Raw genomic sequence first — 72,089 nt, forward strand, 5'->3', positions numbered from 1 at the left:
ACTCCATTATTCACAATTATTCACATTTTTTTTTCACTATTTTTCTGCTTTCTTTTTTTCATCCAGTCTCTTTTCTTTTCTCTCTTTTCAAAACAAAACTGTAAAAGACAATATACACATATATTTACCAAAACAAAACAAGAAGAGGAAACCAACTAGCCAACTCATCACAAACCCCCAAGAGACCACACTTGTTCCCAAAACACTTCCAAAGCTCCAAAATTCCCTAAGGTTAAGGTAATCATGGTTTTTCACTTAGGGCTAGTGTATGAGCTTCAAAACAAAGAATTGGGGGAAAGTATAGGCTCAAAAGGGGTTATTAAAGGATCAAAACAAGGTAAGCTTATTTGGCTAGAGAGGCTCAAAAACAAAACTGCCTTTATCACTTCCAAACATGCATATCAATCAAGAGTTGTCAACAAGAGTCAAGCCAAGGCATATGCGCAAGCAATCAAGAGACATATCACACACAAGAAAGAACATAAAGTGGCTCAAATCTCACACAGGGTAATTTTGTGTCACAATCAATTCAACTCTCAACATCATGATCATCTTCCAAGCAAAGAAAAGCAAAGGATTTCAAACCAATAAGTATCAATCAAGTGAAGTGAAAGACTAGTCTACAACTTAAACAAAGTCCAGAAATCAAGAGAAACATGTAAAACTGTACACAAGACACGACAAAAATAACCTAGAAAAGAAAAAAATTTAACCAAGAAAACAAAAACTAACAGAAAAATCAGAATCTCCCCCAATAGACCACACTTAAACTACACAGTGTCCTCAATGTGTCATAAGCATAAGATCGAAAATCAAAACAGTGAACAGATCATGGACAAGTGCAATAAAAGTAGGGAAAGGGGGAGAAGAGAGAAAGGAAACTCCCCTGATCATGGTGGCAGTTGCCAATTTTGGACTTTCAGGGAGATGTCTTCCACCATAGGATCCAGCAAGGAAGTTTTGAGGAAGAATTGCTTCATCCTCCAGATTTGATCTAGCAGGGAGATATCATCCACAGATGGATCTAAGAAGCAAAGATTGTTGATGAGCAGGTTCTGCTGGTGCCTATTGATCTTGAAGCTTTTGTCAGTGTTAGCACCTTTATTTTCCACTGTGGGTGTTTGTCTATCAAATTCATGTGTACCTCCTGCAACATGGTTAGTGCGATGTGTCTCCAAAGAAATGATATGCAGGGGTATAACACCCAATCCCAGTGTAACAGACTGAACCTCAGATACATCCTCAGAGCATGAATCAATTTCAAAATCACAAGCAATATCAACTACAGACTCAGATTCATGTTCAATGCATGGAGAATAAACATTCGGATGTGACAGCAAAAATTGGTTCTCATCATGCATAGAGGGAAAATTAAAATCAGACTCAACAACAATATAATCATCAGCATACCTCTCAACAACATAATCATCAATATAATCAAATTGAGGTATGCTTACCTCCTCTTCCTTGAAGATTGCTAAAGTGTGGGAAGATGAAGGTGGTCTACCTGGTTCAGGATTACTGCTTATTTCTGCCTGCTCCTCAAAATATTCATCAGTCTCCTCAGGTGCAAGGGTAGGGACATAGGATGATGGGAAAGTAGATGGCACAGTAGTAAGCTCATGACTCTTCTCCCCATCTTCTATGTTGATGCCACTATCATCATCATCTGGAATCTGAACAGTCTGAAATGGTAACTCTGAATCTTGAGACTGTTCCTCATTGAGTTGAGTGGCCATCTGCCCTATCTGGTCATTCAAGCTCTGAATGGACGCTCTGGTCTCTTGCTGAAACTGCAGGTTCTGCATGGTCAACTGCTCTAACAACTCCTGCAATGTAGGCTCAGAAATATAAGGTTGAGGAGCTGTTTCGGCAGAAGCATCATATTGCTGACTCTGATATTGCTGGACTGGTGGAGGCATGAAAGTACTCTGGAATGGTGGTTCTTGATATTGATGTTGTGGAGCATTGTACCATCCCAAGGTAGGGTCATTCCATCCAAGACCGTTGTCGTATCCATCTTGCACATGGGAGAATTTGCTCAGAAATTTATGCTCAAGATCTTCCCATCTGGTAATGGATCTTGGAGGAAGAGAGTCTTTCCAATCTTTTGCTGCTCTTTCTAATGAGTGCGGGAATGCCCTTAAGAAAACTAGATCGTCCGGGACATTTGGAAGTTTCATTAAAGAGCAAATTCGATAAAACCTATCCAAATGTTCATGTGGGCATTCATCTGCAAGACCATAAAACCTTGGCAACAAATTCATCAGTCCAGTGGTGAGAACTAAATGATCACCATCCTCATTAGGTGGGACCGGCTCCCAAAGGGAGCTCTTAGAAGTTGGAGGATGGGTCATATTGTTCTCAGCATAAAAGTCAGCAGAATTAAAATCAGAGTAACATGCAGAAGGAGAATCGTAATTAGAGGCACAAGCAAAAGAAGTAGTATTCACATAATCAAAATAGGTAGACATGGTGAAAGAAGAATACTAAAAATCACGAAACAAATAAAACACAACACATTTATACATGCAACACGCACACACAAAACAGAACATCACATCACATCACATCACAACACAAGACAAAACACAACACACACAAACACAACAAAAACCTAAGACCGAACCATTGGTCCCCGGCAACGGCGCCATTTTGATGAGAGGGTCGCACCTCCCAACAAAAGTTGTGCATAAAATTAATGCAGTATAAGCTAGGAAATGACTCCTAGGTCGTCTCTCAAGGACCAAATTTGGTTCAAGTCTCAGGTCAAACACGCAGGGGGGGTTTGTGAAAAGTTTGTGAATGCGGATGAACTAAATTAAAACACAAATATAAACGTGAAGGTAAACACATAATTAAAATGGTTGGTCATTAAAAATAACATTACAACTAAATTAAATGAAAACACTAAAATAAAACATTCAATGTGAAATTGCGTGAACTAAGTGCAATGCAATAAATAAATAAGAAAACTCATTCAATGCTCTTAAATACACATTAATAAAGCTTGGAAATTGTAAAACAAAATCACCACCGATTCAAGCATCAACATAATATAAAGAGAAAACCTTTTGGAACTTTCTTTCCCTCCCTGGACATAACCGAATGCCCATTCCAATTGAATAAAAGTTCACCCGTGTGCTGGAAATAAGTAAAAGAAGCCGAGAGCTTCTTCCCGTGTCACCGCTTCACACTTGCAGCTTGGAGCTCTCCAACAAGCAAAGCAACGCACGTCCTCTCCAAAAACAAGTGGCAAGTGGCCGCTCCAACACGTCCCAACTCTCGTCCCTTTTCCGTGTAGCGTCTCATCCAGGAGAAAGAAAATTTTTTGCGCGCACACCAACTCTTCTCAATATCCGTGTGCTTCTTTTCTTCACCGTACAGCTTCCATCTCATTCTCCTATTAAAATAAAATAAACTTAGCTAAAAGCGTTAAAGGTGCTGCACCATGGACTCATCATTCCAGCCCCCATCCAGACCACTTCTTCCTTCTTAATCTCCGTGCTCACCACACGCCTTCTCCAGCTCCTTCTTTAATCAACCTTCCAGCAGCTTGCACCGTGCACACCATTCTCCTACTACATTCAACAACATGCCCTGCTGCCAGCTGCTTCCGTGGCCTTCCTACTTAGACGGTGCTGTGCTCCCTTTCAACACCGCTTCATTCGTTTAAAACATCAATCAACAGTTCAATAAAAAATGAAAATGCAATGAGGATTCAGCCGAAAATGAATAAAACATCATTTCTTCCTTTTCTCCATTGAAAAACAGCATTCTCGGATAACAAAACAAGGTCCCGAAAAAATGAAAAAGTCCGTGCTTTTTTTCAAGTGGCGGCTGCCCTTTTGTCTTAAGGCCGTGCGTCCCTTTTTTAGGGTAGGGTCCACACACTAAAACCCTAGGGTCCAAGTCACTAACTTCTAATTTTTGGATCTAAACTAGTTTACCAAAAATTGACCCAAAATGTAAGAGTTGATACATAAATTCTAAACTACTGAATTACAATTTAATTAATTCAAAAATGTCTGTCTAGAGAGTCTTGAATTTATTTGGCATTCTTCCTGATGTCCCAAAATGTATTTCCGAAATTTTCCTGCATTTCAAAAATGCACTTAATCAGCTCAGAAAATCCAAATTAGCACAATTACAAATTTCCGACCAAATTAAGCGGAATTCGGAAAACGGGGAAATAACAAACAATTAAACACAATTCCCTGGTTTATTTAAGTGCAATAAACTAAATATAATTCAAGAAATAACGACTCATCAGTCTACAACGATTGTGTCCACATACCTAAAACAACAAAGTTAAGTTGTTAGAAACTAGGAATCTAAATAAAACTAATATGGAAGACAAAATTAACTATCTTACATGCACCACAGTTGAATGATGGAAATATTCAACATCCCCTCTCCCCCAATCACCTCCAATGCATTAGTCAATGTGATATATACAGGCACATGGGGGGAAGACCAAATACTCTCAAATCCCAATATAGGCAAATACCACATCACCTTAGCAGGTGCACCATCATTACCTTCATCAGTAGTGTTTCTGTCAAATTTCTTTTTAAAACGAGATAAACCACATGTTGGACAATACTTTAGCGAAGCAAACTCCTTTATGTACAAAACACAATCATTAGGACAAACATGTATTTTTTTATATTCAAGACCCATTGGACATAAAAAAAATTTTGTCTCGTAATTTCAAATAGGTAGAGTATTATTTTCTAGAAGTGTCGCAACCAGGATCGCGACGGGACGACGAACCAAAAACATACGAGTTTAAGAAAATATTTTGGGAGTCACCACCATAATTTATTGTGGAAACACTATGGAAAACCATCAAATAAGACATGGTCTATGAAAAACAGATTTTCAGGTTCGGGAATCGGTTACGCGTAAGGAAGGTATTAGCACCCTACCGCGCCTGCCCAAAGGCAGTACCTCTAATTAAATGTGTAAAGTTAACGTGGTTTTCCAAAATATTTAATTTTTCCTAAAAAAATAATGATATAAAGAAACTAACAAGAAACCAAAAAAATATTTTTTTGTTTTATGAACCCGACAAGGATTGACCTTGCTCCTACGTATATCCATTTATGATGGACAATCAGGGATCACATAGTTCTTTATCTAGAAAAAGGTTTGTGAGTTTGTTTTTAAAAATTATTATAGATTGATTTAGATTTTTTTGAAAAAAAGAACGAACTTGACAAAGATTTGGTTTAACAAGATTTGACATTTTTTTGGTTTTAAAGATCTTGTATTTTTGTATTTAAGAATGGTGGGAAAAACAAAGAAACTGGCAATACACCGACACATACTTATAAAAAATATTATTTGTGTGTAGGAAAAACAAAACCTTTTAGAAAAAAAACTTCAAAGTACAATAAAAAGGGAAAAAGAATGGTGTAGCGGTGACATACCTTTTTAACTTTCAATACTCTTCTATTTCTTCTTTGCTGATTGCCGTTGACAGAACCTTATGGGTGAGAACCTATTTGTCTCTATACTCTCTTTCTCTCTTTTTATTACTTCTGCCTATTTCTCCTTCTCTTTTTTTCCATCCCCTTTTTTCTATGACAGAGTGAGTAATTATATACACACATTGTAATATTATGACAATCTTGCCTTAATTGCGAATTAATTGACAATAAAACAAAATAGGGAAAGAAATGGTCTTGGTTACTAGAAAACAAATTAAATAATATTCAAAACATTGCTTATCATTATCGTTAGAAAATTTGTTCATTTTTAAAAATCATATTTCCTCTTTAAAAGCAACTGACGCAACAAATTATACTATTTTAATTATTGTTTATAATTATTAGCATAGTATTGATTCAAATTATTCCCATATTAAACTAACATTTCGAAAATATTGTGTCTGGTATTAAAGTTATTATTTTATCCTTTTTACCCACCATTAATTATTATTCTTTTATTCTTTATTTGTATTTGTTTACTTACCCGGACGAAATTGGGTGTTGACAGGAAGCATCTCCTTCAACAACTCCAACAACTCTGTGAAACTTTTATCGGTCCATCCATTCCTTGCTTTTAAACTAAACAACTTTAAAGTTGCAGACATACGTGTAAAGTTCGAGTATCTTGGAAACAACGGTTGCTCTAAATCATTTATAAGAGAATCATACAAATTAGCTCTTCCAAAATTATCTTCACCGACATCACATATCATGTCCTCTAAATGATCATTCATCCATTCTTCCACATAATCTGTTCCTCGTGACGTGATAGGCTGGCCCAGTACTTCTCCATGCCAAGTCCAAACGATATAAGTTCTCATTATGCCGAACATGAATAGATGGTCACGCACATTGCCTAGGTCTTGTCGTATTTGATTAAAACAACAAACACAAGGACAAAAATATGTCTGGTTCACAGACTTAGCATTTTGTTCAACATATTGCAAGAACTCCGAAACACCCTTATCATATTCTTCACTGATGTGACGTTCATTCATCCAGCTTCGATCGATACTATGTTCGTAAAATCATTCATCAGTTTCAATTTTTTAACTCTCACAAGGTTAGGCCCTACCCATTTAGAAAAATTATTTTTCATAATTTGCTAAGACACATGCAAAGAAGTCTACATCATAAATTTGATAAGATTTCGACAGCATTTCACATTGGTCTCCGAAATACACAAAATGAGAGTAGTCAAGGATGACCGCAATCAAATATGCATCCAGAGAACAACACAAATACTAAACCGAAATTTTATCAATGTTATCCATAAACTCTAACATACATGTTATAGCAAATTATGAATAATAATTTTTTCAAATTGTCCAATCGGACAATTCAAAGTTTAATACAAACGATTAAAAGATTAATCGTTTGTGTTAAATTTCAAACGGGAACTAAGTTTCACTCAATGATTTGATACTTATAATCTAACATGCCAATTATAATAACACAACTATCACATGCATATTCAAAAGCCAATAACACATGCAGACCTTAAAGTCAAAAACATGCATACGCAAAAGCCAATAACATGTATACACAAAAGCCAATAACATGCATACAAAAAAATTATCAACAAAGAAGTTAACCTTTTTAGCAGATTAAAAAAGCAATGCAGGGAAATGGAGTAATGCAGGCCCAAAAACGTAGGCCAAAAATAGTCAAAAGCGCCACCCAAGAACAAGCCAGAAACTGCACCAAAACGTAACGAAAACAAATTTTAATCGGTTCAAATGGAAGATATTTCATGAAAGAGTAATTTAATCGGAGTAAAAGTAAATTTAAACGGTCCAAAAGAGAGGAAACGCACCTGGAAATGCAATGTCTAAGAGAGAAAACATGGGGAAGACGATGAACAATGAGCGTAACTCCTCGCGGGTTCGCGTTTTCAGTATAAATGGCTGTAGACGTCGGGTACTGGGGGGCCCAACGTCTATAATATTATAGACATCGGGGCCCTACCTAATATGACGTCTTTCTGATTTAAATATTCATATTCGCGGGGATTATAGGCGTCGGTTTAGAGGTGCCCTAACGTCCCACTGAACGCTTCACATACCTTGTCAGCCATTTAGACGTCTGTTAGGGGATGCCCCGACGTCTATAATAGTATAGACGTCGGGCCCCCCCCTAACAGACGCCTTAATGGCTGAAAAAAATAACTCCTCACCTATCCTATCAACCATTTAGGCATCCGTTAAGAGGGGCCCCGAAATCTATAATATTATAAACATCGGGGCCCCCCTAACAGACGCGTTAATGGGTGAAAAAAATAACTCCTCACCTACCCTGTCAGCCATTTAGGCGTTCGTTAGGGGGGGCCCCGACGTCTATAATATTATAGACGTCGGGGCTCCTCCTAACGGACGTCTATATGCCCACTTATTTACGAAAATGCCACCGGTCAATAATTTACATTGGTATTTTGGTGGACGGACGTCTATTGGGTGACGTTAAAGGCCAATTCTGCACTAGTGGATGTGCTATTTTTTCATATGAAAATAATTAAAAATGTGATTTTGAAATGAAATATGACTACTATCCTCAACAACCATATGTTTCATATGGTTATCTGCAACAAGTTGTCACAGCTAATATTTCACCTGATATAAGTAAACTGACTATACATCAAATAAATGATTTATATCGTACATCATCTTTTTTGAAATATGTGAAACAACCATATGGACAATCCTATAGGGATGTTGGATTATTAATGGATGGAGTGAAAGAGAAACTAGAAGTTATAGATGAAAGGTGGCGAACTTATCAACGATGGAAAAATATTGTGTATGAGTGGTATGAAAATGACAAAATGTTATGCACATTGATAGAGGATGCAAGTAACAACAACTTTTAGAATTACTTTTAAGTGTTAATTCCATCATCCACTTCTATCCAAGATTTTCTAATAGTATAGAGTTTAGATCAATTCATCATGACATAAAAGATATACTTTTAAAGTTGGCTATTAGAGCATAATAGATGTTTGATGATTTAAGTCAACTAATGAATGCAAAGCTATCGAGACTAGGTTAGAATTTTTTTCAGAGATAATGATTGAACAAAATATTGAATTCAAGAAAACGAGAGAGGACATGGATCAAAAGTTCCAAAATCGGATAACTGATGCGAACAAAAGCAAGATTCAAAGATCAAATCAACAACCAACTATAGAATCACATCACGCTAATATGTTTACTAATGAACATACAAATTTTACTAAAGGTATTGTTGAACTTGTTAATTATGAAGCAACAAAGTCAACTACATTAAGTGTAGACTTTTTCTCACAAGATGAGATTATGAGGATTACTAATGATCCTATTAACCATCCTAATGCATCTGATGATGCTGAAAATGAGTTGACGCCATATGCTCCACAGATCAAGTTTGTTGATGTGAATAATGAAAATAAATTTTAGTAGTGAGATTTGTTGACTTGATTGCGGAACAAAAATATATTGAAATAAGAAAATAGGTTAGATTTAAATTCATTTGATATCATTGCTGATAAAAAATTTAAATTGCATGCTTGTTTATTTTGTGTATTTAGCATAAAGAGAGAAAAAATTATTAGAATTTTAAAAATATTTGTTTTTATTAAAAATAAAAATTTAATAAAATTGTACCAGGTGACTTGTATTTTATAAATTTGAAGAGAATATATTTTGACGTATGGCTAAATTTAGCCAAAAATCTAAAAACATTTCTATCTCCTCCCAAAATAAGTTCATCAAAAACAATTTTTGAAATAAGTGTGGGGGAGACAAATAGTAATTAGGATTTTTTTTATCCCTTTTTGTTTTCAATTTTTGTTTAACTTTCATAAAAAAAATTGTGATTTCTTTTTGAGAAAATTGTCAAAGTATTAACTTTGTACTAGGTGAAACTTTTACACAATGTCTCTTGTTTTCAATAAAACATATTCATATTGGATTTTAGGATTGGATTTAGTAATTGAAACTATCATAATCTTGAAATAGTAGTCATCTTTTATATTGATTGAATTGTTGAATGATTAGAAGCTAGCCTAATTGATTCATAACTATAAATTATTAATTGACTCAATTTGAGAATTACTTAGTTGAATATTTTGAAAGAGTTTTTTTAGCCTTGTGAGTTTTGAGCCTAATTGTGATGGATGGACCATCATGTGTCATTCCTATTTTTTTAGTGACTTGCTCATGTTTTGTTTATACTACAATATTTAGCTTTATTCTTGTGTTTTGCAACTTAGGTAGATATGCATGATTTGATATGATTGAGACATTTCCTTTTTTTAATTACTTGGTCAAATCAACCCACCTTGATATTAATCCATCGATATTCCCTTTAAGCCTTAAACCTTTTTTTTCTTTTTTTTAGCCCATTGAAAAACCTTGAAAAGAAAAAGACCATGTTTCTCCCTTATCTTATGAAGAAATAAGGAGCTAAGGGGTTATGTTATGAATGAGTGATAAATAAAGTATGTGGAACCCACAAAATAATAAAAATCACAACAGGAAGAAAAAAGTTTTATAACAAATAAATAAGGTGAAAGGAAAAATAAAGATAAAAAAGAAGTAAAAGTGGAAAACAAAATGTAGAAATAGAAGGATAATTGCTTTCTAAAAAAAAAGCACCAAGAAAATAATATATTTGTTTTTTCAAATTTTTTGCTCGTTAATTCTTTCTATCCAAACTTTTTTTTGAACCTTTATATCCTAAACTTTCCTACCTTTGCCTTGATCATATTACAACCTTTAAAAAGTCCTCGTGATGATTGAATACATGTTTTCCAAAAGTATGTGAATATTATAATCTTGCTAAGTTATGGTAATGTTTACCTACATGAATATTTTGAGTGCAAACACAAGCCTAAACACATAAGAGGTAAGATAATATGCATTTTAACTTGAGTGACCTCTTTCATATTAGATTACTTGTTAAATTCAAAAGATTAACTCATGTGCTTAAAATAGAATTTTCCCATTCACATGATTCATGGCAACTTGATTTAAAAAGCTGATTAATATTCAGTGAAGTTTTTTTTTCCTTTGGTTTAGTGTTGATATGAATATTATTGACCCAGAATAAAGTTTTGAAATTACTCAGTTTTGTCTAGGAGTGCAAAAAGATAAGTGTGAGGTGTGATGAGTGCATGTTTATGTCCTCATTTAGACTTTAATGTAACTATTGATTAGTTTTTGTACTTTAAAAGATTATTTTAATTAGGATTTGTTATAATTGAATTTATTGAGCATGAGATACAAAAACATGATAAAAATAACTTTTTAGTTGCATAAATGTTCTTCGAATATTTTGAGGTGTGCTAGTTAGCTGCACTAAAATTGAGCTCATAGATGTATAAAAGTAAATTGATTAAAGTGTCATGATACCATAAAAAAAAAATTCAAAAGTAACAAATAATCAAAACCAGAAAAATTCAACAAGCATTATAAAGTCCAAAAATCTCATAAAGTTTGGCTTTATCATCTTGCAAAACTCCTTAACAAATATGAAATTATGCTCATCAAGATATGAGATTTTTTTTTTTACTTTTTTATAACTCATTTTTTTCATACTTTTTTTTTTAGTTTTGTTATTCATGTAATTTTTTAGAATTATAGATATTTTTGTTTTTAGTCATAAAAATAGTTATGTGAAAAATGTGTTAAAATTCTGTTTTTAAATAATAATTTTTTCTAAACGTAGTGTTGCAGGTGGGATACATCTCAAGCCTAAAATAAATCAAAATTGAATGAGGCAAGCTGGCCTGACCAAGGGATGACCTAAATGTTGAACCCAACTGCTGGACAGAAGTTAGACAGAACTGAGCAAGGGCACGATGATAGCTGAAGTTGTTGCATGGGAATGTGACCAAGTTTAGCGAGTCTTACCCAGAAGCCTCAAATGCAAAGTTGAATCCAAATGAGAGGCTTAACTATTTTCAACTCTCGAAGCTGTGAAGCAGAAGGACCAGGGGTTAGGTCGAGGGCTCTCTTGTTTTCTCTCTTTTAAAATAGGTTTCTAGATGTTGAGATTGTTGATAGGGGAGCACTAATTTAGCTTAATCCACAATTTCAGTTATATTTGTGTTTTGGATGATGACAACACATAATTAATAACACATAAGAATTTTGTGTTATATGTTCTGTGTTTACATGTTATATGCTTTTGTTTACTGTGATAAATCTGTATAAGCATATTTGCGAACATGATTGTGTTGTTCATTGCATATCAGAGTGTTTAATATGTCATTTTATTTGTGTAGGCATGACATAAGTTTTTGGAAATGGAAAACCACAAGCACTTTGGTTGAACTTTGATGTGTAACAAAACAAAAATTTTAAGTCAATTACATTATGGGATGAATCGATTAAAACTTGTGTGTTTGCACAAACTTTTATCAAATGTGTTGTGAGTTATTTTGAGGAGAAAAGTTTTCAAAAATGTGCTAAGTGATTTTTCTGAATCGACTACATGCAATTTGTATTCGACTAAGTTGATTGTTATTTTGAAAACTGGTTGAATGCTTGACATAACTATTTTAACGGTCATATTTTTAATATATTGACCAAGCGTTTATTGTGAGTCGACTGTATTAAATATGCATTTAATTAATAAGCTTGACTGATGTTAGTCTGTTATAATTGCAAGATGGATTCGACTACATTAATAGCTAAATCGATTAAAATGTGTCCGATGTGTGTATTACTATAAATTGACATTGATTTGAATTCTGTAAAAAACTTTTGTGCATTTAACACTTTCATATATTTTACAGAATGTTATGTGATCTTACAAAGAAAGGAAAAGCTCCAAGAACCTAGATTGACTGTGGTGATCAAAGACTTGAGGTTTCTTTACCAGCAAGGCTTGCTGATTTGAACGTCTAATCAATCTGCACAACTGAGAAGCAAGGCTTTCAATCTTTGAAGATTGGCTTGGATTCCCTGCGGTGTTTGCAGGAAGAAGAACGATGTTCTTGACTTTGAGGGTGGCTCAAAGGGATAGACAACAAAAGAGAGTGTTCTTGCTGCTGGTCTTGTTTGTTTGTTGCTTATATTTATATTAGAGGGTTAGAGAAGTGTTTTACACTTTTGACGTGAGGTCTCTGTAAAAATCTTGTTGTAAAAACCTTGATCTTTATAGTGCATTTGCTTCATGTGGTTGGAAGGACACTTGATGTAGGCAGGTTGGCCGAACCAGTATAAAAATCAGCATTTGAATTCTCTGATCCCTACACTCTTTTATTAAGTCGACTAAGCTGTCAATATATTCGATTAAGTTTACTGCTGCATTGCATATCTTTTAACTTGAGATTCAAGAAAAGTGTAAAAGCATCTTATTTTGTGAAATAGATTTTGAAAGCTTATATTTTTACACTTCATCAATTCACCCCCCCTGGTGTGAGAAACTAAGCCATTTTATTTTAACAATTGACACTAGAGCTGGTTTTCATAAAATATTTGAAAAACAAATTGATTACTATTTCTAGTTAATCGATTCGATCCTGAGAAATGACTTTTACTTCTCAAACCTTTGATGAAGGTGCATCAACAAATAAATCACCTCTATTTACTGGTGAGAACTATGCTTTCTGGAAAATCAGGATGCTGATTTTTCTTGAATTCGTGGATAAAGGAGTATGTGATGCTACTCTTAACGATCCATATGAGCCCACTCAAATTATCAATGGAAAAACTGTTTTGAAAAACTTTTCAGAGTGGACTTAGGATGAACTGTAGAGCACAATATGATGTTAAAGCTAGAAATGTTATTGCCTTTGCACTGACCATGGATGAATTTTTCAGGATTTACCAATGCAACATTGCCAAAGAAATGTGCGAAGCTCTTGAGGTGACACATGAAGGCACAGACGAGGTAAAGAGTGCCAGGAAAAATTCCCTTGTGCAAGAATATGAACTATTCAGGATGAAGGCTGGTGAGACCATCTACGAAGTGCAGAAAAGATTCACTCATCTTGAAGAGTCTTAATAGGAGTTGGCAGCCAAAGGAAACAACCATATCAGAATCTAGAGATTTAACTAACATGAATATGGCAACTCTTTTTGGTAGCTCAAAGAGCATGAACTAGAACTTAGAAGGCTAAGAGAGGAAGAAGAAATTGAGGACAAGAAATCAATTGCCCTCAAAGCCACAAGCAAGAAGTCCTCCAAGAAGGATGATTTTAAAGCTGAGTCAGATGCAAAAGTATCAGAAAAGGGTATCATGAATATAATGGTGAGAAAATTTAATTGATTCATGAAAAATAGAAATTTTGCTATTGACAATGTAGGTCCTTCAAGAGGAAGAAAAAGTTCAAGAAGCAACATTGTACAGTGCTATGAATGTGGAAAAGAAGGTCACATCAAGCATAACTGTCCAAACTTGAAGAACAAGCAGAAAGCAATCACAAAGTACCCTCAGGACAAAAATAGAGAGCGAAGGAAAGCATATATAGCTTGGGAAAATAGTGATAATGATTCTTCAAGTGATAAAGAAGTGCAGTGTTGAAGAGGAGTCAAACTTATGTTTCATGGCAGGCTCTGTACATGTTGATTATGACAGTGATGCTAATTTTGAAAATGAGCCGATAGAAGTGAAGTATGATCTGCTACTGGATGCATTTTAGGAAATTCATGCAGAAGCCATGTGACTCCAATATAAGGTAAACCGATTATCCTCTGAAAGAAAAAGACTATGAGTATAGAATTGATAATCTTGTAGAGGAAAACGATAAACTAAAAAATGAGTTAGAAATTGCTTTGAAATTTGCAAAGTTAAAAATGAAATACAAATGGTTGAAAAGAATGTGACAATTGTCCTGTGAACATTGAGAAAATTGATTAATTAACTAGTATTTTAGCTAAGTTTACTCAAGGCAAAGAAAATTTAGATGTTGTATTAAGATCATCTGGAAGAGCAATCAATAGGCAAGGTATTGGATATAAGGCTAAAAGTAATAGGATAAATTCAAAAAAATTATTGATTTGAGTAAACCTGTTACTAATGCCTGTTTTTATTGCAATACAATTGGTCACAATGTAAGAAACTGCTATTATAGAAAGGTTGGAGTTCCCAAAGGAAATTACAAATGGATTCCTAAGGAAAATCCTCCTGCAACTGACAAGAAAGGACCCAAGTTTATGTGGGTACCAGCGTCAAAACCATTTAATTTTTTTGTAGGGAAGTATCTACAACTGAAGAAGTATAGAACTCAAGGATGATTTATAGTGAAGAAATCTTATGTTCTTGAGTATCTAAAATGTGGTAACTGTAGAAATTATTTTCATACATCATAAATGTTGATATGAATGATTGTTGTATGCATGTTTGTTGAATGCCTATATGATTGACTGGATTGTATGAAAACCTGATTACACGATTGTTAATCGATTGTGTTATGAATAGAGTCGAATATGTTCTGTGTGTGTGTTTCTCTATTTTAAGTAACACTCTGTTAAACACTAAGTCAATTATGTTTTTAATGAAATCGATTAATTCTCTCTATTATGAGCTTTTTCTGTTTTTGAAATTTTGGAATTATCAAAGTCGATTAAGTTTTATTTTGGAGCGAAAGCGAAATTTTTTAAGTTCCCTCCAAATCTAATTATTGGTCTATTAACCATAAAACGAAGAAGTTTGTCACTCACTTTCTCCACAAGCATTGGAATCCTTCCTCTTTGGTATTTTGAAAGTTACATTCTTCACTATATATCAATAGCATCCACTTCATCGTAGCAAAAAAGAATAAAAACTCTAGGCACCAAAAACATGAGGCGGCCATCAAATTTAGAAGGATGGATAAGTGATGACAGCGCACAATCCAACTTTCTGGATGGTTGGAAAATGAGGAAGTTAATCACTCACAAGTATCTGAAACTCAATTTCTTCCGGAATGAAGGTTTTATGTTTCAAAGCTGGCTAAGCTGTCAAGGCCTGAAGAAGTTCGTGGAGATGGCTGATCCATGGTACCCTGAATTGGTAAGGGTCTTCTACTGTAATATGAAAATAAATGATGGAACACTGTGTTCCAGAGTTAAGGGTGTTGACATCAAACTAACTGATGAAGTTCGGACGGAAGTTGCTGGTTTAAAACTAGATGGAGAAAAATGTCATTTGGGCATTGAAGGCTTTCGTAAATTCATCGTTTATCAAGATAGTCTACGGAACCCTGATGAAATCAGAGAATATTCCTACTACAAAACCGGGGGAATGAAGAAGGATGATAAGCTGGTTGTCTTTGTCATATCCTGGATATTGATGTCACGAGGTAGCAACCATGCACAGGCAACTATAGAAGACTTGTATCTCCTTAAGGCCATCAAGGAAAATATTCAAGTCGACTGGTCTGTTGCATTTTCTGATAACATGCTTAAGGTGACGAGACTAGAGTCAACCATGTTACCTTACTGTGTATTCATCTCCAAAATCCTAATTCACTTTAGAGTATATTATGTAAGTGAATCAAGCGAGTCATATGGCAGAAACAACATGATTGACAAAGTTTCCTTACACAGGATGAGTTTACAACATACTCTAGATGGCTGACAATTCAAGGGTGAACATGTTGAGGAAGATGAAGATGCTGAAGGATCCTCTTCTATTCCATACAGACCTCGATATGAATTTGAAAAATCAATACTAAAGGAAATAAGGTCTCTAAAGATTATTTGCCAAAGAACAAGGGAAGATGTTTTAGAAATAAAGGAGCATCTAAATCTGGAAAATCAGAATGAGGAGGAAGCACTTGAAGATGAATCTGATGGGGAAGGAGTACACCAGAAGAAAGTGTTGCAGAGGAAATGCAAGAAGATGAGAGTGAGGATGAAGATGTTGCTAAAGAAAGCAATAGTGACATGCTTCTCCGTACTTACTTGAAGAAGAAAAACAAGAAAAAAAATTTAAGAAATCAAACAATTAGTTGTCTACGTGGTTTTGTGTCTTGTTTTATTTTATATTTTGTAGTGCTTGGCATTATATGTCATTGTCTTTTGTTTCTATCTGATTGTACTAAATGATTGATTATCAATAGAATCAGATTTTATATTAATTCAATCTGTGAATGGTTGATTATATTTGTGATTGAGTGAAACTGATTAACAAAGTCAATTACACTTTGTATGTGTCAATACCCAATTTCGTTCGGATAGATAAAAAACGTCTAGAATTAAGAAGAAATAATAAAATAAAATATTAAAAGAAAAAGACAAATTTCATATAAATTTATTTATCTTTTAGGAAGAAATAAAAGAAAAGGGTTTTTGTTGTTATTTTTCTTTCTTTTTTCGATTATTTTTATTTGTTACTTTTATTATTATGATTATTATTATTATTATTTTTCTTGTATTTTTTTTACTTTTTTGTGTTTTTATTTATTATTATTTTTTATTTTTTATCCTTTGTTTTTACCTTTTGTTTTATTTTATTTTGTTTATTTTTATTTGTTTTTTCTTTTGTTTGATATTTTTATCATTTTTTTTCTATGTATATATTTATTTACTTAAGAAAGGAATATCATATCCTAACTCCTAGGAAGCGGTACAGCGTTTGTTTTAAATTTGTTTCATCACAAAGTGAAGGAGGATCAGAGGAGACCTCAGGAAGGAGAACGGGGAAGAGAAAGAAAATTCAATCTAAGAGAATAAAAGAGACTAGAGCGAAAAGAAAAGTTTTTCTCCTTGAAGCCGCAAAGGTAAGTCTTCGTATCTAAGCTCTTTGGTCTTCCTCATATATACGAATGCATGCTCCCTTTATACCTGTATGGCTGTGAATAAATGATGTTTGATCGATGTTTATAGCTGTGGTTGTTTTCTTTGTGCCATCGTCTTTTAATCAAAACTTCATTCAAAATGTGATTTCAATGCCCACAAGATTCACCAAGCGTAACTAACAATAGTTGACACATGAGCGTGAACCGGAAGTTTGAGAAAATAGCCATATTCTCATTCAACAAAGAGACCTTTGGAGAAACCAATTTCCTCTATCAAGCACATAACGGGAATCCACCATTCCCCCAACCTCCATCCTCATTCACTCATTTCCCTAGCTTCTGCCCGCGGTAACAATAGAGACTCCAACCTTTCTCTCCCTCCCTCGCAAGCCACCATCAACCACTTGGATTCTCTACTCCTTTGATCATCGTGCACACACCCGTAACCACCCCAACAAACATAACCCATCATCCACTACACCTATCATCGCTCAAAAACACCATTGATGCCTCCATTCACTCGTCAGATACCCCCTTCACCATCCAGATTCACCCATGGCCACATCTTGACACTCACGGCTACTACAACCACCCTTTCAGCCACCTTTTCCTTCCACTCCCAATTCTCACATCCTAGGGGTTACTTCGCCTTCCCAACGAATCCATTTCTCAACTTTACTCATCATTTTCTCATAATCCAATCAACACACAGAGTAGAACGGATCCAACATTCACCCCTCACACTCATATGCACACAACACACAATCATCGTTTCCAATCCCAGTAGACAAAACATCGAACGAATCAATCAATACTAAACTAATCAATATATGATAAAAAAGAGGGGAAGAAGAGAAGGAAAAGTGGTGTTGCTGGAAACGTTTAGCATTTGAGAAAAAGACTCTCGAATGGGGAGGGAGGAGAGTGGTGTTGGCGGCGTCGATGAGGAAACAAAGTCGACGAGGACAACGGTGGCCAGCTTTGTCGACGGTGGTTGGTTTTTGCTCGTGGCCCGAAAGGCAGTGTTTGAGATGCGGCGACCGGTGACAACTTTGGCCGTGATTTGTGGCGCCGGTGAGGTCCTGATTTGCGAGGTCTAGGCTTGCTCAGGCGGTGTTCGACGGAGAAGGGAGAGAGCTCGAGCCGAATCGGAGTGTGAGGAGGGCCTTGATGCTGCAACCGGTGGTGTCCTGGTTCGTGGTTCACGGTGGTCGGGCTTGCCCGAGCGGAGGCCGTTGTCGTTCTCGGACCGAAGGAGTTTCTCTTCTATCGCACGAAAAGGGGGCAATAGAGAAGATCTGACGCCGCGGCCAACGGCAGCCCTGGTGGCGCTTGGGGTCGCCGACGAAATCATGGACCAGGCGGAGGGCTTCTTCGCGGTAGCCGGTTTGGCAGAAGTGGTTGTATGTGCGCAGGGAAAGTGAGAGGGTAGCGTCGTGGCGGCCTCCAAGGCTGACAACGGCGAAGTAGAGACGGTCACCAACATCAACGACGCGGTATCGGCGGTGGATCTGACCAGTGGAAGAGAAAGTGGGGGTTTCTGTTTTGTGTTGAAGAAGAGGAGATGAATTTGGGGATAAGGGCAGTTGTCCTGGCTTCTTTTGTCTGAAGTAGAGACCCTGTCGTGAATCTAGAAGAAGGAAGAAACCTGGTTTCTGATCTAAAAAAAATGGGCCTTGGGCTTGGACCGTACCCCCTACAAATTCATTGCTGCATCTCTATTCTTGTGGCCTCGGATTGTGGGTTGTTGCTCCCTCCACCGCACCCTTTTGCTCCTCCACCTCCCCAATCTTCTGCAAATATTTTTTAATTACAAAAGAACCCTTTTTTTACCTTTTAATCCTATTTAATTACTATGAATCCTGAATTTCTACCTTTTCCAACTCTCCTTCTCTCTTTCCGCAGCGCACCCCTAACTCTCCCAGTCTCAGTTCCTTTCATTCCACATTCTCAACCCACTCTCACCTACCCTACTTCACCTTTAGCTACTCTAAATATTTTACACAGAAAATAAATTGAGACAAGTTACTGTTTTTAGTTACTTAAGGAACGCCAAATTGTGATTAGTAGTTTATGTGGTTAATGCTGATCAAAGGTTTATTCTGCCATAACAATATTGCACGGCCATGCAGTGGAAAATGGTTGCAATTGTCGGAAGAGGAAAATTTGATTTATGTCGGTCATATTTTGGCGGAGCATGGTTTGTTTGGATCAAAGCCACTCGTTTTCGGTTCGTAGACGGTTATAGTGGTGAAGGAGAAACTGAAACCCGTTTTTCAGTTCCCGATTTTCAACCCGAAACAGGTTCATCTGGTTCTGTAAGTTCTCTAGGTGTCTCTGTTTACGCATACATGACCTTCATGTTGAATCCATGTTCGATATCATTCTCGTGCGTTTTTGCTCCTCCATGAGGGACACAACCCAGTTGGACTGGTCCGAGGGCGGTTTTTGGTCGACAGGCGTTGTTTTGGGGTCGTCCGAAGCGGAACTGGAGGTGACGAGGTTGGAGCTAGTAGGGTTGAAAGGCAAAAAATTTGGCCCATCCCAGGGCGCGAAATCATAGTCGAACGCGGGGAATGCATTTCTCAACAGAGAATCGGAAGAGGTAAGATCAGAAAGCTTAGTCTAAAACTTGGGAGGGGGAAAGGAAGGAGGGAGAAAGGGAAGAAATGCAGCTTAGGGTGGTCGTATTTCAGGAGATGCGGTTGGGCGAAACCTGCGTAATTGGGTTGGATTAATATAAAAAATAATAAACTAATAAAAAAAAACTTAAAATAATCATGAAAACGTTAAATGGATGCTGACATCCGTTAGCAGATCCGCAGCAGATGTCAACATCCGTTTAAGGCAAAACGGATGTCGATATCCGTTTTAGCTTAAACGAATGTTGATATCTGCTGACAGATGCTCACATTCGTTTAAGATTTTCATGTTTATTTTAAGGTTTATTTTAGGGTTTATTATGTATGGACGATGAAGTTGCTCTGCACTGCACCTTCACCACCCCATCGACCTTTGACATTGATGGATCAATTCCTAAAGAAATGAAACGTTCAAGAGAAAGAAGATTACAATGAAACAATGAGAGGATAAATTGAAAGAGAGGAAGAAGAGTGTGTTTGTCGTCATGCATTCATGTAAAGGATTACAGTGAGTAAAAGTTATAAAATATGAATTCTAAAAATAAAATTTTACTAAGGATAAAACAGGAATAGAGAGATGAAAGAAGGGGTAAAATAGGAATGGGGTAGTGGAGGAAGCAATGAGTGGTGGTGGAGGGAGCAACACCCCGGATTGTGCACACATTCCAGGCTTTTAATCTTTGCGTCCTACTCTTACTGAGTTTTTCTTGTTTTGTTGTTGTTTGAATTTTATTTTATGCATTTGTGTTTTTCATCTTTTTTGTTGGTTATTAGTTTTTATTGCGTCTTTTAAGATAACCCCACCCCTATGCCTTGTGTTTTATTTTATTAGGTTTATTTGTCCGCTGTTTTCCACTTCACATACTCATTTTTCTAATGAAAATATCTAATAAAAATCATAAAAATAATAATAAATAAAAAGATAAAAAAAAGGATAAAATTATAAAATTAAAAAAATGGTTGTAGGACATTTGATACATCGTTTGCAAATAAATAAATAAAATTTTGATTTGTTAGTTTTTTATTATATAGATTACGAAATGACAAAAAAATAGCCTTACTGTTTTTTAACTATTTAGTACCCTTTTAATAACTACATCATAATTTTAATTTGTTTCAGTTTTAGGTCTCTTTAAACATACTTACGTAAATAATACTTTTACTTTATATTTTATAATTTCATTTTAAATACTTATGTAAATAATATTGTCATTTTTATAAATAGTTATGTACATAATATCATTGTTTCATTTCAAATACTTTGTAAATTTTATTTTTATTTTATATTAAATCCTTCGTAACTATTATTACTATTTTTATAATCTATTTTAAATATTTTTGTAAATACTATTTTCATATTATAAAAAATATCAAAAAATGTTTCAAAGGTTAAGCACATGTGATCGCTCGCATCGTCCTTATGCTAAAAACCTTTTATCTTTCTTTTAGGAAAAACTACCAAAAAAATATTTTAAAGGTTAAGCGCACGTGTGATCGCTCGCATCGTCCTTATGCTAAAAACCCTTTCTCTTTCTTTTAAAAAAAATATACCAAAAAATATTTTTAAGGTTAAGCACTTGTGTGATCGCTCGCATCGTCCTTGTGCTAAAATCCTTTTCTCTTTCTTTTATAAAGAATAGTAAAAAAAATTTTAAGGTTAAGCACATGTGTGATCACTCACATCGTCCTTGTGCTAAAAAATCTTTTCCCTTTCTTATATAAAAAGACCAAAAATATAAAATCTTCAAAAACTAAAAGCATCCACATTTTCAAACAACAAACAATTTCTCGGCCAGAACTACGTGATCTTTGATTCTCCATCTAGAATGGAGATACGTAGGAGCAAGTCTATTTTAACACTAGATTATTAAAAAGTAGAAACATTGTAGAATGTTTCAGAGTTTTAGTCAAAGTCTTCAAAGATTTTTGAAACACACTGTGTTCCTATAGGGATATGTATAGGGCTGAGGGACATACCTTTTTGACCTGAATTTCCTACTTTCCAGTGCTTGAGTCGCTTGCTCCGCTCACTTGCACTCGTGACCAGGGGGAGTGATAACGGTTGAAAATACTGTTATCTATGATGTAATTTTCACACTAAATGCACCCTTTTCTACTTAGAAACTTACTTCGAATCATGTTTTTCTATTAAGTTGTGTTTTTCTGTTAACTTAGAAACTTGCTTGAAATCATGTTTTTCTTGTTTTGGCAGTAAATGAGATAATATGGAAAGCAGAGCTGAAGTTCCAAGAAGAGGAAGCTCAGAAAGGCTTGAAAAAGCACTATAAGGGAGGAATGCACGAACCTCGGGCGCCCTTTTTGGAGGCTTAAGCGCTAGAAGAGTGTCGCGCACCGCCTGGGCGCCCCTTTTAGAAGCACGAAGCTTGGGCGCCCAAGCGCCAAGAACCACCGTTCACCGCTTGGGCGCCCTAAGTGGGGCGCTTGAGCGCCAACGACACGGGCCTGAGCCTTGTTTCTATTCTGTTTTTGCTATATTTAAAGGATCCAGACGTCCTAGGTTTTGTATCTTTGGCAGAGCGAGCTTAGCAACACACTCTTTCAGTCTCTGGAGGCGGATTTGGATGCGGGAGCTTTCATCTTCCACTTTTAGGGTTTTTCTATCTCATTCTTCTCCATTATTCATCTAGTTTCACCATGTCTATGATGAGCTAAACTCTATTTGTTGTTGAGGGATGATGTAACCTTGTGAACTCTCATGTATTTGAATTGATTCTTAATAATATATGCTTTTTCATTAATTGTTAGAGTAATTCATCTGTTACAACACTTGCTTTGTTTAACTCATTCAATAGCATGATTTATGAATTGCATGAGTACCAAGAGGTTCCTTACAATTCACGTTCTTGTTGAATTAATCCCAAGAGTAATATTTCTCAAGGATGAGGGTATGAGTCTTGGTCGTCTTAAAGCTCTTGATCTTCACGTTTAATTACTAGGAATGCTAGGAATTGCATGAACTAGTGAATAAGGACATGCTTGTTTCACCGAGGGATCGGGTTTAAGTGATTTAGTGAGTGACGTTAACATTAATGCATAAAGAAGAATTCTTACATACATGAGAGGGAACTTGGCGAAATCTAACCCCAACAACATACACATCTCATATTAAACAACATTCGTTCATCATTGTGCTACTCTGCTATCGATCAACTTGCATTCATATTTCATTTTCAATTTTTGCATTTGAAACCAATGATCTCGTTTTCTTTAAGTCTTAATTAATCAAGTTATCACACAACTGTCTAGTGCCGAGAGTCTCTTGGGATACGATACTTGGTCTTACCATTTTATATTACTTGTGCGATTCGGTACACTTACCGATCCATCAACAGGGAGTTACTTGCAAAATGCACTCTAACGCTCAAGTTAGGCGCGATTAAGTGAATTGTTTAAAAAAATTGAGTATTTTGGATCTAGAAGAACATACCTAACTTTTGGCCTTGACCTTATATTTATAAGTTATCCCATGGATCCTAAACTAGCACAGATCCAATAAAATAAAAACAAACTTACATTTAGATTCGGTTAGTTAGTCATAAACAACTTATCAATATCTTTAATTAACATGTTTTAATCATTCTACTATTATTTTATCATCTGCTGGACTATTGACCTAATAATAACTTAAACGCTGGCCCACTTATGGCCCAACATCAATAAAATCATTTAATCTAGTTGACCATTGTTGCTGTAGCGGAGGGAGCGAACGGTCCTGAGTGTTAACCGTTCGGTCTATACTATATACCATACATATGCCCCCCAAGTCCGAGTTAACCGTTCCAATTTAGCCAATGTTAACTATAGGACTTATATGAGCTTGAGAAGGGTCATTCTCATTGTATTGGGGAGCTTACTTTCGATGTGCTTTAAGTCGTTGCTCTTCTCTGGTCTGAATGGCATATTCTAGGCTGACTGGCGACTAGTGGGAGTTCTTTTTAGAATTTTTTCCCATGTTGAGTAGAGGCACTATAAAGTCGCATGACCAATCAAGGGAAACTTCTTGTTATATGATTGGACGTTTGAAGCCCAAAATGAGACATTTATGTTAAGAGGTGTCCTTGGTGAGCTATAGGTGCTTTATTGTCTTGTGAACTGCAATATAGATAAAAAAAAGGTGACCGTAATAACATTAATAAGCATAATCACTGAGAAGGTTCCTCACGGTTGGTTTTAGACTAGGAATTCATTGAAACTGATCCTTAGGTTTCTTGGACGAGAACGAGAGTTCACTAAGAACGTTCCTCACCGCTCGGTTTAGGACCAGGAGTTTGTCGCACAACATTCCCTGGGTTTTGTTGATGAGACTTTGCAGCTCGGAAAATGTTCCTTGGGTTTTCTAGACGAAGAGTGATAATTCGTTGAGAACTTTTATCACTTCGGTTTGGACCAGGTATGCTCAGAGAGCGTTCCCTGGGTTTTGTGGACAGGAGTGAGAGTTCACGGAGAACATTCCTCACCGTTGGGTATAGGACCAGGGGTTCTCGGAGAGCGCTCCCTGGGTTTTGTGGACGAGAGTGAGAGCTCACGGAGAACGTTCCTCACCTCTCGGTTTGGGACCAGGTGTTCTCGGAGAGCATTTCCTGGATTTCTTTGTAACGCCACATAACCTGTGATTGAATGGAAGTTGTTTGGCTTTATTCATACCAAAAATGTAAGCACGTAAGTCTTGCAAACAAATTTATTCGAAACAAAACATGACATCAAAATTCAACTAAAGGAAACGTGAGATGAGTCGCATTCCAATTGTTAGGAAGAAATTTTTATTATATTTTCTAGATGATATGCACCCGAACCGAGCGGTCAAGGCTACGACTACGGCTGCAACTTCGCTTATGTCTCCGTTCCACTTTTCTATACGGTTGTTTGGTACTTCTCCATGGAGACCTTCTTGATGGGCTTCTTATCTGTAGTCGTTCCTCCTTCACGTACTTAAGGAGATGACCTGCATGAATAAGTGCTTCGATCTTATCTTTGAGTGTTACACATTCTTCGGTAGTATGTCCCAGGTTTTGATGGTATTGGTCATGCTTTCCTCCATCAACATTTTTAGGTGAATGAAGCTTTCTGACCGAAAGAAGTTCAGCACTAAGGGCTTCCTCAAGGATATTTGCCCTAGGTGCATTAACAATTGTGTAATGATCAAATTTAGGCGTTCGGGGGAAGTCCTTTGGTCAAGGATCTCCTCCCTTGTCGTTGTCGTCAAATGATCGTCTACCGTCCTTTCTATTTTCGCTTGCAAAAGCTTTCTACTGTTGTTTTTTCCTTGAGCTCCTCATGTGCTCAATACGAATAAACTTAGCAACCCTTTTCTGGAGTTCATCCATAGTTTTTGGTGGTCTGTATATAACTTTTCAGCAAAATATCATAGTCTTAGGCATGAAGGAAAATTGTTGATGATAAAGGTATGATTAACATCTTTAACTCTCCGTGTGGTTTCATTATACCTTTTCATAAAGGCCCTCAAAGTTTCCTCCTTCTCCTATTTAGTATTTACCATTTTCACCTGTGTTATCTCTTGTTTCTGAATGGAGTCATATTGTCTTCTAAAGAGAGTTTCCATAATATCGAAACAATCCACTGTGTTTGGGGGAAGAGTGTTGTACCATTCCAATGCCTCCTCTTTAAGTGATAATGAGAAGACTCTGCATATGACCAGGTCGTTGTTCATGTAGAATGTCATTGCGTTAACAAACGTTCTAAGGTGATCATCTGGATCAATTGTTCCATCATACTTATCCATTGCGGGAGGAGTTTTTTCTGGCATTGGAGCTTACATGATGGTCACCGTAAAAGGGAGTAAATTGGTAGGCCGAACGATTTACAAGGGCATTGGTTCCCTTCTTTCCCGACCGCTCGGGTTGGTGTGATGGGATGACTGTTGATTACGACTTGCATCATTTTCATTCTCACGGTTGTGATTCTGGTGGGCTGTCGACACCGAGTGCTGAGTAGAGTACTCAAGATGACCCCGTTCTGCCCTTGGTGCCGCAATCTCCTCCACTTGTTTTCACTACATCTCCAACTGTGCACGTGCCTAAGGTTGCATCTGTGCTTACATATCCCTGATCATCTCTCTGGTGCTCCGTTGCTCCTTCATGTTTCTCGTGGTCCCCATTGGGTTTCTTCACCTTCTCTCGGCCCCACAATAGGCGCCAAAATGTTCCTGTAAGGATATGTGTAGGACTGAGAGACATACCTTTCTAACGTGATTTTCCTGCTTTCCAATGCTTGACTCGCTTGCTCTGCTTATTGACTAGGGGGAGGTGCCTACAAAAAGCACTCTGACGCTCAAGTTAGGCGTAGTTTAGTGAATTGTTTAACACAATTGAGTATTTTATATCTAGTAGAATGTACCTGGCTTTTGGCCCTCATCTTATATTTATAAGTTATCCCATGGATCCTAAAGTAGCACAGATCTAATAAAATAAAAACAAACTTACCTTTAGATTCGGTTAGTTACTCATAAACAACTTATCAATATCTTTAATTAATATCTTTTAAACATTCCATCATCGTTTCTCCCTTTGGAAGAAACGACCACTAAAAGCGCCGCCTTTTTGTCGTTTTGTCGTCGTTGGACCAATCCTTTGGGCAATCGTTTGTTGTTGTTCGGTGGGTTTCATTTGTTTTATAATTTTGTGTTTACCATTTAGGGATTTGGTTGTATTATGGGTCTTATTGAGATATTGTTTAACCTTACTTTGTGTAATGCAATGAAGGAACTGGGTCCACAACGTGAAGCATCTAATTTTAAAGTCCACAATTTTTTCTTAACAATTGTTGAACATAAAGTGATGTTAAGGCAATGATTATGACATTTATATCGAACTCCATCCCCAAGGAATCATTCCTTGTAAAACTCGTGGTGCAGAAACTGCATTGGTACCAAAGGCCAAATAACTAGAGACTTTAGGCAAAGTTTTTGCACACGAAGGTCAACTATGAAAATGACATTCATTTTGAAGTGCATAAATTTTTTCTCAACAATTATTGAACATAAATATGATGTTAAGACAACGATTATGACATTTATATCGAATTTTATCCCCAAGGAACCATTCTTTGTAAAACTCATGGTGTAGAAACTTCATTAGTACCAAAGGTCAAATAACAGGGGACTTTAGGTAAAGGTTTTGCACAAGCAAGTCAACTATGAAAATGACACTCATTTTGAAGTGCATAATTTTTTTATTCACAATTATTGAAGATAAAAGTGATGTTAAGGCAATGATTATGATATTTATATCGAACTTCATCCCCAAGGAATCATTCTTTGTAAAACTCATTGTGTAGAAACTGCATTGGTACCAAAGGCCAAATAACTAGGGACTTTAGACAAAGGTTTTGTACAAGCAAAAACAAGTCAACTATGAAAATGACATTCATTATGAAGTGCATAATTCTTTTTTTAACAATTATTGAATATAAAAGTGATGTTAAGGCAATGATTATGAAATTTATATTGAACTACATCCCCAAGGAACCATTCTTTGTAAAAACTCATGGTATAGAAACTACATTGGTACCAAAGGAAAAATAACTAGGGACTTTAGGCAAAGGTTTTGGCATATGCAGGTCAACTATGAAAAGGACATTCATTTTGAAGTGTAGGATTTTTTTTCTTAACAATTATTGAACATACAAGTAATGTTAAGGCAATCATTATGACATTTATATCGAACTTCATCCCCCAAGGAACCATTATTTGTAAAACTCATAGTGCAGAAACTGCATTGGTACCTGATAACACTCTAGTTTTGCATATTTTTCTTTGTTAAAATTCTTTTCTTAACTTTCTTTAGTCTTTAATTCTTTTACAAACAGAATATATTACAGTAATTATGGTAAAAATAGGATTTTAATAAAAATAGGGTTAATTTCTTCTTTTTAGGTAAATAAATTTAGTTTTGAAAGAATTATATTTCCTTTTTCCTTTTTAGAAGAAAATATTAGAAAAAATTAAAAATAGGATATCTTCCTTTAATTTCAGTTTTTTTACCCTTCTTTAAATTCAATTTTCTTTTTTTATAGATTGGGCCTCTAAAATTGAGAGAATGAAACTGGACTAGCTGATTTGGGCCGATTCTGCTGCACCCACACTTGGGCCGCTACTGATTACAATAATGTTGGGCTGCCAGATTGGAATTGGCGCGACTGCCATGCTTTGAGAAGCTGCAATTTGATCTGGGTTGGTGTTGCTGCCACATTTGAATTGGGTCGTTGGAAGGCTGATATGACATTGCGACCACCATTGGGATGAATTGAAAATGCAATGAAATTGGGCTTAAGAGGAACGTTGATGTGTAAGCGCTAGTGGGTTGAAGTCCAATTAATCAAACGACGCCATCTAGTGCACTATTGTAGTTTTGGGGCTCATTTGAGTAGTAACTCATTTGGTAGAGAAAGCATTCTCAAGCAATTTTCTTGAGAGGAGAAGAAAAGAACCCATGTGCTAGGGTTCAAGTGGAGCTCTAGAGCTGGCGTTTCACTTAGCCACTAGAGTGCATCCCTTGACCAGAACTAACCGGTAAAGATGAAGAGGGTGATCGGAGGGCTTGAAGAGAAAAGATAGAAACGATCGTCCGATGAAGAGAAGATCAAAGCGTCACGAGCAAGTTTCCTTTCCCCCCTTTCCTTCTTTCATTTACTTCTTTCTTCAAACCCCATATAAAGGGGTCTTTCTGCCATGTACATATACATAGACACTTCCAGACGCTACAGTTTTACACTCTCTAGAGTTAGGGTTTTTTTAAGCTTTCTATAGAGTAGGTTTTCCTTTTTCCAGCGTTCAACTGAAAACTCACGGTGGTGACAGCCAGTGGTGGCTTCGATTGCGCCTTGTTCGGTACCTTTACTTGTACTCTTTGTTTCTCCTTAATAACGTTTCCTTTATTTTGATTTTTCTCTATGTTGAGTGCTTTATGATTCTGTTATGTTGATTTTCTTCAATGTTTATGTTTTCTTGTGTGATTATGTTATTGTGTTTCTTGTTTTTCATTGAAAATTCATTTGGACTCTGTAACTTTTCATTTCTATGGTTCCTTTGGGAATTATACGACCCCGAGGTGGGCGTACATTTTTTAGATGTCTTCTCGAGCCAGAGATGAGTCCAATGCATAAAGATTCATCCAGATTTATGTTTCTATTCTTTTCTTTTTAGTGTATATCATACTTAGATTTTCATTGATTGAGAATGAGTGGAAATTGCCATTGTAAGTTCTGAAAATATGAACTATAACACCTTGTGATGGGCTTACTATAGTCAGAATGTCTTTTTGAGTGTAATTGAAACTTTATCCTCAATCATTTGCACATTTAAATTTTGTTTGTGAATTTTAGATTGATGAATAGGCAAATGAATATTGGTTGGACAAATGAGTGGAAAGTGTAAGACCCTCGGAAAATGTGGTAATTAGGGAATAATGTGGTTATGAAACTTGGACATTATTATTGGTAATTGTTGTTTGATTATTTGATGTTTTCTACAATTATAATTATTATGTTATTATTTAATATTATTATTGATTAAGTAGAATACATGGTTGGTATGTTGTTATTACGATGATTTGTGTGGTGTGTTATTACTAATATGATGTGTTGTATTGATGGTAGAAGGGTGATTTGAGATTTAATAGGTGTGGGCCAAATTTTAGAAAGAAAGAGAGTTAAAATAAATTTTTTGGTTTAATTTGTATTTTAGGGACATTAAAGTAAACTTATATCCTCATTAAGTGGTGTGAACATTAAGTCAGGGGAGTGTAGAAGGAAAAGGAATAAAAATAAAATCTGAAAGAAAATAGAAAGATTATGTGAATCTTTGAGATATTTGGTGGTTGTTAATATTTTAAATATTAGATAAACTAAAATAAGAAAGGAAATCATGGTGGTTTTATAAATTAAATGAGCGATATTATTTTAATTAAAAAGATAGAGATAGAATAGAAAAAGATAAAAAGGAGAAGAGTAAAAGGGGGCTGCATATTGCTACCCTAAAGTGCAATAACGAAAATTAGAGAGTTAAGGGAGAAAAGAGACGTTTCTAGGAGAGAAGAGGAAGAGCTACAGAAAACCTAGTGCAGGGGAAGACTTGTTGTATTTTTAAAGTTAGATCAAGCCCTAGGATTGGCCAAGGTGTGGGAAGCTTACCTTTGTTTGTTAATTGTTTTATGATATATGTGTTCTTGGTTATTTGATTAATAATCCTTGTTGATATATGTTTATATGATTATGATTATGGTTGTATGTTGCCCTTGTTGGATAAGGGCTTATGTATGCATGGGCATACGGTTTATGTAATATTTGTGTTTGGTTTTCCTATGAATGCATGTATGGTTGTTGGGTTATCTAAACAAAGAGTTTCATGTTAAGGGAGAATAAAGTTATGATTCATGGGGGTTTCCATGCAAATATATATGTTGTAAGTATTGGGTTAACGAAAAGAAAAAAAGTCATTCCCGCATATCACAAAATCTACATTAGTGTTTTCGTTGTTTCGAAGTTGTTCACCGTTGGATCGAGCTGATTTTTGGACAGTAAGTTTAAGACATATGGTTATTCATTTTGACCGTCAGATCATCAATTGGATGTCTATGTTGGGAGACACAGCCTAAACGAAAAGAGGAAAGTATTTCCGCATATCACGAAACTTGCACTGGTGTTTTTGTCGCTACGAATTCGTTCATCATTTGATCCAACTGATGTTTTGACAATAGGTTCCAAACATATGGTTTTTCATTTTGACCGTTTCGATTGTCAATCGGAGGCCGATTTTGGGAGAAAACAGTCTCGCATCAGTAGCTCTATTTTGGAGTTGTAGAACGTGATGAGAATTAGAGAATGAGTTTAGGGGTTCTGTTTAAGGTTAAGTTTGACTTGTGGATGAGATTGGACCATGTGTGAGTGTTGGGATGTACCTTGGTATGTGTTAGATGAGTATAATAGTGGAAGATGAGGTCTACTTGTTGTACCTAGTAAATCCTTGTTCTATCTACAGATAGGTACTCTCTTTGACATTAGTTGTTTAAAAGAGAGTGGTGACTCCCTTTGGCATTGGTTGTTGAAAACGGAGGGATATTCCCTTTAACATTGGTTGTTGAAAAGGGGATGACTCTCTTTGGCATTGGTTGTTGAAAAGAGGGTGACATTCTCTTTGGCAATTAGTTGTAGAAAAGAGAATGGTATTCAAGTGTTGAATCTTCTTTGGTGAGGAGGATAGATGTTTATCCTTGTGTGATAGGGGAATAGGTCTGAAGCCAGAAGAAGGATGACTCGAGTGTATCTATATGGGGAAGCTACAAATGGGACTGTAGAAGCGGCTACAGTCGGTGAGGTAAGGTACAAGAGTGTGACTAAGTCTTGTCATGTTAGAGTTCATGGTTTGGTTACGCTCACGGTGTGATTTATGATTGGGATAATCATGTTGGTGGTGTACCTATGATCAAGGATCAAGGATCGAGGATCGAGGATCGGGGAGCAAGTAATTCATTTAATTGAATTGTTATGTTAGAGGACTAGGACTCTTATTGTTATTATAATTATGTATGTGTTGTCTGATTATTATTGATTTAATCAGTATGTTTATATCATGTTATTATGATTGTTTTACTGGTAGCTTACACATACATGTTTGTGTGTGTGCATGTGAATGCGATGGTCGTATAATGTGTGATGTTATACGTGAGCAGATGATGTTGCAGATGGTGCTGAAGCATGATAGATTTGAGAGATGATAGGGGACAAGGGATTTTATTTAAAGTTATTGCTTTTGAACTTTGAGACAATGTAATTGAAGTTATTTTAATTCCTTCGTTATTTTCATTGGACAAGTGTTTTGGAACTATTATGTTTTATGCACGTTTAAATATTGAGGTTTCGAAAGTACGTTTCCGCATTATGTTAAAGTTTGAAATTTTTACCGATTTTTGAATAACCCGTGACACCCTGAAAATTTGGGGCGTTACAAAAAGAGTCAAATTAGGTTATGAAATATGACATAGAATACCCTGTAGTGGGAGTCAACTTCATAGGATGTCTTCTTGAGAACTCTAAGCACTCTTTTATTCACTCTAATTTTCATTAACCTATGAAATCAATTATGCTTTTGAGTTTGTTATCTTGCTTTTGATTAGTTAGATGTCTATGTTGTGTTATATGCATATGTGAAATATGTACATGCTTAGTGTGTTATATGCACATATTGTGATAAATGCATATGTTGGACATATTGTGTTGGTTATGCATATATGGTGATTATGACTTGATTATATCTGTGTATGCACAATGTATGTTTCTGTGTATTGAAAATCACAAGCACAAAAGCATATTTGCATGACATAATCGATTATAGTGTTGTAGTAATCAATTAAGGTTATCAGACAACTTGGTTTTTGAACTGTGGCAAAATAGCTTGTTTGAATCGATTACATTAGTTGTTAAATCAATTAAAACTCGTGTGCTTGCATATATATTTTTCAAATGTGCTATGATGAGTTTTTGAGAAGAAATTTTTTCAAAATCTGTCTAAGTGTTAAAGCTTAATCGATTACATACGTTGTGTATTCAACTAAGTCTGTTATGTTTTGAAAATTGATTTCATTCTTGTCATAACTGCTCTAACGATCATATATTTTAAATATGTTTGACCAAGCATTAATTCCAAATCGATTACATTAATTGAGCATTCAATTAAGAGCTGAGTTTGTTGTAATGTTGTTACATATATTTTAATGTAACTGATTACATAAGTAACGCAATCGATTGTTTCTCGTCAGAACTGATAAAAACTATATATTGACGCATTACTTGATAAACTGCAACTCTTGATCAATTGAAAATTTTTATATCTAATATTCTCTGTGAGAAAGTTTTACAAGTTGTACATACGTTCCAAGAATCAAGAACGTGAAGAATTTGAAGAATCTTGAGGAATTCTTGAGAGACATTCTCGTGGACTACATTGGTTGATCATATTAGCACAAATGAAGGTGTATCTGGTTTTGATCAGAAGATTTTGCAATCTTTGATTTTCTATTTCCCTGGACATGTGCGTTAGGAAGAAGAGTGATGAGCTCTTGACTTTGAGAGGGGATTCTCAAAGTGTTTCTGCAACAAGGACAAGCAGTTTTGTGTGTGCAGGTGTATTCTATTTTTATATTTGATTGAGTTTGGAAGGTTTTTGCATTTGACAGAGCTCTGTAAAACCTTTGTTGTAATACTCCGATCATTATAGTGAAATACTCTTCAATCTAAGGTTGATTGGGAGAGTGCTGGATGTAGGCATTGAGGCCGAACCAGGATAAAAGTCTTGAGTTTGATTTTCTTTCCTTATCTCTTTACTTTCTTTGCATGCGCATTTACTTACAACATAAGAAAGTTTAAAGATCATTCTAATTTCTCAAAAAGATTTGAAAAGTATAAGTTTTTATAAAACACCAATTCACCTCTATTGGTGTTGAGAAACAAGCCTCCTTATTTTTAACAATTTTTTAGTGCAAAATTTATTTTCATCATTTAATCTACATAGAACCCTGTACATCCCAGATTAAACAAAAGTAATCACATTCACTTTTCGTGGGGACTATAGTACAAACGTCCTACACAAAAAAATGGTCATTCTTCTATTCAACCCTATGCTAATCAACACCAAAAATTGTAGGTATCAGCGAGTCGCACAACGAAGTAAAAAATCGACTTAAGAGCAGAAAGTGTGTAGGGGTCAATAAGCAAGATAAAATGGTCTATTTTAAAATCCTAATTTTCTTTGAAGACTTTTATCAAACAGTTCGTATGCTAAAGAGTAAGGGTTCAAGAAAATCAACCCAAAAATTTTATCCTGGTTTGAATTAAAAGATTTTACGTCCAATTGTTAATCACTATGAATAGTGATTAACCTTTTTCACTAAAATATGGTTTGTAGATTACAATCAGATAATCAAAATAAATAAAGAATAGAAAACACTGTGCTTCGACAAACGAATGGAAGAAACTCACTCAACCAACTTGAAGAGAACTGCTCTGACCTTAGACACTATCACTTGAGAACTTCCTCAAAAAATTTCTGTATTCTCAAATGGCATAGATAACCCTCTAAAGGGTTTAGTGAAAAATATATATATCCTAGAGGTCAGAAACTGAAAAGACATTTCCCAACTACCAGTGATAATAAATTATTGTAAGTAATAATAGATTATTTGTGTCCGTTATGTGGTTTTTTCAAAAGGTGATAATCGATTATCCCAAGGAATATTCGATTATTTGCGTAACTTGGGCAGTTCTAACTCAGACTAAAATAATTGATTATTCCGAGTAATAATCGATTATTTGCCTGAGCAACTCTTTTTCAAATGAGTTCGTGATAATCGATTGTTACACCAAATAATCGATTATATGCGCAAACTATCTCTATTCAGGAAAACTTCTATTTGTTTACATCAACAAAGTTATTCCTAATACAATTTATTCTAAAAAATGCTTTTACAACGAATATGACAAGAGTCTTCAAGTTCTTCATCTTGTAGCATCATCAAAACCATAACATCTTGAAGGCACCAATGCTCCTCATTGGTAACAAAAATAACACAATGATCATTTTTATCTTCAAATTTCATTATCAATAAATGTAAGCAATACATTTCTTTGAATATTTCTAACAAAAAATATGTACATTCAGATCAAATGAATACATTTTGAAAATTTTCTAAAAAAACCATAATATTTACATAAGTCTTAAATCTTGCAACACTTCATCCTTTCGCACATTGTCGACATCCAAAATCCAATCACAAGCATATTTTTCCCTAAGTTGTTGTAATTCCTCCTACAAAGAAAAAAATGCACACAATATTAATAAAATGCTCAATCTTCTATCAAAGCTCCAAAACATGAAAATTTTTATAACTTACACTTGTGTAATTAGGCATTATTTTGCCTTTTGTGTTTCTCAACACCATCTCACAACTCCACAAATTTCAAACAATAACTCCACAATCATATCTACATCAAACAAAGTCCAATATAATGCTACTTCAATGAAACAAAAAAAATATTATAATTACAAAACTAAAGATTAAAAACGCCGATATGGGTCCGATCATTTTCTCTTAGTATACCATTAATCTTAGTATATCATTTTTAATCGAAACTACAAATTATTTTCAACATGAACAATCATTAACCAACATTTTTCAAAGAAACTAATACATTTTCAATACATGACATTTACTTACATTATTATGAGCTTCTTCTTTAATGCAATCCATCACTATCAAACCATACATAATACAAAACCTAAGTCAAAATAACCCAACAACAACCACAAACCCCAAAACTTCAAACTTTCCACCCAAAAACCACATCAATGACAAAATGTTCAACAAAAATTCAAACCACACTTAACGATACCATGAGCAACACCCAAATAACACAACAACCCCTAAATGCCCAATTATTTTTTAAAGAACTTAAACCCAATGAACACAAACAATGCATTACCGAAAGGAACGGAGGCAAGCTTCGAAAACCACCCTCAATGGCGGTTTCAGAGTTCGTTGGTTCCAAACGGCGGAACAGTGGCGTGTACAACGTTGTGATCAACAACGACACTCCGACGAACTTCAAATTCTAGCAATAGCGGCGACGCTTGTGGGGAGAGGGACGCTTGTGGGTGGATGGGAGGGAGGAGGGTTCTCTAGATTTCTCTTGCAAAAATCACCTTCTCTTTTTTCAAATGTCTCCAAATGAATCCTGTGAAAACAAAACCCTCCGGCCCTTCAATTTACACCTCATTTTCAATTTTTTAAAATATTTTTCACATAGACTAATAGGACAATGACACGTGTCCCGTGTCAAAATATTGTCAAACAATATTGTCAAAAGTATCATTATCCATAACTTATAACTCCAAGAGGGGATTATCAAGCTAATATAGATAATTTCTGATATATAATATTTCCATTTTAGATTTTGTTAACATTTCAATTTTCACACCTCTGAAAATTGTAAACGAAATACCAACTAACTAGTCACTTAGTAAACTGATAAGGAGTTAGATTTTACCTCAAAAAGGATCAAGATTTCTGTGATGGAATGGTGGTTGAAGGATCTCTGTGGTTACTCACTTGTTAGAAGCTTCCTCTTCCGTGATGAAGAATTTCTGCTGAAAAACTTGTCTGAGTTGAATTGTTGAAGATCCTCCTTAAATACCCAACGATACCCGCACTTCTTCACCATAAAATGTAAACCTGGAAGACTCTGAACCCAAGTTTCAAATTTAACTGCTTGAAGATCATGCATGGTATCTGAATGTCTATTTAGAAGATGAATGAAATCTTGTCGAGAGTAAAACACTATCAACAAATAATCTAACCCAACCGTCACCAGATCTTTCTTGAATTTTAGAGAAACTCTTGAATACATTTTTAGCCCAAAGTTGATGACATTATTGACACCGTAATAAAGAGTACCGTTTGTAGGATAATCTCTTTCATCCAAATTCATAGGAACTTCGTGTGTGACAAATAGAGCACAAATGGAAACACCTATCCAATTTGGGTCATCTATAACAGCAGATGGGTCCATACTTATTGATGTACTTGCCTTTTGTTTACTGAACCATTTTGGAATTTCACTTCCAGGAATAACAATTTCCATCCGAGCGACCAAGTAAACCTGATTAAAGCAAATCCAGTTATACATAAATAGTGTACACAGAAAAAGTGAGACACAAAAGAAAGGATGGAGTCGTCGTCACCTCAAGATTATTCGTCATCCAAGAAAAAACTATGCTATAACAGTGTTCCATATCACTCAACATGGGGCAGTCAAAAGTGTATAAGCGCCCACTGTATCTGTCAATTGTTTTTTCTTGTATTGTTGGAAGCTCGGGCAAATATTTTAGCTCCTTGCAGTGTGTCAAGTTCAAACATCGAAGATTGGAAAGTTGCTTGATGGTGCTTGGTAGTGTCACAAATTTGTTTCCCCCCAAATTTAATATTTTTAAAGAACGTAAGTTCCCAATTTCATCTGGGATTTGAAGTAGATTACAGAAGCTTATGTCAAGATCACACAAACACGGGACAGAGAAAGACAAAAAAGACGATAACAAACCAAGTGAAACTTGAGGTTTTGGAGGGTAGAAAAAATGGAAAGGCAACATTAGAAGTTTGTATACAGAGGATGTTGGCAATTGGATGATATTTGTATTTTTATCAACTTTCTCCAAATGTTTTGTGTCACTTGGGTCCATTAACATCTTACTATTAAGTAATTGTGAACAGCCTGAGATATTTAAGCTCTTAAGAGAACTGATCCCAAAAAGGATATTCAGATTAAGGACAAGATTTTTACAATTCATCAAATTCAAACGACGAAGGTCTCTTAGAATACCAATGGATGGATGGATGTGGACTAGTTGTATACATCCTTTGAGATTAAGATCCGTAAGACGTGGAACCTCACTTAAGTCTGGCACCTCAATAAGATTTTTGGAGTGAATCAGATCCAAATTTCTCAAATTAGGCAGACACTGTAAGAGAAACATAAATAAGAAAATTTCAATTTTCCATTAAAAAGGTTAAAAGATAAAACGATAAATGAAAAAAGGTTAACCTTCCCCTCTTTTTCTTCTGTGTAAATGTAAGTTGAAAAAATGACCATGTAAAAGAAAGCAAAGAAAATGTGAGATAGAGCATCTTTTTGTTTGTTTGAGAAAAAAAAATATATAAATACCAACAATATAGTACCTTTTTTCCTTCCCATAATTGCTTGATATTGCTACGAGGTAGGATCAATTCTACAAGTTGATCTAGAAAGAAAGTTGATGGCAAAGACAACCAAGGAAAGTGATTCCAAAATAGATATCTCAGTTCATTAGAAATGAAATTGAGAGTTCCATAACAGTTCACATTGTTCAGAATGAGCAACTCAAGCTGATCCATTTTTGATAAAGCATCCACTCTTATTCTTCCTTGTAGAAACTCTTTTCCATGTTGTTCAATAAATATAGCTTCAACATTTTCGGCTTCCTAAAGCATTTTATACAGGGAAAAATCATTACATATTTTTTATAATTTGTAAACTCCTAAAGAATGACAAGATAAGAATGTATATTAAAAAAAATACCTTATTTATTTTCATGACTTTTTGGAGATCCTTGTAGTTCCATAACCTGCTCCACTTCCTTGGTTCTTTGGGTGCTTTTTCTCGGACAATACTCTTACCCAACTCTTTCAACAAGTCATGCATTTTAATATCTCCATTTTGACGACTTATAAGTGACTTCTCAATCAGAACTTTCATACCAATGTCAGGATAAAATTGTCGATAGTCCAAAAATTTCTTCACTGTTGGCTCCCATGAGTAGGAATTATTATTGGAGAAGAAACAAGCAATATCTATAAATATTTCTTTCTCTATATTCTCCAATCCATCATAACTTATTCGCAACACATCCATGATATCTTTGCTTGGATTTTCTTCCATTCTAGTCAATGCACTTCTCCATTCACAAACATCTCGATCAAGTAAAAATGAGCCCAATACTTCAATAGCTAATGGAAGACCATTCACATACTTCAGTATATCTAATGTCAACCCTTTATGTTCTTTCCCAATATCATTCGATCTAAAAGCTTTCTTGCGAAGTAATTGAAGAGATTGAGTTTTGTCCAAGACTTCAACTTGGTAAACTTTATTTACTCCGTAATTTTGCAAGATACGACAATTTCTAGAAATTATGATGATTCTGCTCCCTGCACCCAGATATTCAGATTGCAAACCCAATTTCTTTAATTGTTCAACTTGATCAACATTATCAACAACAACAAGCGCTTTTAAGTGACATAATCTAGTTCTTATCAACATAGTTCCATGGGAAGCATTGTGTATCTCGATATTTCCTTGATTTAGAGCTTGACAAAGAAGTTGTTTTTGTGCACTTGCTGCTCCAAAATTACAATAAATTTTGCTTAAATCATCAAGGTAACAACAAGCATTAAATTGAGGAGAGATTTTATTGAACAATGCAGTTGCAAGTGTGGTCTTTCCTATTCCACCCATTCCAACAATTCCCACAAGGTGAACAATATCATTAGCACTCAGATCTAGAAGTTCTTCCAATTTTTTAACACGAGAATGCATGTCAACTAAATCATCGCCAAAATTCCAAATTTGATCACGACCCAATATGTTGATTACCTCTTCAACAACGTTTTCAATTTCTTCATATTGTTGCCTATGCGGCCAAAGTTCAATCATCACAGAGAGTTTAGTTAAGACTTTGAAAAATAGCATAACAAAAGTATGGGTATATGTACTTACTTATTTTGCACATCCCACCCACAACGATCGCAGCTTGTTTTGAGAGCTGCCCTCCATTCTTTTACCATTTCCAAGTCGCCTTTGAACCTTTCTTCGTGTTCAGCAAAAGCTTTTGCAAACTCTCCACTCTGTTTTCGGACCTCAGAAGGAGTGACATCATAGAAAATAGGGAGCAAACTTCGACCTGTTACTTCAACCCAATCGACGATCTTCGTAAGCTCTTTCATGCACCATGTGGATGATGCATAGTCCTTTGAGAAGACAACAATGAAAACGCGAGATCCTTCGATTGCGTGCAAGAGTTCAGACTCCAAAAAGTCCCCTTTCTGGATTGTTTGGTCATCTCTGAAAGCAACAACTCCTTTTCTTTGAAGAGCTGCAAAAAGGTGATTTGTGAAACCGTTACGAGTATCTGCACCTCTAAAGCTAACAAACACATCAAAATTCTTGGTGTTTGATGAAGAGCTCCGTTGTCTTTTGTTGCAAGCCATTGCAGAAGGTGGAGAGTGACCAGCATAAAAGATTAATGTGCGTATTGGATAGTACTCTCAAGGTGTCGATCATAGTCAAGTCGTTTATAAAACAAATGACAAAAACGCGTAATTGGATGTCGTTTTCGTAGGTGTGGGACTCATCGAAATCATTTCTATAAAATATACATTCTGTTTAATAAGTTTTTTGTTACGTTATAAAATTATTACTTAGTGTGATATTATTTTTAAATTACTGCAACACATTCATCGGAGTTTCTTTTGTGTCAATTGTAATTTATTTTGCCTTGAAATTATTATAAAATAAATGTTATGAAGTATATACGTTAGTGCCGGCAACCCCCTTGACTTAATGATTGACCAAAATTGATATGAACTTATTTCTTTGTTGGTGATAATTTGGCGCTTAGAAATTTCAAGCAAAGTAATGGAGTGCTGCTTAAAGAGTTCATTCTGAACAGAGTCAAATTTGTTTAAATTGTGTTTAGAAGAAGTATCTTTCGAGAGTTTAAAAAACCTCCACTAATTTCCGACATTTTGATAGGAAACTATAGTTAAGTTTTGATTTTTTTTTTTAAATAATTTTTTTGGCAATTTCCTTCCTCACTTCTTCACTTCACATGCCCTTCTCTTATAATTCTTAATTCTCTGGTTTTTCCCTACTTTCAAATTCCTTTTTCAGCTACCTATCCTCTTCGGAAAACCCAAGCATCATTTAAAAAACCTTGTTCCATTCACATGTAGGAACGGGCATGTAAGAAGACCTTCTTGACATTGGATGGAACATACAATTTGTTGGGGTTTGGGTTTTGGCAGCCATGATGAAAATGTAGAAGATTCTTTTCGGGGTTTAGGTTTTGGTGGAAATTTGGGAGGAAATAGGGAAGCTGTGAATTTATAAAAAGAAAAAGGTGATGTGGATATAGTTGTGAATTTATATGGCTTAATATGATCAATTTCTTAGATTTTTGTGTTAAAAGCTGACAAGTTGTTATGGCTGTAAAATCCCTCAATATTCTTTTTCTGAACATTACTTGGTGGTTCAGTGTATATTGGTAACTCTTAAAAATTTTAATTTGCTCAAGGGCAGAAATTTTTTCTTGCATAGGTTTCTTCCAATTATGATTTTGGGCAGCTTCCTCAAAATTCCTTGGTTCATTCTCACTGTCATAGGTTCAATTATATTGGAGAACAATGACCTCTCCGGTTCGATTCCCTCTGCACTCGTTGAAAAATTGCGCAAAGATTCTCTCACCAAGGTATGAATCTGATTAAAAAGTCCCAAATTCATAATATTGTTATTTATGCTGATGATTATTAATTACTTAAGGCTGTGTTTGAGATTCATATATATATATATATATGACCTACCCAATTTCTAAGCACAACCAATGTATTTAAATTATGGATTACTTGTAAGGTTTACTTAAGACTTGAAACATATTTTTTTTGTGATTTCCATGCTAGTGTATTCATACTATGACGTCCTTCAAATCACTAACAATTTCAATAGAATTATTGGTAAAAAATGATTTGGAACAGTTTATCTGGGTTTTATCAATGACACTCCAATTGTAGTAAAAATGCTTTTCCCAGTTCATGGTTATCAACAATTTCAAGCAGAAGTATAAGTTATTAATCAATTTACTCTAGATTTCTGACTTTGGTACCGAACCTATATGGTTTAACATGGTTGTGACTTTTATTTCCAGGTTAACTTCTACTCATAGTTCATCACAAACATTTGACATCCCTTATTGGTTACTGTATTGAAGGAACCAACAAGGGCCTCAAATATGAGTACATGGCTAAAGGAAACTTATAAGAACATCTCTCAGGTTGGTTCCGAATAAAATTATTTTGTTCTTAAAAGTTTGTGAAATCAATTTCCAAGTTAGATTCGATTTCTGAAACTCTGGATATGGAATTTTTAATATTGGAGAACTGTATGAGTCGTATGAATAAGTTCTACCGAACAAAAAACAAACATCTATAGAATAGAAAGTTACAGAAGTTGTTCTTGTAGGTCACAAAGAATCACCATTCTTGAACTGGAAGGACAGATTTCGTGTAGCAGTGGATGCAGCCTTGCAAAATATTTTATAGCTTTTAGTAATTTTTCATCCATAATAAAAAATTATTAGGAAAAATGTGATAATACCTCTGTAAATCTAAATACTATATATATACTTTAGATTAACTCCACAAGTGGTAAAGGAAATTGTTTTTTAAATAAGGTTTTTAGCCGAAAGAGCTTTGCCCTTTTTAAATGGGCCCATCCAAATAGACTTAGGTAAGTTTGAAATTTCAGATAGTGAGAATATCGAATGGAAGAAAAAAACTAAGTAATTTTACTCAAATGCTTTGTTAAAAAAAATGGATGAAATTTCTCAGTCATATGTAAGTTCCTAGCAATGGATTAAACTATATAATGCCAATAGTTTAACCAAGACAATAAAGCATATTAGTATAGTACTCACAACTCAAATGTTTTTCTTTTTTACATTCTCAACTTCTCAAAGCAAACTAAACCATTTAGATAAGATTGTTCAGTTCAGCCACAACATATATATTAATCAGATATTTATCTATACAATTCTCTGCACTAGCACTATTCCAATAGATTGACTCAGAAAAGTGATATAGATTAACTTGTAGGTTTTTCATATAATTTCCAGGCTATTGGAAAACATCTAAAGGCCATCAATCAATATCGTGCTCAGAAGAGGAAGGTGATGATGTTTAATATGTCTTATGATCTATTTATCTTTGTTGAACATTACTTTTATAATGTATGTAATTGATAGGAGGCTAAAGGTGTATGTGAGAAGAAACAGACGGGAGAAGTAGTTAGTTAGTTAGTGGGTCAGTAGCCTAACTGTTTTATCAGTTAGGAAGGGAGATGTATCTGTTAGGAGGTCAAACTTGTATAAATAGCTAGAGAGGAGAAAGATAGGCACTTTTGTTAATTCTTGTATCTGAATCAGACTTGTAGTCTCCTTGGGGGAGATTAGGCTCCCACGTTCTTATATTCTTGTATTCTTTCTTGGTCTCTATAAATCAGAGGAGGTTATTCAGTATTCTGGTGGATTCTGTGTGAGTTAAAGTGTGGGAAGCTTATAGGTTTCATTACTCGAGACCTATCATTTGGTCCGACCTGCCGGATCCAAACGAATTGGAGAAAACGCGAAGATGGAGAATGCGATGGAGGCAAGGCTTGAAGCCATTGAGATTACGATGGAGGGGATGAAGGCTGAATCGGCGGCGGTACGAAGGGACCTTCAACAAATAATGAGGATTTTGGGAACGCAAGGCCATCACGGTCCTCAGGGGGAAGGGAGTTCAGAAGATAGCTCCGTCAACGATAATCAGCATAGGGGACCCAGAGTGATTGGAGTGGGCGAAAATGATGGAAAAGGGGGAGAGCAGAAACCGTGGAGGAAGAGGGTAGAGTTACCGACCTTTGAAGGAGAGGAGCCACTCAGTTGGCTCAATCGGGCAGAAAGATTCTTTGACATACAGAAAGTAACGGACGACGAAGAAAAGGTGGAACTCGCATATGTGAGCATGGAGGGGAGTGCGGCGTACTGGTTTACGTTTTGGAAAGAGAAGGCCCGAAATCAATCGTGGGATGGCCTGAAGACGGCCATGATTAATCGCTTTGGGAAGGGATTCAGAGGCACGATGTTTGAGCGATTGGCCACTCTACGGCAAGAAGGCACGGTGGAAGAATTTGTTCGGAGTTTCGAAACGTTGATGGGGCAGACGAAAGGGGTACCGGAGGAACAGGTGTTAGGGTATTTCTTGGCTGGGTTACGGGAAGACGTGAACGGACAGGTGCGAATTCAGAATCCTTCTGAATTAATGGAAGCGATGAGGATAGCAAGGGATGTGGAAGACGCGGCGCTGCGAGTTCAAGGATGGCAAGCAAGTGGGTTTAAGACGAACCCATATGTTATGCGACCCATCGGAAATGTGACGCGAACGGAGCCGGTGAGAACTGCGACGACCCAAGTGGTGAAAACGGAGGGTGGAGGAGTCGCGAGAAGAGAGGGAGTGGCGTCGAACATGGTGACAAGAGGGAGCGTTGCGACGGCCGTTGACGGTCGAACCAGGGCGGTTCGTAACTTGCCCTATCCTGAGTTCCTTAAGAGGCGAGAAGAGGGTAGGTGTTATCGATGTGGAGGGCCCTTTGCCCCCGGCCACCGGTGCACAGAGAAGAGCCTCAGAGTGTTGTTACTGGCGGAGGACGAAGACGAAGGAGAGACGGAGGTGATTGACGATACAGGGGAGAAGACGATGGAGTTATCGGCGTTTTCTGCTGAGGGGTGGACCAGTCCGAGAACTTTGAAGCTGATGGGAACGATGGGTGAACGGAGGGTGGTAGTGTTGATCGACAGTGGCGCCAGTCACAATTACATCAGTCGAAAGGTGATGGAGGAATTGGGATTGACTGTGACAGACACTCCGGCATACTGCGTAAGCTTGGGTGATGGCCATCGGAGGGAGGCGCGTGGTCGGTGTGACAAGGTAACAGTGCAGTTGGGGGAAGTCGACGTGGAAGAAGATTTTTACGTCTTTGATTTAGGAGGGGTGGATATAATTTTGGGAGTTGCATGGCTGGCCACATTAGGAGAAGTGAGTAGTAACTGGGGTAATATGACTATGATTTACATGGTGGGGGATAGGAAGATATGCATTAAGGGTGACCCATCCCTATCGAGACAGCTGGTAAAGGCTGAGTCACTGTTAAAAGTGGTGGATGCAGAAGCGGGGGCCATGGTGTGGAGTTTAAGTAGAGTGGAGGCAGATGATAGTAGTGAGTGGGAGACAGATTTGACCATGGGACAGAGGGCAGAGTTAGTGACTCTGCTGCAGACCCACTCACACTTATTTCGAGGTTTGCATGGCTTACCTCCGACACGTGTCCAACAGCACCGTATCCAGCTCAAGGAGGGCCATAACTCTATAAATGTAAGGCCTTACAGGTATCCTCATCTCCTCAAAAGTGAAATTGAAAAGCAAGTTGAAGAAATGTTGAGAGCTGGAATCATACGTCCCAGCACAAGTCCATTTTCGAGCCCAGTTATATTAGTGAAAAAAAAAGATGGAAGTTGGCGTTTTTGTGTGGATTATAGGGCGTTAAACAAGGCGACCATACCGGATAAATTCCCCATACCAGTGATAGAGGAATTATTGGATGAACTCACGGGTGCGAGGTACTTTTCTAAGATTGATCTCAAGTCCGGGTATCATCAGATACGTATGGAGGAAGAAGACGTGGCTAAAACTGCATTTCGCACCCACCAAGGACATTATGAGTTTCTCGTGATGCCCTTTGGCCTCATGAATGCCCCGAACACTTTCCAAAGTACCATGAACAACTTATTGCGGCCCTATTTGAGGAAGTGGGTTTTAGTAATTTTTGATGATATCCTCATTTACAGCCCCAGCTGGGAGGATCATCTGAAGCAGCTGAATCTGGTGATGCAAACGCTGGAACGGGATGGATGGGTGGCAAATCAAAAGAAGTGTGAGTTCGGGAGAAGAAAAATTCGTTACCTGGGCCATCAAATTTCAGAAGGAGGGGTGGAGATGGATGATGAGAAGGTCAAGGCCGTAAGAGAGTGGGAAGAACCCAGAAATTTGAAGGCGTTGAGAGGGTTTTTGGGCTTAACCGGATACTACAGGAGGTTTGTGGAGGGGTATGGCAAATTGGCCAGACCATTGACTGACCTATTGAAGAAAGGCAAATTTGAATGGAACGAAGGGGCGAGAGAAGCGATGAAGCAGCTGAAAAATGCGATGACTGCTGCACCTGTTTTGACTCTCCCAGATTTTTCCCAAGATTTTCATATTGAGTGTGACGCGTCGGGAGGAGGAGTTGGGGCTGTGCTGACTCAAAATAAGAAGCCAATTGCGTTTTACAGCAAGGCTTTATCCGAGGGAAACCTCAGCAAATCCATTTATGAGAAGGAGTTGATGGCCTTGGTCTTGGCCATTCAACATTGGAGGCCATATTTGGTCGGGCGGAGGTTCACGGTGCATACAGACCAAAGAAGTTTGAAATATTTGATGGAGCAAAGGATCACTACACAGAGTCAGCAAAATTGGATGGCAAAATTGATGGGGTATGATTTTGAGGTGGTATATAAAAAGGGAAGCACAAACAGGGCAGCTGATGCCCTTTCGAGGAAGAATGAAGGAGAGCTGGAGGGGAAAGAGTTAAGGGCGATGTCCAGGCTTTTTTGGCCAGATTTTGAAGAGGTTGTCAAAGAAGTAGAGGAGGATGCAGAGTTACAAAAGGTGATTGCTGACTTGAAACGGGATCCCAATTCACATGTGCAATATACGTTGGAAAATGAACGATTACATTACAAGGGTCGATTGGTACTGTCGGCCAAGTCAGTTTGGATCCCAAAATTGCTGGGTGAGTTTCATGTAACAAAAATGGGGGGGACACTCGGGAATTTATAGGACTTATAGAAGGATAGCTCAGTCACTGTATTGGATGGGCATGAAGAAGATGATAACAGAGTTTGTAACCAGCTGTGTGGTGTGTCAGCAGCATAAGTATCAAACATCATCACCACAAGGGTTGCTGCAACCCTTACCCATTCCTCAGGCAATATGGGAAGAAATTAGCTTGGATTTTATTGTGAGACTGCCTAAGTCACAAGGATATGATGCAATCATGGTGGTCGTAGATAGATTGAGCAAGTACGCTCATTTCATGGCACTAAAACACCCATATTCAGCAAAGACCGTGGCGGATGTGTTTACCAAAGAGGTTGTAAGATTGCATGGGATACCAGTTTCTATGGTGAGTGACCGAGACCCTTTATTTCTGAGTATGTTTTGGAGAGAGTTGTTTAAAAAACAAGGGACACAGCTCAAGATGAGCACAGCATATCATCCGGAAACGGATGGGCAGACAGAGGTTGTGAATCGCATAGTGGAGGGATATTTGCGTTGTTTTTGTTCTGAACAGCCCAAGAGTTGGTATTTAATGTTGCCTTGGGCAGAGTTTTGGTACAATACGAGTTATCAGGGGGCAGCCAGGTGTACCCCATTTGAGATAGTGTATGGCAGGCCTCCTCCTTCTTTCAGCCGTTTCATTCCGGGAGAAACTCCAGTTGAAGCAGTAGCTCAAGATTTGATGACCAGAGATGAGGCTCTCAAGCAGCTAAAATACCATTTGAGTCGTGCTCAAGATTTGATGGCACAGCAAGCGAATAAAAAGAGAAGGGAAGTTGATATAACAGTGGGAGATTGGGTCTATCTGAAAATCAGGCCACACCGACAGCTTTCAATGCCAACCAGGTTGCATCCCAAACTTTCTGCAAGGTATTTTGGGCCGTTCAAGGTACTGCAGCAGGTGGGAAATGTAGCGTTTAGATTGGAATTACCTGAGTCAGCAAAGATACATTCGGTGTTTCACGCATCACAATTAAAGAAGGCAGTGGGGGATCGAAAAGTAGAAAAGGCTCTGCCCGAAGAGTTGCAAGCAGAGAGACCTGCTTTTTGGCTAGCAAAAATTCTGCAACAGAGGCAGATACGGATGGGGAGTCAATTCAGCAAGTATTAATAGAATGGCAGACTGGAGGTGAAGAAGGAGCAACTTGGGAAGATCTAGCCACAATCAAAGATCAGTTTCCAGACTTCAACCTTGAGGGCAAGGTTGAAAGTGGGGGGGGGGGGAGTAATGATAGGAGGCTAAAGGTGTATGTGAGAAGAAACAGACGGGAGAAGTAGTTAGTTAGTTAGTGGGTCAGTAGCCTAACTGTTTTATCAGTTAGGAAGGGAGATGTATCTGTTAGGAGGTCAAACTTGTATAAATAGCTAGAGAGGAGAAAGATAGGCACTTTTGTTAATTCTTGTATCTGAATCAGACTTGTAGTCTGCTTGGGGGAGATTAGGCTCCCACGTTCCTATATTCTTGTATTCTTTCTTGGTCTCTATAAATCAGAGGAGGTTATTCAGTATTCTGGTGGATTCTGTGTGAGTTAAAGTGTGGGAAGCTTATAGGTTTCATTACTCGAGACCTATCAGTAATTGTGGTGCTTTTTTCCAGCTTATTTCCATGCTGATTTTTCCATTGTTGCTTATTACCTTACTGGAACATTCCATCCAGAATTTTGTTGCCTATCTTCATATTATTTTGAGTTAACCTCATGAATTCCCCTGCTTAGGTTTGAAATTTAAGAGCAGTGGTTGTTTTCATTATTATTGGTTGGTGTATTGAAGGTTTAGATGTTCAAAAATAGTTTTAACATGCAGCGTGGTGTATAGAATTTTTTTTCTAGTGCAGTATTAGTTTTGGTATGATTAGGAACCTTGGTTTTAGGCTTTAAATGTTGTATATGTGCATGAGTGGATGATACAAAACTTTTTTTCACGCAAAGATAAATTTCTGGTTAGATAATTGATATTTTTCTCCAAAAGAGGCTACGTAGTTCTTCAATGCAAATCACATGGATTAGTGGCTGTTTGCTTCTGGAATTTTGGTCTTTAGAGTGGAATAAAACACTGATTGGTGCTGGAATGTTCAGTTCAAAAATAGTTTGGTTTGTGTTCAATAATGCTAATTTGATAGTTAATTGCATGATGTATTTTAACACTTTTTGATTGATCATATATGTGTTTTAAATTTGTTTATGATGTTTGATTCATGAATGGTATGAATGAACTGTTTTGGTTGGATTAGGCATTTTGTCTAAGTGGCATTTTGGTTTGGTTAACATGCTGTGTGTGAATAAAAATCTGGTGCAAAGTTGGGTTTGGTGCAGCCATTTTTCAGGGTCAAGTGGTTCCTAGGTTGTTTTTAAGTGTGACCAAATGGGCTAGAAGTTTGCTGGAAGTAGTTTTTTTGGGCTGGTGCAACTGCTTTAATGAAAACTAACGTTGGTTATATTATGTTATGGGATTGGATTTTGGTTGTTTGCTTTCTATGGTTTATGGTGCAGCTTCAAGACTATTTCATGTTAGCAAAACGATGAAAGCATAAAAATTTTAATGATGTCCAAATCAAGTCTCAATATTGCAAGAAGATCGTTGTGAAGATTATTATTTGTGAAAAGCTTTTGTAATAAGTAGTTTTTGTATAGGACTTAGTGTGTAGTCTTTGATTCCTTGTATCTTATGCTTTAAATTTTTCTTTGTAGTAAAAAATACTATGCAATAATCGATTAGCTATTCCGATAATTGATTATCACATAAAAGTTTTATTAATTGCTAAAAACTTTATTTGGCCTCTAGAATAATTATCAAAGATTGATAATCGATTACGACTAACCAATTATGACTTACAATAATCGATTATCACGACTAGCCATTGGAGTTTTTAAGCATTTTTTTGGCTGTTTTACTTTTATTAAATGTGTAATCCATTGTCTAAGTGCAATAATCGATTATCATGCGAGAAAAATCTGACAACGGGATAATCTATTAATAAAGTCTTTATATAGAAGATATATACCCTCGTTCAAAACATGCAACTGCACGTTTTTAAACTAAAGTGAAGTGTGAACTAGGGTTTTTGTAACTATCTGAGAAAGGATTGGAAACTTGGTGTGGGTAAGTGAGAACTTTCATTGTAGATTTGATTGAGTGTTGTTGTAGTTGCTAAGTGAAGCTTGTCATCCTTCGTGAAACATTCAGAGGAGGTGTTCATCTCTTGAGATATTCAGAGGAAGTGAGTATCATCTCTTGTGGTAACAAGAGATGTGTTTTTCTAAACCTTGAACTTGTTTTTTTGTGTGATTGTAAAGTTTATCGGTTTTGTGATAGTGGAACATTGATCTCTTAGTGGAATTAGCAATTGGAGTAGGATTCTTATGATTCAAACCAGTATAAAATTATTGGTTTAAACCCTCTTTTGGTCCTCATATTTGTTGGTGAATCACAAGTGGGTCCTCGTTTTTTAAACTGTCAAAATTGAGTCCATATATTTGTAAAATTCAGTCAATCTTGTCTCTTTTGTTAAGTTTTGATAAACGACGTTAAGAGATGTTGAGCTGTATTTCTTTTTAAATAATGTGGCATTGTGTATTAAATTGAATGGATTATGTGTTAATTCCACATGGAAAAGTAAATTCTTACCGTCAAAAATTTCCATTCAAAAAAAAAAGTAGCCAAAGAAAACAAAAGAGGCATGTTTTCTTCCAGGTCTTTATTTCCACACTCTCCCATCACGACGTGAAGAAAGCCCTGAAAGTAAAAACAGTTGGCTAGAGCCTGCAACAAAGAAATAAGAATAAAAATAAAATTTTTTGCATAATATGTAACATCCCAAATTCTCACACTTGAAAATTCCTAATTTATGTATTGTAGCATTACACTTAAGGTAACATCCCATAATCTATCACTTGATAATTTATAGTTGATATATATTTATATGTTTTAAACTCAGATGTCAACTACAAATTCATAAATATAGATCGAATTCTTCTACTTTATTATTCTATCTCTTTCTTCATTGGCACTGAGTCAGACGACATTCCTTCATCTGCTCCCGTATAACGAATTATACGATCATCGCACATACCCAAACACAAACACAAACAAGTAGAGTGAGCTAACATGCAACCAATCATTTATGAAACATGCATATTTACTTTGATGCACTCAACAAACCTCATATAATAATTATATCAGACACACTCATACCATCATACAACAATCGCATCATAGATACTCATCCATTACTTTGATACACTCGATATACACTCATTCCACAATACCCAATAAACACTTATCCTGACGATATGTTGATGAGCGGTCAACGAGAGGTTACACACTTGTGATGCCTTCTTAGTCCTCAACACTATGTCCAAAACCGACACATAGACTAGGACCTCCTGCCCTCCATACCATCCACAAGGTTAGTCCTCAACACTATGTCCAAAACCGGCACATAGACCAGGACCTCCTGCCCCTCTCACCACATAATTCATCCTTCTCTACTTGAGACTGGATGATTATTAGAGTATCAGGATAACCTCCAACTTCATGACCCTCAACATCAACATATACGCACATACCATGGCATTACAGAATCTCTCCGTGAGATTCATACCATGCTCACATTCCTCAACTCATATTATACCATTACGAAATCTCCCCATAATACTCATATCATGTTCAAATGCATAACTTCAAATCCAATATAATAAATTACAATCATCACAGAAATCATACAAAATGAATATATCACAAAATAAATTAACAAGACTAAAATATCACCATAAATGGTCACCGGAGAAGAATCAAATGTTTGACGAATCAAACTCACCATAAGCGTCAGTACATATGACTAGTCACAACTTACTGGATTGGACCAGGGCTGCTCTATGATCAGGGATGTACCAACTCCGGTTTTTAATATTCCTCTATCCTATCATCACAATTATAATTCATAATTCCATATCTACCACAATAACATGAATCCATCAGACATTTTCATTCCAATGAGATATATTGCATAATAATTTAACAGTACTCAATCTGTACAACAAGATTTAAGTTAAAAACATATCGAGTAGACTTCCAAGAAAGAGAGGCGTGTCACAATGGACAACTTAACTCCCAAGTCTTTCCTTAGCCAAAGTGTTCCTCAACTTGTTTTTAACAAATTTCTTATTTACAGATTCAAAACAACAACATATAATATTAACACCGAAATTCAATATAGATAGATATACAATAAGCATTAACAGTATTCACATAGAATTTCAAGACATGAATAGTAATAAACAATACTAAATTATAATATAAAAGCTTAGAAAGGTTAGCTCCCCTACCTCTATTCCAAACTTAATCTCTTGCTCAAAATTTGTTTTCCCGAAAATCCTCCAGAACCTCTACTCTTCTTGCAACTAAAAATTTCTTCCTAACTCTTTCTTCTCTATTTCTCAAGGTTTCTCACTTGATTCTTCCTCTCTTTGTGCAAAATAGCCTCCCCCCTCATGGCTATTTATAGTCCAAATATTTTACTATTCATCAATTTTTTTAATGTTATTTTAATATTATTTTATTATATTAATTTCTTAATCACCACTTACATAATGGATTCCTTAATAATGCCTTCAAATATGAAGTTATTTCTCCATTATCAATATTTTAAATTTTATTTTACTTTTTCATTTTTTTTTTACAAAAAGGTAGAAAAGAGTTTGAACCCATCACCAATTTTTTCTACCAATTAAGCTACCAAAATTTCTTATTTAACTTTCCACCTTTTTATAAACTTATTATATTTTCCATTCACAAAGAAATATATTTTTACTAGTAATAAAATTGTAAATATTTTTTTTATGGGTCTTACATAATACGAGCATAAAAAATCATTTAGGGATTGAAGAAAAAGGAGAAACAACATGAGCTTACTTGCAAAACTACGTTGAGAAAGCAATTGTTTTGGAGGTGTTGCAAACTGGGAACAAAGAGAGACTTGTCGAAGCTACTATTATGCGTAGCAAAGGTCAATGGAATCCCCATTTTGCCATCTTTTAGTGTCAATATTGCACCCACTACCCCCACGACACCACCAACCATTACGCCAATCCAATTCATAGGGCACTCGTCAAACCGCAAGTCGCGGATCTCGCGCAACCTTGTCGCCTGAGTGCGCCATCTACGGCAGTGGTAACGGCACCAACCCTCCAATTTCTTTTTCTTCTTTTTCTTCTTCAGTCTCAATTACACATTTGCGACAACATAAAAATAAATGAAAAAAGAACACAGAAGAAACAACAAAAGAATGAAGAGAAGAAGCGAAAACAGAGAAAGGACAAACCATAATTGCGAAAATGTGGAAAAAGATAGAGAGTTAGAAAGCAGGAAATGGAAAAGGGAGAAATGAGGAAACCCTAAGAAAGAGACAGACCCTGTTGTGAGAGTGAGAGGAGAAGGCATTGACGAAGGGGAGAAAGAGAGAGAAAGGAGAAACCTTTTTTAGTGCTGGGTTTGCAATGTCGGGCTCACCCAGAGTCCGATCCATGAACTTCACAATACAAAGTTCACCCGCAATTGACGGACGCAAGCCGGTGAAGAAATTGGCAATGGAGACATAGAAGAGAAGAAGCTAGAAACCCAAGACCATAAAGAATTTACTTTTCCAAGTGGAATTGTTGATTCTATAACACATAACCCATTAATTTAATACACAATGCCAGGCCATTTTTAAAAAAAAAATATAGCTCAGCATCTCTTAACGCCATTTGTCAAAACTTAACGGAGAGGGCAAAATTGGCTTAATTTTACAAGTATATGGACCCAATTTTGACAGTTTAAAAAGCAAGGACCCACTTGAGATTTACCAACAAATATGAGGACCAAAAGAGGGTTTAAATTATTTGTGATATTTTATCTTTTCTCTTATTCTACTTTTTTTTGTTTAAATTATCTCCTAAGTAAGATAAAATTGAGAGAAAATTATAAAAGACACACATTTGCGAAAGGAAATCAATTCATCCCTTCTTGGTTTATTGTTAACATGCTACCATCCGTTGCACCGTTCTGACATTTTAAATTATGTTAAGTAATGCAAATGATGGAATTTGGAGGAGGGTTGAGTGTCCAATACTTAGTAGTTGCTGGCCTAATTTTTTTAACGTGCTAGAGTTGACAAAATTGGCAAATTTAGGGTGCATCAATTGTCTCTAATGAATTAACTAGAGTTGGAGTAGTTTGGGTGATGCATTTAGAGTATAAAGCATTTGAATGTGTTGTTTCATGGCTGGAACACTAGTGCAGAATTGGCCTTTAATGTCATCCCGTAGACGTCGGACCACAAAATAACCAACGTAAATTATTGACCTGTGGTATTTTCGTAAATAAGTTGGGCATAAAGATGTCTGTTAGGGGGGACCCGACGTCTATAATATTATAGACGTCGGGGCCCCTCCTAACAGATGTCTATATATCTGACAGGTAGATGAAAAATTCTTTTTTTCCACCATATAGACGTCAGATCCCGCCATCCGACGTCTAAATGGCCTGACAGGATAGGTGAAAAGTTGTTTTGGACGTCATATTAGTGAGGGCCCCAACGTCTAGGCGAGAATAGACGTCAGTGGCCTCTGTGTCCGACGTTTTGTTTGCTGTTAAATTAGAAATCCAACCCATGGTTACGCGCACTTCATCGTCTTCCTTCTTGCCTTTTCTCTTTGCGGCATTGCATTTTCAGGTGCGTTTTTGTCTCCTTTGAACCATTTAAACATACTTTTACTCCGATTAAATTAGTCTTTGATTGATTATCTTCCATTTGAACTGATTAAAATGAGTTTTTGTTGTATTTTGATGCATTTTTTCTCGTGTTTTTGGGTATCGTAGTAGCACATTCTCCCTTTGCTAGTTTCTTCGTAAGAAAAACTTGCGTCTTTTGGATGTCTTATAGCGTTTCAACCCAAAACCGAACCTGGGTCCTTGCCTAGTTCTCAAGTCACCGTATTCGTTTTCATTGTCGATTGGAATGGAACTAGACAAGGACCCAGATTCGGTTTTTGGTTGAAATGCCATAAGAGGTCCAAAAGACGCAACCTTTTCTATGACGAAACTAGCAAAGGAAGAAGGTGCTACTACGCTACCCAAAGACACGAGTTGCAGTAGACGTCGGTTAATGCCATGTCTGACGTCTATAGAGCCCTTAGACATCGGTTAATGCATGTCCGACGTCTATAAAGACGTCGGACCTGTGGAGTCTGACGTTTGATTAACGTCACCCACAAAGACGTCGAGTCTAGATCTGACATTAAAAGTCACAAATAACAGACGTTAAATGTCTTTTCTACACTAGTGGAACGTGAACTGAAGTAGATATTGGATTCAATTTAGTTGGTGTAGGTTTTGTCTTGAAAGTAATGATTGTTGTTGAGAACATGTGTTTGTTTTTTTAATTTTTAGTATTAAAAAACAATGTTATTTCTTATGCTGAATAATTAATTATATTGAACAATGTCTACGATTTATTTCATATGTAGATAATGATAGATAATGATAACACCAAGCTTTACTTAAAAGCTCTACACATGGATTAGAAAGACATTGAGAAATAGGAAAGTATTCTTATAATGTTTTCTTAAAGTTTTATGTCTTGTCATAGTCGTACAAGCTCAGTGCAAAAACAATGTTGCTCTTCCCAAGATGTAGAGTAGTACAAATCTTTGTACCAAAAACCACATACTCTCAAGAGGTCAAATCTCTCTAAGTAACTGTCATCTCTTGAAGAAGACTATATAAGGGAGACTCGCAAAAGAGAAGAAAGAAGATTTATTTTTAGAAAAGATTATTGAATTCTCACTATGCTGCTCTACAAGCTCACATCGTCTAAAGCCTTCATATAAGAGAAAGAACTTTACAAGTTTTCAGATTTCATTGTATGGAATTTATCCTCTTTTTGAGAGTTATTTGAATTTCAAGACACTAGTTAGTTTGTATATTCAGAAGTGGATTAGAATACTTGTGTTGTTTAATTTAGTTGAGTTAAACGGTTTAAACAATTTTCTAGGATTGGTATCAGGATTGATTAACTTGGTCTAGTAAAGTGATTGATAATACTTGTATAACAGAAATGGGTTATACTAATTGTATTCTTGTTAAAAATTAATGGAACGTGTGATTGGGAAATTTACTATTAGTGAAACAGAATATTTTATTTAATTTCCATGTGTTTATTAATTAGGGTTAGTTGTGGTGAGGAAAAAAGGCCTCGTGTGCACGTCCTTGTGGTGCGAAATAATTAATTGTTTGGATTAAAATGTGAAAATACGAAATAGGCAAAACAACATAAGTTACATGTTATAAGAGGTGTGAGGGACTAGTTTCAAATCTTGTTGAAGCCAAAAAGTATCATTTTAGTTTTTTTATTTGCTTTCAATTGGTTTTAGTGTTTTGAAATTACTTTTTGGGCCGAAAGAATCGAGAGAAAGGAAAAGAAAGCCGTTCTATATTCTTCACAACTCAAACCCTAAGGTTACCGTAGCCTCATGTAACCATTCGAGAGTCTTGTTTCTTCTCTTCTCTTCTCTTAGTTTTAATTATTTTCTTTCAAAAATACAAATCCTAGGAATCAATTAGCAGTTGGCATGAAGAACGAAAAGTGATTAATAAATTTTGATTTCAATGTTTTGCTTGAATGGTTGTGATGAAATGTTGTTTTTGCTGCATAGATTTAATAAATTATTATATAACGAATAAATAATATAATAACTAATTATAGTTATTTTTGGACAAATTTGGCCGTCATGCTGCCTTCAATCTATCATGTCTCTTTAATCTATAATCCAATTGGAAAATCTTTTCAAAGTTTTATTATCTCCCTGAATTTAGTTTTTTATTTGTGATCTCCTCTATTTATTTTATCTTTTCCACCTTATTTTTGTTATCTCTTTATATTTATATAATAAACGAAAAGATAAAAAAAACGATGTATTTGTGTCAGACCTCGGAAAATCCACCTGTTTAATCTCATTAAATGCACCCCAAAACCCCTGCTCAGATGCATTAAAAACGCACCTAAAACTCTGTAAACTGACGCCAGGTGTCAAGAATGGAAGATTCGAAAATCAGTAGTGGAGGACAGGTGTCTACGGGAGAGCGCACGTCCGTTTGGACGTGGGGCAGACAAAAATGATTTTCTGAAAACCCTGCCCACTCTCCTCTGCATGCACCCTCCTTCCAAAATCTGATCTTTCATTTTCCTCCTTCTTCTCTCTAGAAAACCTTCCTTCTCTCTACTGTAACTTACCATTCTCTACTCCGATCACCGTTCAAGCACCGTGGAAGCATTCCCGGCGTCTCAAGCTTCACTTTGAACTGAACAAATCTGAGTTCTGAAATTGGTAAGTTTCCTTATGCCTATCCGTCCGTTTTTCTGATACATGCAAACCCAGCTTCGGTTGCATGTTGTTATCCTGTCTAAGTCTCTGTTGGTTTATTGGATGTTTAAAATTAGTTTAAAGAGGAGTGGAACGTAAGGGTAGAAGGGAACTCAGTCAGACGAAGAGTGTTTTAGTGCGTTCGTTCACTTTAAGAGGTAAGGGAAGCTTATTCAATTTAATTTGTATGTTTGTATTGTGCTGAATGGACGTTCTGTGAGTTGTATGAAGCATGACTGTGATATTTGATTTTTGGTATATGATGATGATTATGAGATGACGTATGAGAAATATGAAATGTACTATGATATAATTATATGAAAATATGAAACTATATACTGAGAAATGAGTTAAATGTAAATGAAACTTTGAATATAAATTTCCCTATAATAATGTACGTTCGTCATTGAACGGTCCTTGACCGTTCGGTGTTGTTAATAAACTTCTTTGAAATTGAATTCTTTCATCTGGGAAGAATTCTGGATGAGGACGAACGCCCTCTTGTAATAGTGCTACGTTTGAGCGTTCGGCCAAGCGTGGATTGCCCTGAGTGTTATGTGAGGATTTGAGAATCTTGTAAACATATATCTGGATACTTAGTCATTTTAAACCCTATCTTCACCATCTCGTATCATATTTATTACTATGAATAATTCTATTATGAGTTTAAATCAGTGATGGGTCTCGATCCAAAGCGTTCGTGATGAGTGGCGCTCGGTCTTATACCGAACGCTCGTACTCATCTTTAATTATCAAACTTGTTGAAACAATGTTCGTCCAAATTCAGTAAATCCGTATACCGTGTTTGGTCATTGACTGGCATTAGGTTTCTGTAATTGAATTATTCTAAGTATGGTTCCTTAATCGTCTTGAGGTGTCTATATCCATTGGATCCGGCTTAGAACCTCTGTACTTAAATTCTTCTTTGAGTATTGATCTGATCTTTCGAGAGTCAGTTCATTTAACTGATTCAGGTGGCAAATGACGTTCGTCATATATGGTGTGTTATTGTAGTCGGTCTTATTTTATTCTGGAACGGGAGATTTCTAGGACCCGTTCTTCGCGTTCGTCCTCGTTATGAAGAGGGCTAAACGTTCGGCATTGTATGTCCTTGGAACTGAAGATGAAAATGATATTAAATTGAAAAATTATAAAGGATGAACAGTATATGAGATGAATAAACGGTTATGGATTTTGAACGAGCGTTCCAGGGAGGAACGACTCTTGGATGAAAGTTGGAATTTTGTAAAGTATGAATGTGGACAAAGCTTAGCTGGCGATTCATCCTGACGTTCTGTGAGTGCTCGTCCTCAAGTAGAGGGGGTATGTCATGTGTGGGAACGGCAGGAGGTCCTAGTCCTTAGAGGTACTTTGGATGGAACGGACTAATCTCGGGTGGCAGCTGATGAGAAATTCCAGTTACTACACCACCCGGGTGCACAAACGTCGTAGCTACACAGAATTCATACAGTCCGAACAGTCAGTCTAGTATCAGGGTTGATTGAACCTTATATTGAAATCTATTTGATATATTTGAACGTGTGAAATGCATGTTATTACTTGAATTAAATTAAATAAGCTTACCCTGTGTTTTCATTGTGTTGTCCTGTATCTGTACGTCCGTCTTGTCCTTGCAATGATCATCCGTGTGGATGTGAGCAGATGGAGATGCGCTACTGGAAGAGGCGCTAGAAGAAGGAGTTTTTGAGGAAGAGAATCTCGTTGACGTGAAAGTAAAGGCCGAGCAGTAGTACGTTTGGTTCGCTGTATAGTTTAGCTAGTATAGTGTGTTGTCTTCGAACGACCACTTTCCCTTTTGCTTGTTTTAAACGTTCGGTATTCTGTTTTGTAAACTGTGCGGTCAGTTATGCTTATATGGTACACCTCTAATATTTGTACTTTGTTTTGTAAGGTCGTTCGGCCATGAGCGTACGCTCGACTTTAGTGTAAGACTCTATTGTATGGTTTATTATTGTATTTATGGGATGTTACAATTTGGGAATCTGGCTTAGAAAATAAAAATAAATATCATTTTATATATAAGTTATTGCATGATTTGATTTAATAACTGCTCAATTTTGAAATCCAGACAACACGGAAAATCTAGAAATTATTGACTCAAATTCATGAAGAATTTTCTTAGTTTGCAATTTATGTTTCCTGTAATTTCGTTATCGAAAGACGTCAAATTTACGGAAAGAATTAATAGAATCGCATTAAATTTGATAACATAATTTTCAGAAAGGAACAACCATATTTCATCAAGTTCAACTACTAGTCGTTGCATATTAAGTACAGTACCTTAAAGACCGACTTTTTAGATATACTATGTTGTATCTTCATAGCATAGCTTTATGTATAAGTGTCTTTACAAATTGATTTGTTTATAAGTTAGTTTTAGTTTACGGAGAAATTTACGTAACTCCTTAGAAAAAATATTTATGGGTAAGTTTCTTTTATTTTATTTTATGCGTGAGTATATAATGCTAAATTGTTTTATATACTTTTTATTTTGATTTTTTAGTTATATGTTATAAATGTAGATTTTTATATGTTGGTCTTATAATTGTTCTCGTATGCCTGCTTGATTTATATTGGAAAATGTGAAAATTAATATTATATTTTTATACGAAGAAGTGGTAGGTAGGAAAAAATATCAGTGTTTTAAATGCTAGAATTAAAAGATAAAAAACTTGAAAGTAAATATCTCTGTACTTTCTTATTTTCTTTATGTAACTTTAAAATTCCGATTTTGCCATTTTTTTATTAAGAACCAACCGGTTTTCTTTTTAAGCATTTCAAAAAATTTTAAAATCTTAACTAGTTTTCGAAAACTGGTTAAGAAGAATTTCTTAAAAAAAATTTTACCGACAGTTAAGGTTATTTTTTAATTTTTTTTTATTTTATTTTACTTTTTGTTTTTTTATACTAATAATAATAATAATATTTTTAATTTAATAACAATAATAATAATGATAATTTTTAATTTAATATTTCATAATAATAATAATAATAACAATTTTTAATTTAACATTTTATAATAATAATAATAATAATATTTTTTAATTTAATATTTAATAATAATAATAATAAAGTACGATGTTAACTGGATTTTCAAAACCGGTTAACATAATTTTTAACTTTGTTTCCTAATTTAATATTTAATGAACATTTATTCAATTTAATATTTTTTATTTAACTTAATTTATAATAAATTTGAATTTATAAAATATAATATTAAATAATAACAAATAGTGCATAATAAAAAATTAAAAACTATGTTAATTGTATTTGAAAAACCGATTAACATATATTAATTTCTTATGCATTAAAAATATTAAAAAGTATTAGATTAAATTTTACAAATTATGTTAACATAATAATATTATTATGGGTTAAATATGTTTTTAGTCCCTAAACTATTGGCCATTTCTGGTTTTCGTCCCTCTTCCAAAGTAAGGTACACTTCAGTCCTCATACTTTTCGAAACTTTGGTTTTAGTCCTCCAAAACTAACACCGTGAAAAATATGCTGACATGGCTAACGGTAGACTGACACAGTTCTTTTATTTTCAGAGTTTATCAGCTTTTCTTCCTTTCTCTCTCCCTCGTCTCTTCCTTCAATTTCAAAAGGTCAGAGAAAGAGATGCTTAGAAAAGGGATAGAAAGGGAGGAGCAGCATGGACAGCACATACGAAAGAAAGGTCAGAGATGAGAGTTTGCAGTGACACTGATAGAGAAGAGGAACTACAAAATGCTTTTATTTTAGATGTTATTCGTGTGAAACTCTAGGGAAAGAGAAACATTAAGCTGAAACCTTGTGTTTCTAAGCCATCGTAGGTGCTTTATTTATATTGAAAAAAGAGTAATTCAATACAATAAACAGAGGAGCTTTGATATCCTCTAATAACAAAGATATGATTTGTAAATAAATAAAAATATTCCTAATAATACATATATAATCTATATTCCTGATTATATAAGACCAACTCCTTATTTCTATAATTTCCATAATTATAACAATTTGAAATCCCTTCATTTTACTTGAAAATAAAACCTCTTTAAAATTCCCAGCATTATGAATTTTATTTGCATTTGATATCCAAGTAACTCATTTTGATATGCTATATGGTTTTAAATCCATTTAAAACTTGAATGCCTCTTTCAATTCCTCATCCAAATTCACTATAATTTAGCTTAAGGACTAATTATAATTTCTACTGGGTTTGTAGATACGTAGTCATGCACAGAAATACTTTCTCAAAGTTCAGAAGAGTGGAGCAAGTGAACATCTTCCGCCACCCAGACCTAAAAGAAAAGCAGCACATCCATATCCCCAAACTGCTTCACGAATGGGAGACCCGACAGGGACTTCCTCAAATGGAGGTGGAAACCTGACGAATGTGAGCTTCCACTGTTTGATGCCAAAAAGTTTCTGAAGCTTGTTCGCAGAAAGTCCATGGCTTTTGTTGTGTTTTGAAATTGAAGGAAGAGACGAGGGAGAGAGAAAGGAAGAAAAGCTGATAAACTCTGAAAAAAAAAAGTGTCTCAGTCTACCGTTAGCCACGTCAGCATATTTTTCACGGTGTTAGTTTTGGAGGACTAAAACCAAAGTTTCGAAAAGTATGAGGACTAAAGTGTACCTTACTTTGGAAGAGGGACGAAAACCAGAAATGGCCAATAGTTTAGGGACTAAAAACATATTTAACCCTATTATTATTATACAAAAAATCAGAAAGTAAACTAAAATAAAATATTTAAAGAAAAAAAAAGTCGTAATCAATTTTCGAAAGTCACTTAAAAGAATTTTCTTAACTAATTTTGAAAGTTAGTTAAGATGCTTTAAAGTAACGTCTCAAATTTTGGGATGCACAGAAATCGGTAAATTTCAATTTTTCTAATAGTACAAAAACATATTTTTTTAAAAAAACTTAACTATAAGCATGTGTAACTTGTTTAAAACATAATGGTTACAAAAGTTTTCTTCAATTATATTATTTCAAAAGTAATTAAAACGACTAAGGAACTAAATCAATTATAATTATATTGTCTTAAAAGTCTAAACAAAAAAACTTTAAAAAGAAACCAAAATATTTCTCTCGTCATCTCATGAATCTAAGATGTTTTTGGAACATTTGTAATATTATCTGCTCGCGTATAACACATTATACGATCATCGTCAATAATATTATTCACAAACACACAAATACAATCAAGTATGGAGTAAGCTACCGATAAAACAATTATAATAACAAGATATAAAGATACTGATTATATCAACAATAATCAAACACCCCATACTTAGTGTTTCGGTAGATATTTTGTAGGACCGAGAAACTAACCTTTCGTGGCTTTGCTACTTTACAATGCTTGAGTTGCGTGTACCGCTCGGTTGGACTTTGGATGTCGTTCGGTTGTACTTCTGATGGGGGAGGTACCTACAAAAGGCACTTCGACACTCAAGTTAGGAGCAATTTGATGAGCTTCTGCTCACAATTGAATATTTAGTGAATTGTTATCACTATTGAGTATTTGGATCTTGTAGAGCATGAGTAGAATGTGAACGTACCTGGCTGTTGGCCCTGACCCTGTATTTATAAGTTATCTCATGGACCCTAAAATATAAACAGACTTGCCTTAAAATCCGGTCGGTTTCTCATAAACAGCTTTATGAATATCTTTAATCAGATATCTTTGATTATTTTATTAGCCCAATAACTTAAATGTTGGCTCAATTGTGGCCCAACATCTTTTAACCTGGTTTGACCTGGTTGACGAGCATTGTCACGGTTTGACCTTGTTGACGAGCGTTGTCCATGTTTGACCTTGTTGACGAGCGTTGTTGTTGACGAGCGCTGCTTCAATAGACAGACCAATCAGTCTTGGATACATAATGCCCCACAAGTCCAAGTTAATCGTTTGGCTTTAGCCAAGGTTAACTATAGGACTTATATGAGCTTGGGGAAGGTCGTCCTTGTTTTATTGGGGAGGTTGTTCTGATTGTAATTTGGGTTGTTGCTCGTCTCTAACCGAATGATGGACTTTAGGAGTTACCCTTTGAACTTTTTACTAGGCCAATCAGCTTATGATGGGAGTTCTTTTTAGAATTTTTTTCCCACATTGACTAGCGACTTTGATAGCATTTTGTTTATCTGCACTATGAAGTCGAACGACTGAATACTTTTTGGGCCAAATGGCCGAATATTTTTGAGGCCGAATGACCAAGTATTTGTGAGGCCTAATGGTCAAGTGCTTACAAGGCCGAATGGCTGAGCACCTTTGAGGCCGATTGGCTGAATACATGTGAGGAGGCCGAATGGCCGAATGCTTGTGACCACTCAGTTTAGGATGAGAGTGAGAATTCATGGAGAATGTTCCTCCCGGCTTGGTTTAAACCAGGAGTTTTTCGGATAACGTCCCTGGGTTTTGTTTACGAGAGTGACAGTTTGTTGAGAACTTTTATCACCGTTCGGTTTGGACCAGGAGTTTTTCGGATAACGTCCCTGGGTTTTGTTTACGATAGTGACAGTTCGTTGAGAACTTTTAACCACTCAGTTTGGACTAGGAGTTTTTCGGATAACGTCCCTAGATTTTGTTTACGAGACTTTGTCGCTCGGTTTTTCAACCTAGGAGTTCGTTTCTTGAACTTCCTAGTGGACGAGAGTGTTAGTCCTTGGGGACATGCAACACCGCTCGGTTTAGGACCAGAGTGAGTTCACGGAGAACGTTCCTCACCGCTCGGTTTTTCGACTTAGGAGTTCATTTTGGAACTTCCTAGTGGATGAGAGTGTCAGTCCTTGGGGACGTGTAACACCGCTCGGTTTAGGACGAGAGTGAGAATTCATGGAGAATGTTCCTCCCGGCTTGGTTTAAACCAGGAGTTTTTCGGATAACTTCCCTGGGTTTTGTTTACGAGAGTGACAGTTTGTTGAGAACTTTTATCACCGTTCGGTTTGGACCAGGAGTTTTTCGGATAACGTCCCTGGGTTTGTTTACGATAGTGACAGTTCGTTGAGAACTTTTAACCACTCAGTTTGGACTAGGAGTTTTTCGGATAACGTCCCTAGATTTTGTTTACGAGACTTTGTCGCTCGGTTTTTCAACCTAGGAGTTTGTTTCTTGAACTTCCTAGTGGACGAGAGTGTTAGTCCTTGGGGACATGCAACACCGCTCGGTTTAGGACCAGAGTGAGTTCACGGAGAACGTTCCTCACCGCTCGGTTTTTCGACTTAGGAGTTCATTTTGGAACTTCCTAGTGGATGAGAGTGTCAGTCCTTGGGGACGTGTAACACCGCTCGGTTTAGGACGAGAGTGAGAGTTCACGGAGAACGTTCCTCACCACTCGGTTTTTTGACTTAGGAGTTTGTTTTGGAACTTCCTAGTGGACGAGAGTGTCAGTCCTTGGGACGTGCAACACCGCTCGGTTTAGGACGAGAGTGAGAGTTCACGGAGAATGTTCCTTACCGCTCGATTTTTTGTCTTAGGAGTTCATTTTGGAACTTCCTAATGGACGAGAGTGTCAGTCCTTGGGGACGTGCAACACCGCTCAGTTTAGGACGAGAGTGAGATTTACTCACCGCTCGGTTTATGACGAGAGTGAGAGTTCACGAACGTTCCTCACTGCTCGGTTTTTCGACTTAGGAGTTCCTTTTGGAACTTCCTAGTGGACGAGAGTGTTAGCCTTGGGGACATGAAACACTGCTCAGTTTAGGACGAGAGTAAGAGTTACTCACCGCTCGGTTTAGGACGAGAGTGAGCGTTCACGGAGAATGTTTCCCACGACTTTAGGACCAGTGGCTTTTGGAGAGCGTTCCCTGCGTTTTGTTGACGCCAGTGATGGCTTACTTCGTGGTCTTCGACCTAGGAATTCCTGGAGAATTTCCTAATGGACGAGAGGGATTTACCTCTCGGTTCTTGCACTCCTCTTGGCCGAGAAGTCTGCATGGTCCTGTCACCTGTGAAGTCGAACGACTGAATACTAGTGAGGCCGCATGGAAGAGTTGTTGTACGGTTGAACACTTGATGCCAAATTTGGCTAAGTGGTGAGTGTGTCATTGGACCTTAATAAATCTTTGAACAATATTATAATATTGAATTAAGACATTTAAATTAAATCGTATAAATTAAATAATAAAATGAATCTATATGAAAATAATTATCTGTAAAGCCGTAGAAGATTCTTGACGTTGATGGTGAGACTGCATCCTTGTCCGGTTCCTTGTGGTTATAAGGGATACCCCCTGGCCCCACGGTGGGCGCCAAAATGTCTCGGTAGATATTTTGTAGGACCGAGAGACTAACATTTCTAACGTGGCTTTGCTGCTTTCCAATGCTTGAGTTGTGTGTGCCGCTCGGTTGGACTCTGGATGTCGTTCGGTTGTAGTCCTGATGGGGGGAGGTACCTGCAAAAGGCACTCCGACGCTCAAGTTAGGAGCGGTTTGATGAGCGCTGTTGTTGACGAGCGATGTCCACTTTTGACCTTGTTGACGAGCGTTGTTGTTGACGAGTGTTGCTTCAGTAGATAGACCGGTCGTTCTTGGATGCTAACCGTTCGGCCTAGATATGATATTATACACTTAATATTAATAACAATAGGATTCCTAAACCTCTAACATAAGAATTCAATTACAATGAATTAGTCGACCCTTGATCCTTGATCCTCGATCCTCAATCTTTAACCCTTGATGTCATAACTAACATCTCACACATAGACTCTTGGTATATCCACTCATTAGCACCTACAGGACATTTGTAGTCTCCCCTACAAATATGCTCAAGTAGTCCCGCAATCCAGCTAAGGAACATGTAATCCTGTCACACAAGGACAAGGACCACACCTCCACACCCACACAAGGAAGGCTTAATACCGGAAAACCCTTCCAATGTACACAACGTAAAAGGAAGCACCTATCCGCAGATAGCACCAGGATTTACAAGGTACATCAAGTAGACTTATCCTCCACTCTCATGCTCATCAATCACACACTCAGGTACACCCCAACACTCACTCATGCTTCAATTCTCAACTACAAGTCAAACATGACCCTAAACATAACCACTAACCTCAATATCTTATTAGCATCACGTTTCACAACTCCTTAGACTTGGTACACTTCCATTCTTCCTCAAATTCGCTATTTTTCACAAAAATGCACTGTGATAGTTTATTATCACTTAAGATAATCGATTATCTCAATGAAATTTACCCAGAAACATAACACAGGAAGGAATAATTGATTATCATTCCAGATATTCGATTATTCCTACAACCATACTCAACATCGCACAGATAATCGATTATAATTATTGATAATCGATTATTGCCGAATTGAAACACATCCTGGACATGGTTTAAGCATTCAAATATACATACATTAACCCTTGATCACGTGGAAACAAACTTAACACATCATACATGCATTTAAACATCACATACCCACATAAACAACTCAAACACATATAATACATCACTTGAATCATCCAAATCCTATCATTGACATGTTATACCCCCAATAAACCTAATTATACTGCATATGATTATTACTACACCCTTACAACATATATTTGCATGGAAACCCCCAAGCATCATAACTTTGTTTTCCCTTAGCATCAAACCCTTTATTGGGATAATCCAACAAAACATACATAATATATTCATAGGAAAAACCCATCACAAATATTACCGAAATTAAGAATGCATAGGATATCACAAACAATGGTAAGTTTCTCCATACCTTAATCAATATTAAGGCTTTATCTAACTTCAAAAACACCACAAGTCCTCCCGTGCACTAAGGTTTTCTGCAGTTCTTCCTCTTTTCTCCTACAAAACGTCTTTTATCTCCTTTATCTTTCTAATTTTCGTTTTTGATTTAGGGTAGTAATAGGCAAACCCCTTTTTACTCTTCCCATTTTTATCTTCTTTTATTCTATATGTATCTTTTTTATTAAAAATAAAATATCTCACTTTATCTCTAAAAGCACTAAGATTTTCTCTCTTAACTACTTTTTAAAATATCATCATCCACCAAATCTTTTTAAAATCCATGCAACCTTTAAATTTCAGATTTAATTTTATTCTTTTACTTTCTACAGCACCTTATATTAATTTCAACACCAATAAATAAAGGTAAAAGATCCTTTTGCCTTTGTGTCCGAAAATACAATTAAAAATCTAAGTTTCTCTTAAACTCTTCTCCCTAGAAGTTGAACCCACATACATTCCATCCTAAACAATCATTAGTACAAAAATATCATATAACGTCGTTGTTTTTTGGCCTTTTTGTCGAATTCGAGGTAGACGTCATATCGGGAGACGTTAAATTGACGTCAAATTTAAAAAATTTGACGTTAATCAAATTGACATCGAATTTTGTTAATATTAGACATTAAGCAATTTTTTTTTGTTTTTTTTAATTAACTGTAATCCTTTTTTACAACTCTATGATACCTGAAAAGCAGAAAAACAACAAATTTCAATTTTTGGTATTTTATAAAGCATGAACTATGAACGTGTAGTATAATATCAACAACAAACAACAATAACAAACAAGTTCAATCAAACAACAACAACAATAAACAAGTTCAACCAAATAACAACAACAAACAAGTTCAACAAAAAATAACAACAAACAAGTTCAACAAATAAGTTGTTCAAAACGAAAACGAAAACGAAAACTAACCTTCAAAAGGTGGGTTCCTCAAGATAAAGTATTTCCACCAGTGAGAGACAAAGCAGAATGTGCCTATGAAGGACAAGAACACGAAAATAATCGGTCAAAACAAACGAAAATTATACATAAAGTAGTTAATTAACATGCATTTGTATCAAATGAAAGAAAGATTACATGTGATGGTCGTCAAACTTCGTTCGAGAAAAGTTTGAGAAGAGAAGAGGGTCTCGCGCTCTAAGATAAAGTGAATGAATTTTCAATATCCCGCTCAAATTGAAAAGGGGAAACTTTTGGCTAACAAATAATACGTCGAAGCTCCTACAAAATTTGACGTATTATATGTGGTTTAAAAGAAAAAAAAAGAATTAAAAAGGGGTTACTTTTTGGCTTCTGGTTGACAAATAATACGTTGAAGCTCTTAGAGAATTTGACGTATTATTTGTTGTTTAAAAGAAAAAAGAAAAAAGAATTAAAAAGGGTGACTCTTTGGCTTCTGACTGACAAATATTACATCGAATCCCTACAGGGGATTCGGTGTACTATTGGTGGTTTAAAAAAAAGAAGAAAGAGAATGACGCGCTGGTTCAAATAATTACCATCATAGAACGTCAAATTGAATGGGGCTTCGACGTTCTACAATTGCATTTATTTACAAAAATGTCACCGGTCATTTTTAATGTTGGTTATTCAATGGGTTGACATTGAACGTGTGACGTTATACGTTGTTTTTGCACTAGTGAATATTCTTCCCAATAAACCAACACATTATATTGATAATATCAGACACATACAAATAATCAATTTAATAACATACCAATCGTGTGTTACATATTAATAATAACATCAAATAATTAACATAATTATGTTTTAACTAAGATCTACACACAAAACACCTTATTAGATATATCAAATCTTAAAAGAAAACACAATCAAGTCTTAACAAAACTTTATTTCTAAGACCCCCATTTTTCCTTGGTTTTACATCTATCGTTCACATTTCTTTGTATGAGGAGTCTTCAGATCAAGAGGGATAGGGATACGCTGACGGTGCCACATTGTCATTGTCTCCTTAGGGTCTTCTGGTAGTCAAGGATCAACCAAGTGAAATGTGTCGCTGGTCAAAATCATAAAGCGAGGACAATGAAAACTGTTAATAATAAGGATGAAGCTCTGAAGGATCTTGTCCAAGGTATGAGCACTAGTACAAAAACACCATATAACGTCGTTGAGTTTTCGCCTTTCACGTCGAATTCGAGATCGACGCCATATCGGGAAATGTTAAATTGACGTCGAACATAGAACAATTCGACGTTCACAGTAAAGCAAATTACTGTCGAATTTTGTCAATATTCAACATTAATCAATTTTTTTTAATTAATTGTGATCCTTTTTTACAACTCTACCAAACCTGAAAAACAGAAAAACAACAAATTTCAGTTTTTGGTATTTTATAAAGCATGAACTATGAACGTATAGTGTCGTATCAACAACAAACAACAATAACAAACAACAATAACAAACAACAATAACAAACAACAATAACAAACAACAAACAAATTCAATCAAACAACAAAAAACAGATTCAACTAAACAATAAAAACAAACAAGTTCAACAAAAAAAATAACAAACAAGTTCAACAAATAAGTTCTTTAAAACGAAAACGAAATCTAACCTTCAAACACTGGGTTCGTCGAAATAAAGTATTGCCACGAGTGAGAGAGAAAGCAGAATGCGCCTATGAAGGAGAAGAACACGAAAATAATTGGTCAAAACAAACGAAAATCATACCTAAAGTAGTTAACTAACATGCATTTGTAACAAATGAAAGAAAGATTACATATGATGGTGGTCAAAGTTCGTTCCAGAGAAGAGAGTATCGTGCGCTAAGATAAAGTGAATGAATTTTCAATCTTCTGCTCAAATGTTTATTGAATTCATTAACCTTTTAACGTCTAATGCTAGGGCATTCGACGTTTTATATCCTTTTGACGTCTAATTCTAGGGAATTCGACGTGATACATAAATACATTTTTACCTTCGCGCCAAACATTTTCGTAAAATTTACCCAATATAACAAATTAACGTCAAATTACAACTTTAAACGATGTCTAATAATTGCATTTATTTACAAAAATGCCACCGATCATTTTTAACGTTGGTTATTTAGTGGTTGGAAGTTGAACACGTGATGTTATACGCTGTTTTTGCACTAGTGGGATATCGAGCTTCACATTGACACCACTAGTGAAGGGGATGAGATAAACCTATCGGTCATACCTTACTATGATTGGGTTAACTATTAGATTCTAGAATATGTCAATTGGTGTGGGGTTAGGATTTATGCGACATAGTAGATGCATAGGATGTGCTTGAGGGTATATTAAGAACTATCTCATAAATCTTCGGGTGTGCAAGGATATCGAGAACATGTGTCATGGTCGGGGGAATGCAAATGAAGATTTCTTCTTTGTTTATGCTTGCCTCTTCACTGATCTACATGTTTGATTTCCCTTACATGACTTCTTAATGGGTGTTCTGTGTGAGCTAAACGTGGCGCTGACTCAGTTGCATTTAGATGAATGGGTTGCCATGCAAACCTTCATGATTTTATGTACGTCTCTTCATTTGACCCCAACCCAATGTTATTTCTTTAATGTTTCCGTACTCGACTAGAAAGAAGGTGAGGTGGTCGTCATTGGTGAGTAAGTCTCCTAAGTAGCATTTTAGTCATTGGTGAGAAAGTCTCCTAAATAACACCAGTGTTATTTCTTTAAAGAGTTTTAGCTTGGTTTCTGAAAAGTAAAAATAAAGTCGAACAACCAAAAACATTTTTTGATGCTACCGATTGTCCCAAATTTCCTCTTTAAAAGACTCATTCTCTTTCTTGGATAACTTCTTGATGAGATCCTAATCACCCAAAGGTTACATAGAATAAAGGGAATACTTATAAGCGTCTATGGCACCCAACAGAGTTTTTCTCATGCCTAGAAAAATGATGCCCAATTCCAATTATAGGTGAATAGTGCAATAGGCAACAACAAATCACTTGAGAGAGTGTTAGAGCGCAACTAACTGATGAGTGCATATATATGTGTCGCAACCGGAATCGCGACGGGACAACGATCCAAAAAGAAACGGGTTTTAAAAAAGAGATTTTGTAGTCGCCACCATAGTTTATTCTGGAAAACTACGGAAAAACCATAAAAAGGATAAGGCATGGTCTACAAGAACCAGATTCTGGGTTCGGGAGTCGGTTACGCGTAAGGAAGGTGTTAGCACCCTACAACGCCTGCTCTAAGGCAGTACCTTTAACTAAATGCACGAGTATGATGTGGTTTTCAAAAATGTTTAACTATCCCCTAAAATAAAATTCTAAATAAACAAAATATATTTTTTAGTTTTTTGGGCCCGACAAGGATTGACCTTGCTCCTACGTATTCTCATTCAAAATGAGAAATCAGGGTTACGTAGTTCAAGTGGAAAGATTGTTTGTTTGTTTGAAAGTGTTGATGTTTTTAATTTTTGAAGATTTTATGTTTTTTTATATTTTCGAGAAAAAGAAGGTAATGAGTACTAGGCCGACGCGGACGGTCGCACGAGTACTCATACCTTTAAAATGATATTTAAATATTTTTAATCATTTTTTTTAAAAGAGAAATAACGATATTAAGCACTAGGACGATGCGAATGATCACACGAGTACTCATACCGTTATCTACTTATTTAGGAAAACTTGAGAGTATTGAGTGCTAGGCTGATGTGGACGATCGCACGAGCACTCATACCCTCGTTTAATATTACGTAAATAAGAGAGAAAAGTATTGAACACTAGGACGATGCGGGCGATCACACGAGTGTTCAACCTTTAAACATATTTTTGAAATTTTATTTAAGAAAAGAAGAAAAAGGTTTTTAGCACAAGGACGACGCGAGCGGTCACACGTGCGCTTAAACCTTTAAATATTTTTGTAATAATTTTTATAAGAAAGAAGAAGAGGTTTTTAGCACAAGGACGACGCGAGCGGTCACACGTGCGCTTAAACCTTTAAAATATTTTTGTAATAATTTTTATAAGAAAGAAGAAGAGGTTTTTAGCACAAGGACGACGCGAGCGGTCACACGTGCGCTTAAACCTTTAAAATATTTTTGCAAATTCTTTTATTTAAAATATTGTATTATTACATATATATTTAAGGATAAGTAGATGTTTAAAATAAATAGATAGAACAAAATAAAATAAATAAAAAAAGAATAAATAAACAAAAGAAATGGAAGTGGCCGAACGGACGTTGGGGACAGATTCAGAATAACGAGCGTTCGTTGTTGAGAGAACGAACGTTCGTTGGGGGATATAACGGACGTTTAGAAATGGAACTGAATGACGAGCGTTCGTCGAAATAAAACGAACGTTCGTTGGGGAATATAAAGGACGGACGTTGGTAACTAAGGCTGAATGACGAACGCTCGTTGATTAGAGGACGAACGAACGTTGCGAACGTAGGCTGAATGACGAGCGCTGGTTGAGGTGATGACGAACGAACGTTTAGACGTAGGCTGAATGCCGAGCGCTCGTTGAGGAGATGACGAACGAACGTTTAGACAGGTAAACTTAAATGACGAACGTTCGTTATTGAAATGACGAACGAACGTGTAGACAGGAAAGCTCAATGACGAACGCTCATTATTGAAATGACGAACGAACGTTTAGACAGGGAAACCTAATGACAACGTTCGTTATTGGAATGACGAACGGACGTTTAGACAGGGAAGCCTAATAACGAAGGCTCGTTATTGAAATGACAAGCGGACGTTTGGACAATGAAGCTTAATGACGAACGCTCGTTATTGAAAATGACGAACGAACGTTC

General features: G+C 36.0%; 2 protein-coding genes and 1 pseudogene across 3 annotated transcripts; 1 reads left to right on the forward strand and 2 right to left on the reverse strand.

The window, feature by feature from the left end:
• Window positions 1-19,299: 19,299 nt before the first annotated feature.
• LOC148196949 (uncharacterized) lies at window positions 19,300-25,605 on the reverse strand (annotated as a pseudogene).
• Window positions 25,606-34,457: 8,852 nt separating this feature from the next.
• LOC148196950 (TMV resistance protein N-like) lies at window positions 34,458-39,712 on the reverse strand. Of its 2 annotated transcripts, XM_088092459.1 has the most exons (8): window positions 39,180-39,712; window positions 37,983-39,093; window positions 37,604-37,885; window positions 36,613-37,386; window positions 35,919-36,530; window positions 35,355-35,606; window positions 34,766-34,856; window positions 34,458-34,680 (listed from the first exon to the last, which is right to left on the reverse strand). In XM_088092459.1, exons 1-5 carry the CDS (start codon window positions 39,668-39,670, stop codon window positions 35,973-35,975), a joined length of 3,216 nt encoding a protein of 1,071 aa, XP_087948585.1. In that variant the 5' UTR covers window positions 39,671-39,712; the 3' UTR covers window positions 34,458-34,680; window positions 34,766-34,856; window positions 35,355-35,606; window positions 35,919-35,972. The 2 variants fall into 2 exon arrangements, with proteins under 2 accessions (XP_087948585.1, XP_087948584.1); XM_088092458.1 differs by lacking the exon at window positions 34,766-34,856.
• Window positions 39,713-42,862: 3,150 nt separating this feature from the next.
• LOC148196951 (uncharacterized) lies at window positions 42,863-46,147 on the forward strand. Its single transcript, XM_088093551.1, has one exon. It carries the CDS (start codon window positions 42,863-42,865, stop codon window positions 46,145-46,147), a length of 3,285 nt encoding a protein of 1,094 aa, XP_087949677.1.
• Window positions 46,148-72,089: the final 25,942 nt, after the last annotated feature.

The sequence above is a fragment of the Vigna umbellata genome, chromosome 6 (genome assembly GCF_029865625.1).
Source record: "Vigna umbellata cultivar VRB3 chromosome 6, Vumbellata_1.0, whole genome shotgun sequence".
Classification (NCBI taxonomy): domain Eukaryota; kingdom Viridiplantae; phylum Streptophyta; class Magnoliopsida; order Fabales; family Fabaceae; genus Vigna; species Vigna umbellata.

What these genes read in the sequence shown, in the direction of transcription:
- LOC148196950 (XM_088092458.1), bottom strand. Translation starts at nt 39,670, where the DNA reads ATGGCTTGCAACAAAAGACAACGGAGCTCTTCATCAAACACCAAGAAT. An exon ending in AAGTCATGAAAATAAATAAG is followed by an intron (nt 37,886 to 37,982) that starts GTATTTTTTTTA and finishes AAAATGCTTTAG; the next exon opens with GAAGCCGAAAATGTTGAAGC. An exon ending in AATTATGGGAAGGAAAAAAG is followed by an intron (nt 37,387 to 37,603) that starts GTACTATATTGT and finishes TTTCTCTTACAG; the next exon opens with TGTCTGCCTAATTTGAGAAA.
- LOC148196951 (XM_088093551.1), top strand. Translation starts at nt 42,863, where the DNA reads ATGGAGAATGCGATGGAGGCAAGGCTTGAAGCCATTGAGATTACGATG.